General features: G+C 44.4%; 3 protein-coding genes across 5 annotated transcripts in view; 1 reads left to right on the plus strand and 2 right to left on the minus strand.

Moving 5' to 3' along the window:
- Window positions 1–2731, minus strand: part of terb1 (telomere repeat binding bouquet formation protein 1) — a 130382-nt gene extending 127651 nt beyond the window's left edge. The window contains exon 1 of the mRNA XM_033036511.1: window positions 2642–2731. Within this exon, the coding sequence (XP_032892402.1) occupies window positions 2642–2684 (43 nt within the window). The 5' untranslated portion in view covers window positions 2685–2731. The remainder of the gene's footprint in view (window positions 1–2641) is intronic.
- Window positions 2732–15761: 13030 nt separating this feature from the next.
- Window positions 15762–47102, minus strand: nae1 (NEDD8 activating enzyme E1 subunit 1). 2 transcript variants are annotated; one of them, XM_033035885.1, is made up of 21 exons: window positions 47064–47102; window positions 46760–46921; window positions 45905–46008; window positions 45758–45818; window positions 43476–43506; window positions 42216–42287; window positions 35830–35909; window positions 34742–34851; window positions 34128–34237; window positions 32981–33043; window positions 31850–31913; window positions 29210–29301; window positions 28224–28283; window positions 27320–27453; window positions 25496–25571; window positions 23960–23999; window positions 23178–23264; window positions 21970–22062; window positions 18005–18119; window positions 17155–17204; window positions 15762–15996 (listed from the first exon to the last, which is right to left on the minus strand). In XM_033035885.1, the coding sequence occupies exons 2-21, from the start codon at window positions 46822–46824 to the stop codon at window positions 15887–15889; spliced, it is 1617 nt and encodes a 538-aa protein (XP_032891776.1). In that variant the 5' UTR covers window positions 46825–46921; window positions 47064–47102; the 3' UTR covers window positions 15762–15886. The 2 variants fall into 2 exon arrangements, with proteins under 2 accessions (XP_032891776.1, XP_032891777.1); XM_033035886.1 differs by lacking the exon at window positions 47064–47102 and having other exon boundaries at window positions 46760–46957.
- Window positions 47103–54201: 7099 nt separating this feature from the next.
- On the plus strand, window positions 54202–68815 carry ca7 (carbonic anhydrase 7). 2 transcript variants are annotated; one of them, XM_033035887.1, is made up of 7 exons: window positions 54205–54650; window positions 56256–56453; window positions 59917–60035; window positions 60812–60907; window positions 61665–61727; window positions 64868–65023; window positions 68221–68810. In XM_033035887.1, exons 1-7 carry the CDS (start codon window positions 54611–54613, stop codon window positions 68344–68346), a joined length of 798 nt encoding a protein of 265 aa, XP_032891778.1. In that variant the 5' UTR covers window positions 54205–54610; the 3' UTR covers window positions 68347–68810. The 2 variants fall into 2 exon arrangements, with proteins under 2 accessions (XP_032891779.1, XP_032891778.1); XM_033035888.1 differs by lacking the exon at window positions 60812–60907 and having other exon boundaries at window positions 54202–54650; window positions 68221–68815.
- Window positions 68816–72089: the final 3274 nt, after the last annotated feature.

The raw sequence follows: 72089 nt of genomic DNA on the forward strand, positions 1-72089 counted from the left end.
ATAATCCTATGGAAAAAGTTCCATGGGTCATTTTTCTACTTGTCCCGATAGCCTATACATGTTCTCTAATTTGAAGAATTCAGCTGACCAGCTCCATGTAGTTTGTTTTGTTTTATTTCATTATATACTCTATCTTCCTCAATTGGGGAACATAGGGTTTGATTCCCACCCCTTTCCCTTTTGTGTCTGTGTATCTACCTTAAAGATCTCCCAATTTTGCATTACAGTTTTCCCATCAATCATTGGTTCTACTTTACCCTAGATAAAACCCATCTCATCCCTTTGGAGTTAGTCATCTTCCAATTTAAGCTTCTTGGTAACCAATACCAATAATAATGTTCTACCCCCTTGCCTTTCTCCATTACCTATTTATACCCAATTTTATAATGATTACACCCTTGCCCAACTATTCTCCTACCGATACCTAGTCTACCTCATTCTGCAGCAAGAGATTGAGCAATGCAGATTTCCTAGTTGAGTAGAAAACATATTGGCTAAGGAAGTTCTCCTGAATGCATTGCAGAAATTCCCCTTCCTCCTTTCCTTTTCTAACATTATTTGGGTAAATAAAGAATATTAGTTTTGCACATCTCAGTAATTTTTCTTCAGATTTATTCATCTCATCACATCTCACTATTTGAACGCCAGTATCTAAAATCTACCTGTGTCATGTGCAGCCTGGGACACAGGTTTTCCAGATAAATTTATTTGTATGCGCTGGGGAGTAGCTACAACTACGTGCTCTGCCATTGGACTTGAACTTAACATGAGAATATAACTGGGAAAGTGCTGGTAAAAACTAGTTACCACGTTAGGAATTGCTGTATTCAAGTACAGGTGCACAACCTTTTATCCGAAGATCCAAATAACGAAAACCTCCGAATAGCGGCCATTTTTTCGGTCCTTGAAGAAAGGTCCTTGAAAACGTTCACCGAGGGCGGCCCGCAGAGGTGACAGCGGAACTTCCGGTCGGTCCTCGAAGAAAGGGGAACTAAATCCCCATTCATAAAAGAGAAGATGAGGGTATATTGCGCGGGAGGGTTAATAATTGACAATATGCTGCTGCCTGCCCGCTGAATTAAAAAGTTCCCACGGTAGACTCACGATATACAGTGTTTCGTGAGTCTTGCGTGGGAACTTTTTAACTCAGCGGGGCAGGCAGCAGCAGATTGTCGCTCGCTTCAGTATCACCCCACCTACACCCCTCTGCTTCCCGGCCATGTGTGTGACCCCTTCCCTCCCCTCTCCAGCTCCCCGCCCATTGCACCGGCGCGGGGGCTTTGCACTGTCTTCACGTCGGCGATTGCAGCAGGACCGTGCCAGGACCAATTGGACACCGACCACCAGGCCCACCGCAAGCACGGAGATCCCAGAGACCCACAGCCAACAGCAGCCCAGCCCAGCCCCACTCCAACTACAGAGGAACCTGGGTTGCGGATGACGGGGCGCAGCTCGGGGCGTCGTAGGGGCCCATCGGGGAGCGGCCACTCAAAGCCACGCCGGGAGATGTAGGGCCCTGCCCCGGTCTTGATGTTGGAGCCCCCGGCGGGCGCTAGCAAGTCCGCGGCAATTTACAGCCGCGCCGGGCGTTGTAAGGCCCCCCTCCAGGTCACTCTCAACCTCTATGGTGTTTGCTCTCAACCCCGTAATTCGGGCGGGAGAAGTCGCCGCTGCCGGTGCCCCGCAAAGCAGTCTCCCACCGGAGACCCGCGAGCTCCCGGTGTCACCATCCACCGGAGTCGGGTCGCAGCAGCTCGCCCCCGCAGCTCTCCACGCTCCGAAGCTGGCTAGCTCCACGGAGGTAGGTCCGTAGGTCCACAGCTCCCACCGCCACCCACCGACCCCCAGGCCCACTGCAAGCACGGAGATCCCAGAGACCCACAGCCAGCAGCAACTCCAGCCCAGCCCCGCTCCAACTCCAGAGGAACACGTAGGGACAGAAGCTGATGGTGTGCAAGGTACGTCTTGTTCTTGGGGTGGCGGATGAGGGGGCGCAGCTCGGGCTGTGGGCGAACTGCCACTTGTCGCTGTAGCGGCCAAAGATCATAGAGGAGCTCCTCTATGATCTTTGGTAGCGGCCCATCGGGGAGCGGATTCCTCTGGAGTTGGAGGGGGAGGGGGGTATTGTGCTGTTTGATCGCCCCCTACTATCCCAGGGACAGGGAGACACAGCGGCTTTTTAGACTGGTGGGCAATCACTTCCAAAGTTCTGCCCACACAGTCAGTACACTTCTCCTACACTGTATTTCATACAAACATTTATTCTGCAAGAAAAAACGACATTGAAGACTCAAACTCGCGATCGAGTAACTGCCAGGATCAAGGCGCAAACTCGCGACCTTGCGGATATGAGCCGAGCACTCTACCACTGAGCCAGCCATTAAAATCTACGCTAAAAAATTTCCATTCCGAAGACCGACAAATTCTGAATTACGAAAAGTGTCTGGTCCCAAGGCTTTCGGATAAAAGGTTGTGCACCTGTACAAACATATGGAAATCCTGAACTGCAGCACCAACACAAAGAAATGTCAGAAGTTCTGTGCCAATCTGTTGTCATAATTCTTTGTAAAATCAGAGCCATTTTCTATTAAATAATACTACTCTGTGACATTAAACTTGCTTAGTACAGAAACATCCTCACCACAAAGTATGTTGCTATTAGTCCCTTCTGGGTAGTTCATCATTGCCTAGAGATTTCCAGAATTTTAAAGAACAGGAGAAACAGTGCAACCTGTAATTTAAAAAGCAACATTAATTTCCATTGTGATTTATAAAAAGGCACAGCCTAAGCTTGATATCGCCTCAGCGCAGAAGGAGAAGAGGAGGGAAGAGACTGCAGCCCTAAGACTTTTGCCTCCATCACAGTGAGGAGATGTTGGGTGGACTCACTGTGGTGGATGTTAATATGTGTTTATTGTTGTTTTTTATTGTATTGTATTATATTATATGTATGACTGCTTAAATTTCGTTCAGACTTCGGTCTGGATGACAATAAAAGGCTATTCTATTCTATTCTATTCTATTCTATTTCTTGCAACAAATCTACCAGAACATCTGTCAGGTATAATTTATACTGTTTTTGAATTTATCTATATCATTTTATTCCTATAATTTTAATTTATTTACAATTTGTGGTAATTGATCAATATATTATTTGGTTCTCCTAAATTCCAATATTGGACTTTAATATACTTAACTACTGAAGATCCTCAGCCCTTTGGAGCAGAAAATTCCGAAAATTCAAATTCAACTCTGTGAACAAATTCCTCTTGATCTTGGTAAGGGATATCAAACTCATTTTCCTGAGACATGCCCTCTAGATCGAAACTTTTATTTTTATTATCATAACATTATTTTTGACTTTGCATTATTATTGTCTACTTACTTGTTTGTTTTCTTTTATACTGAACTTTTTTTTGTTTATTATGGGTTTTACAGAGCACTGTTTACATATCTGTTGTGCTGCTACAAGTAAAAAATGTATTGTTTCATTTCAGGACGTAAGACATTTTAGTTTAGTTTAGAGATAAAACACTCCTGACTTTTCAGCCAAGGGAATCTGCCTTTCAGCCTCCATGCCCATTCAGAAATGTATATATTTTTATGCATCCATTTTACTAAACTCTAAAGAACATAAGCCCAACCATACAGAATGTCTTCAAGTCACCAAGTATATCCTTTCTGTAATACACCAAAATGTATTGATCCAGGTGTGATTTCAGCAAAGACATGGCCCACTATTGAAAAATTAATCTCTTAAACTCTAAACCCCTTGTAATGGAGGCCAAAATGCACTTGCGTAAATGCATGGTTACATACTGCCTGTGTATCGTATTGAAGGACACATAACTCTTTTTGAACATTTGATAGTTGTTCTCCATTTTAGATTCTATTTTTCCATCAAATGCTGACCAATAATCAAACCCTATCTTTCCAAATGCATGTATATCTTATCCTTCAGAGTCTATTGCAGTAACTAAACTTCCACAGACGTTAGCTTTACTGATCTAGGATTCCTACTTTTTTTTGCAGCACTTCTTGAATAAAGGTATAACATTAGCCACCCTCAAGTCCTACCTGTGGCTAAAGATGATATATATGTCTCAGCCAGGGCTCTTGCAATTTCTTCTCTAACTTCCCACAATGTTCTTGGATATATCTGATCAGGCCCTGGAGATTGATCTACCCTCATATATTTTAAAACAGACAGCACCTCCTCTAATGTAATGCAGACTATCCTCAAGACATTCTCATTAATTTTCCGGAGTTCCCTAGTCTTCATGTCTATCCACAGCAAAAAAAAAGACAAAACAGAAACAGAATACAACTCAGGTTCAAGACATCCATGTTCAGACCAACCCAGATTACAGTAAATTCACCGCTTTTCGCAACAGTTACAAGTTTCACTGTTGTCCTATAGAGTTTCATTGTCTGTCTTACTCGTTATCACCTAGCCCAATGTTTCTTAAACTGGTGAATGGTCCACCCAAGGGCGAATGAAATTATTTTGGGGTGAATTAAACTAGAGGGGTGAATGAAGGGTGAATGATTTCATTTATTCGGATATTTATATATATTTTTCTATACTTAAAAAAGGCATCGCCAATAAAGTGGTTAGTTAGATTATTGGTTTTAATGGAAGTGGAGCTGGAAATTTGATGTTTTTTTCTCTCTCCCTATAATAATAATAATGGATGGGATTTGTATAGCGCCTTTCTAATACTCAAGTTTTCTAATTTCAAAGTAGCAGGATATTTCCCAAATTTACTGGAATATAACCTTTTAAGGAAGACCATATGAGCTAGTGGGATCATAAATCTTATAAATGGCAACACTGGAGGATCGCCGTATGCAACTGTTGAACTGTAACTTTACTTTGTGTAGCAATTTAGCTACCAAAGTTGATATTTGGTAGTATTGTGAGCTTTCGTTAGGGAGTTATAGAAAATTTTATTAGTTGGATACTAATATATTAAATCACATACTCCATGTTTTTTTTTAGCTAGTTTTCCAAGAAAAAAACTGCAGTAATCAAAGCCCAAAAGGGTAGGAAGGAGTTGAAGCCAGTGTTTAGACGTCAGAATGTTTTTTTATCATTCAAATAGATTGATTTTCTAACTCCAGTGGTAATTAAACTTTTTTTTTCACTCCTAGTTTTCTTTACATATTTTTAGGATGTTCAAAAAGTTTAATAAAATAAACACTTAAGAAATTAGTTAATTTAAGTTTTTTGCTCATGTGACAAAATAAATTATATATAAAATTATACACAAGGGAGAATAAGACGGAAATTACCAAAAAACATAAGAAAATTTAGTCGAGGGTGAATTAAATTTTGTGATAAAGACTCATGGATGAATGACACTGAAATAGTTTAAGCACTGACCTAGCCCACAACCAACAATACATCGTTCCCTTGATCATTACTTTTTTGCATTTCTTTCATTCATTTGTTCTATATCGCTTTATATCACCATCTATATCTCTCATTTCCCTTTCCCGACTCTTAGTCTGAAAACTGTAACATGACTTTGTGACTAATAGTCAATGCCCCGACCGACGAATGCAAGCATTCCATATGCTTTTTTACCACTCCACCTACTTGTGTTACTACTTTCCGTGAGCTACGGACTTACACTCCATGATCAATACTGTTCAGGGTCCTGCCATTAACCTATACTTTCCACTTATATTTGATTTCCCAAAGTGCAAGACTTTGAAGCTGGTATGACTTGCTTCAGAGTCATCTTGTTAAATCTCATTGTCTGTACTTGTTCTAACCTAGCATACAATGATCTGTTCCCTTGATCATTACTATTTATCCCTAATTTCCCTTTCCCCTGACTCTTAGACTGAAGGGTCGCGATCCAAAACATCATATATTCCTTTTCTCCAGATGCTGCTTGAGTCGCTGAGTTATTCCAGTTTTTTGTATCTATCTTTAGAGAAATATTCATTGAGGACCTCACCCATGTATTCGTGTTGTCCATTATGTACTGACAAAGTAATTCCCTCACCTTTCCCAGATTCCTGTCATCCTTTTGTATTGCACAGGCCACATTTAATGAACAAAGTAATTTCTTCACTTTTCTTAGATTCCTACCCTTCCTAAATGTCCTTTAACCTTTAATATTCAAGTCCCAATCTATATCATCCTGCTGCCAAGTTTCTGTTATGGCTAGGAAATCATTATTTTTATTTATGCTCTCAGCACATCTGTTTTGAGACAAATGTTATGTCTTTAAATGCCATAGAGCTTTTTGTTCTGACCTTTAATTATTTTTGTAATCGCTGGCCTTATCTATTGATTTACTTTTAGATTTAAATTAGTTCCTACAGATTTATATTCCGAGCCAACACAAGCTCCCAATTAATTCAGTCTCTTCCAACTTACCCTATGCTTGTCAATCGTTGGAACATTCCTAAGGCGTACAGGTTTGTTGGTTAATTGGCTTCTGTAAATTATAAATTATCCCTAGTGTGTAGGAAGGGGTGATCGCCGGTTGGCATGGATTTAGTGGGCCGAATTACCTGTTCACATGCAGTATCTCGAAAGTCATTATTGAGTCTTGATTAAACCAAGAATAGGTTAAGAAAGAGCTATACCATGGTGATCTTTCAGCTGAGATAATATAGTATTAAGATGTTACAGAAGCAGAATATATTGAGGGCTCAGCTGTAATAAAAGCTTTCCCACAACTGTTCCAACATTCTATGTATTGTCCGATTTCCTAAAATAAACATGCCAGCAGAAGATTCTGCATTTAGTACAGTCATTCCTGGCACTGAGACGATGGCTGAGAGCTTGTCTGTAAATCATTTTAAAATTTCAGATGGGAACCGCCATTTACCATGCAAAAACCAACAAATTAACTTTAGCAGTTAAAGGAGAAAATATGATTTGATAGAATTAGAAAAGTTAGCAATTAAGATATCCAAATGTTTAATTAATAATACAAAATGATAACTAAAGGGCCTGATCCACTTGGGCGTCATCATTTATGCGTCATGACGCACACGTGATGGTGCACACTATGCACGCATGGTGCCTGGTGATATAGGCGTGTGATGCGCAGTTGCGCGCGGCGCCACAGGATTACGGTATGTACAAAATCTTTGCGCGCCATCTGCATGATGCACAAATGACGCCCAAGTTGGTCAGGCCCTTAAGTGATGTAGGTAAACAAAATGCTGGAGAAACTCAGTGGATGAGGCAGCATCTATGGAGCAAAGAAATAGGTTTTGGGTAAAGACCCTTCTTGAGACTGATGTAGGGGTGGGGAGTGGGACGAAGAAAGCCTGCTCTTGGTCTCACTGATGTAGAGCAGTTGACATCTAGAACAGCGGATGCAATAGATGAGGTTGGAGGAGGTGAAGGTGAATCTCTGCCTCACCTGGAAAGACTGCTTGGGTCCTTGGATGGAGTCGAGGGGGGAGGTAAAGCGACAAGTGTAGCATTTCCTGCGGTTGCAAGGGAAAGTACCAGGGGGGGAGGAGGTTTGGGTGGGAAGGGATGAATTGACCAGCATCCGCTGTTCTAGGTATCAACTGCTCTACATTGGTGAGACCAAGCGCAGGCTTGGCTATCGCTTCGCCCAACACCTCTGCTCAGTTCGCATTAACCAACCTGATCTTCCGGTGGCTCAGTATTTCAACTCCCCCTCCCATTCCGAATCTGACCTTTCTGTCCTGGGCCTCCTCCATGGCCAGAGTGAGTCCCACCGCAAATTGGAGGAGCAGCACCTCATATTTCGCTTGGGTAGTTTACACCCCAGCGGTATGAACATTGACTTCTCCAATTTCAGGTAGTCCTTGCTTTCTCCCTTCTTCCCCTCCCCTTCCCAGCTCTCCCAGCAGCCTACTGTCTCCGCCTCTTCCTTTCTTCTTCCCGCCCATCCTCCCCACCCCCATATCAGTCTGAAGAAGGGTCTCAACCCGAAACGTCACCTATTCCTTCGCCCCATAGATGCTGCCTCACTTGCTGAGTTTGTCCAGCATTTTTGTCTACCTTCGATTTTTCCAGCATCTGCAGTTCTTTCTTAAACACTAAGTGATGTAGGAGAAATTAAAACATTTACCAATAAACAATTATTATAAGCAATTTTAGAAATGGAAGAATAATAAAGAAAAATCTAAAAGAATCTGACAAACAAATGGTTACATTAATATGCTTCAATCAAGCAGTTATGTCTTTGAAATATAGTGATAAATTAAAGCAAAATATAAAAGGAAAATACAGTTAACAATAACGCTTTGAGAATAAAGATTGTAAAGGGGCATCAGCTTTACATCAGATATTGTAAAAATAGAGAAATTAAAAGCTCACAAAGTGGATGTTAGAGGTGTTAACAATTTGATGAAACATTTATAGTTCATAGAAACATAGAAAATAGGTGCAGGAGTAGGCCATTCGCCCCTTCGAGCCTGCACCGCCATTCAATATGATCATGGCTGATCATCCAACTCAGTATCCTGTACCTGCCTTCTCTCCATACCCCCTGATACCTTTAGCCACAAGGGCCACATCTAACTCCCTCCTAAATATCGCCAATGAACTGGCCTCAACTACCTTCTGTGGCAGAGAATTCCACAGATTCACCACTCTCTGTGTGAAAAAATGTTTTTCTCATCTCGGTCCAAAAAGATTTCCCCCTTATCCTTAAACTGTGACCCCTTGTTCTGGATTTCCCCAACATCGGGAACAATCTTCCTGCATCTAGCCTGTCCAATCCCTTAAGAATTTTGTACGTTTCTGTAAGATCCCCCCTCAATCTTCTAAATTCTAGCGAGTACAAGCCGAGTCTATCCAGTCTTTCTTCATATGAGTCCTGACACCCCAGGAATCAGTCTGGTGAACCTTCTCTGTACTTCCTCTATGGCAAGAATGTCTTTCCTCAGATTAGGAGACCAAAACTGTACGCAATACTCCAGGTGTGGTCTCACCAAGACCATGTATAACTGCAATAGAACCTCCCTGCTCTTATACTCAAATCCTTTTGCTATGAATGCTAACATACCATTCGCTTTCTTCACTGCCTGCTGCACCTGCATGCCTACTTTCAATGACTGGTGTACCATGACACCCAGGTCTCGTTGCATCTCCCCTTTTCCTAATCGGCCACCATTCAGATAATAGTCTACTTTCCAGTTTTTGCCACCAAAGTGGATAACCTCACATTTATCCACATTATACTGCATCTGCCATGCATCTGCCCACTCACCCAACCTATCCAAGTGACCCTTGTCGAAAGCCTTCTGAAAGTCCAGATATAACACATCCACTGGTTCTCCCTTATCCACTCTACTAGTTACATCCTCGAAAAATTCTAGATTTACCTTTTATAAATCCATGCTGACTTTGTCCAATGTTCATGTTTTAATTTCCATGAAAACACTTGATTTACTGAGCTTTGGTATAACAGCTGGCTTTCCCTTTCCCTTACAAGAATCTCTATGTAATTTGAATAGTTTGCTGTAGTCATTAGGAATACTAATATTAGCAGGTACAAATAGTCAAATCTTTGTCTTGGCTTGCATGAGGATAAGAGTTTTTTTTTAATGTTATGTTCAATAAAAATATAAGCTGTCCAAGAGGCATACGGGAAAAATAACTTGTAAACCTCTGCTCTCTCTACTTTTATATTTGTAAAAGTGGTGGTGGTTTTAAGGTACCAATTTTGTGCTTGAAATCTATTGGATGAAATAATGTTAATTGATTTGAGTTTAAGGACAGAAATGTTATGAATTTACTAAAAGATGTGTTGGACTTTGTGGTATAGGACCAACAGATTTTCCCCATTACTGAATGTTATTCAACTTAATACTTCAAAACTCTTTTAATTCACTCTTTTTAGATGTTGCATAGTTCATTATATAATAAACGTTCCAGTGGATCCAACAAGTTTCAAGAGACAGCAGGAAATAAAACCAGGCAAGTTTAAACGGACGACAGGAACTGGGCCCCAGTATGTTATGGGGAGCATGGGAACTAGAGCTCGAAGACACATAAGAATCAGGGCCTGGCTGATCTAAGGATGCAGAAACTAAAGCCTGGACAACTTTACAGGAAGCATGGAAACCTAGGCAACTCTTCAATCCTTTCATCGCACACCTTCTGTCTTTTCATCTGTCCTTTGTCCAACCATCTGCCTATCAAAACTGCCCCTCACCTGTACCACCTATTACTTGCCAGGCTTCATCCTGCCCTTCCTCTCTCCAACTTCCCCCTCCCCTATCTCTAAAGAAAGGGCCTAACCCGAAACATCACCTTCTTCAGAGATCGTGTTCTAGAGAACACACATCATGTTCTCCAGAGACCTACTAAGTTACTCCTGCACTTTGTATCTTTTTATGGGAACCTAGCTCTGCATGGTAATTATCACCCAATGAGCCAGATACTGAACACTGGGATTAGTGAACAACTGGAAAATAAAGTATTGGAGTATCTAAATTGTGTGAAAACTCCCTGGTTGAGATGCACAGGATTGTCACACAACTGCAACCACTGGGTTCCCTCATGACAATGTGCAGTACACTGTATCAGAATAAGAAGTTGTAACGGTTTAAAAAAAAATCAGAATGGGTACTCAATGTATCAGAAAATATGAATATAGTAACTATTTAAGAATAACAAATAAAATTGTTGAATACAGCAACTGTAAATTTAAACCAGATTTATGGTTGGCCAATTTTATTCCATTTGCTTAGTCATTTTTTTTTGGAAAAATAACTCACAGGATTTCTTTTTCATTAGCATATCTTTTTTTAAATATCTTTCTATCTAGTTTCAGTGTGTGAAATGCAGGACACATGAGAATGTGGAAGTTTCTGTTTAAATTACTATGTCCCTTTAAAACTCCTAGCTCTGGACGTTCCAATGATCTGTGAACTATTTCACATATGAACTGGGAATATTTCACTTCAGTGGGCGCCAAAGCGAACATTTTACCTGCAGTAAATGGGGAATTGGAATGAAAATATTGCTCGAAGTGAAACTGGGTCACCACTTATAACATTCTCAGAGGCACAGGAAGGGTATATGGTCTTGCCGCCCTCCTCACACGTTCACTCCTCAAACCCCTCACGCCAACCCTTCACTTACACACCTCAAATCCTTAACTCCACTTGCTCTCTCCTCAACCACCCCGCTCCTCAAACCCATAAATCCACATACTTGCCTAAACCCCACTCCACCCCGTCGCTAAAATCCATCGCTCCTCAAACCTCACTCCATCTCTCGCTCTTCAAACCCCTCATTCCATAAATCCCTCCCCCACTCCACCCCTCGCTGCTCATATCCCTGAGTCCACACTATAAAATCCTCTCATCTCCAACGACCCACTGCCGCTCCTCCGCCTTCATAACCCGGCGTCGCGTCTCTGCTCTCCCACGGTACTGATGAGAAAGGGGCATGGAGGGCAGTTCATGGAGGGAGCGTCTCTCTGCTCTCCCCCTGTAGTGATGTAGTGAAGAGATTCGTTCCCCCTTCCCCGGTCGAGGGAACTGAGCGTCTCTCTCCTCCCCCAGCCCTCTACCGCGATATTTATGAGGGAACGGTTGTCGTCTCTTCTCACCCCGACCCACTCACGCATCAGTGATGAGGTAGGGAGCATCTCTCTGTTCTCCCCCGGTAGATGATGGAGGGAATGGCTCTCTGCTCTGGTGATGAGGGAGGGGGTCGGAGATCTTCACCTCACGCCCGCCTCGACCTCGCTCCACGACGGACTAATGCTTCCCGCCAAAACCAACAGGCAACCGCGCGGGCGCTGACGTCAGTGCGCAGCCACGACGTTAACCACGAGGGCGGGGTTTGGTCAGGGCCGCACTAACTCTGGAGTCCACGCCTCCAGCTTCCCACCACCCGAGGACATTGAAACCCCAATGCTGACCATGGCAAAATGAATGGCTACAGAATTACACAACTCACCCGACCACCTGCGTTATTGGGAGAGATTGGGCAGACTAGGACGTTATTCCTTGGAACTACAGGAGGCTGAGGGGTGTCGGCTGTGGGCCCAGCATCGAAAATGTGTCTAGAAATGAACTTATGTGACCCATGTCTCAGAACTACATGAAATTTTGCACAGATTTAGATCAAATATAATTGAGAAGCAAGACATAACTCGTCAGTGCCAAAAGCTGCACATTAATTAATTAAACTAATTAGAAAATGAGTTCGAAAAAGTAAGCACCAATGCCCATATTACACCTTGGGGAGCCTATTTCCGAGCTGCAGTCTCTTTAAACCATATATTATTATATATATGTGTGTATATATATATGTATATATATTACGTGAATATGACTGTAATCATATATAATTATATTATATAAAAATAATATAACGAATATAATTGTGAGTGTATATTTTGAATGAGACTGCCACAGAGGTCCGGCTCCTGCACCAGCCTAATTAATGGATGAGGGCAGTTCCTGTGGGTTCCGCCGTTTACTGAACCCCACTGACCGCCTTGCGCAGAGTGGGGGGGGTTACGGCAATAGTGGAACTGGGGCAGTGCCAGGCTGGGGGACAGGCCTGTAAGAGTAAAAATTCTTATTTCTGAAGTAAATGTCACATCCTGACCAAGAATCGAATGTTCTGATGTTTACTCGATGAGTATTCATTTTAAGTTACAATGAGCCTATATTTATGTTAGAGCCCCCCCGTGGTGCCTTTGTAAACGAGGGCTATTATCTTTAACCTAAAAGAACCCCAAAAGTGTTGAATTGTTTGTGTATTTGTAGTTTGTGTGTGTGTGTCTGTGTGTACCTGTCAAACGTGTATCTGTAGATGTGTGTGTGTGTGTGTGTCTGTGTGGATGTGTGTGTGGATGGATGTGTGTGTGGATGGATGTGTGTGTGGATGGATGTGTGTGTGGATGGATGTGTGTGTGGATATGTGTGTGCATGTATGTGTGTGTGGATGGATGTGTGTGTGTGTGTGTGGAGATGGGTATGTGGATGTATGTGTGTGGATGGATGTATGTGTGGATGGATGTATACGTGGATGGATGTGTGTATGTGTAGATGGATGAGGGAACGGTTGTCTGTGATTGAATGTGTGGGTGGATGGATTTATGTGTGTATGTGTGGATGTATGTATGTGTTGATGTATGTGTTGATGTATGTGTTGATGTGTGTGTGGATGTGTGGGCGGATGTATGTGTGGGTGGATGTGTGGGTTGGGTGGATGGGTGGACTGTCGCACTGTCATTCACTAGCACGCCATAATCATGTCATTCACTCATTGTTTAAATAATTCGATGCAATAAACAGTAAAACACTCCACATTAAAAGACTTTATATAATCATTTATTTCCCCAATCATTTCCGCAATCATCTAATCTTCATCTGAATCTTCTTCATCAGATTCCAAATCTTTTGTAGTGAAGGGGGAGGGGGAGGGAGAAGGGGAGGGAGAAGGGGAGGGAGAAGGGGAGGGAGAAGGGGAGGGAGAAGGGGAGGGAGAGTGGGAGGGGGAGTGGGAGGGGGAGTGGGAGGGGGAGGGGGAGGGAGTGGGAAGGAGTGGGAGGGAGAGAGAGCAGAGACTGAGACACATGAGAGCAGATTGAAAAAAACAAACGAAAGCTGTTGGAGGCAATGAAAGCTGCCTTGCATAACACTGTACAAGTGAGTAACAGAAGCAGGCAGATATTGTGTAGTTACATAGATCTGTTTTGCCATGTTCTTCTTTGTGTAGTTAACTTGTGCCCGCGAAAAAACCCCCAACAAATAGCACGCAGGAAGCATTTATGACAATTTCAGGAAATACCATCAAATTCCAGGGATTCTATTTAAGGAATCTTTTGTTGAAGTGTGGAAGCACTGCCCTAGAGCTCTATCTAACTCTCTTTTAAATTCATCCAGTGCATTGGTCTCTACTGCCTTCTGTGGCAGAGAATTCCACAAATTCACAACACTCTTGGTTAAAAAGGGTTTTTTCATCTCAGTTTTAAATGGCCCCTTTACTCTTGGACTGAGGCCCCTGGTTCTGGACTCCCCCAACATTGGGAACATATTTCCTGCATCTAGCTTGTCCAGTCCTTTTATAATTTTATACGTTTCTATAAGATATCCTCTCATCCTTCTAAATTCCAGTGAATACAAGCCCAGTCTTTCCAATCTTTCCTCATATAAGTCCCGCCATCCCGGGGATTAACATTGTGAACCTACGCTGCACTGACTCATTAGCAAGGATGTCCTTCCTCAAATTAGGAGACCAAAACTGCACACAATACTCCAGGTGTGGTCTCACCAGGGCCCTATACAACTGCAGAAGGACCTCTTTACTCCTATACTCAAATCCTATCGTTACGAAGGCCAACATGCCATTAGCTTTCTTCATTGCCTGCTGTACCTGCATGGTTACTTTCAGTGACTGGTGTACAAGGACATCCAGGAATCGTTGCACTTCCCTTTTTCCAAATCTGATACCATTGAGAAAATAATCTGCCTCCTTGTTCTTGCTGCCAAAGTGGATAACCTCACATTTATTTATATTATACTGCATCTGCAATGCATCTGCCCACTCACTCAATCTGTCCAAGTCACCCTGCAACCTCCTAACATCCTCTTCGCAGTTCACACTGCCACTCAGCTTTGTGTCATCTGCAAATTTGCTAGTGTTCCTTTTAATTCCATCATCTAAGTCATTAATATATATTGTAAATAGTTATGGTCCCAGCACTGAGCCTTGCGGCACTCCACTCGCCACTGCCTGCCATTCTGACAGGGACCCGTTTGTTCCTACTCTGTTTCCTGTCTGTCAACCAATTATCTATCCTTGTCAATACCCTACCCCCATGTACTCTAATTTTGCCCATTAATCTCCTGTGGGACCTTATCAAAGGCTTTCTGAAACCTGAAGGGGAACTTTTTCACATGGAGGGTGGTGAATATATGAAATTAGTTGCCAGCTGGGGTAGTCGAGGCAGATACTATAATAGCATTTAAAATATATTTAAGCAGGTATATGGATAGGAAAGGTGGATATGGGTCAGATGCAGGCAGGTGGGTCTAGTGTGGATGGGGCATCTTGGTCAGCATGGGCAAGTTGGGCCAAAGGGCCTGTTTCTGTGCTGCATGACTCAGTGATAGTAAGATAGGAAATAGCAGTAGGACTAGGCCAAATGTGTGGGAAGGAACTGCAGACGTGGTTTACACCGAAGATAGACACACAATGCTGGAGTAGCTCATTGGGTCAAGCAGCATCACTGGAGAACATGGATAGGTGTCATTTTGAGTCAGGACCTTTCTTCAGACTGTGGTGTCCTTGTTGATTTCCCTTTGGTTTCTTAACTATAGGGTTGGTGAACAGGGAAAAGGATGAGCTTGGGTCACAGTCTTGGTTCACCAGCTCTAAGTGAAGAAGTTTCCCCAGAAGTATCCCGGCCCAAAACATCACCTATCCAATATTCTCCAGAGATGCTGCCTGACCCACTGAGTCCCTGCGGCGCTTTTTTTTGCTGTAAAAATCGTTGTCTCGATTAACTTCTTTCTGCTGATGAACAGTGCTGGAGGAACTCAGTGGGTTATAATCATTTTATAGCATGGAAACACACCCTTCGGCTCAATCATGCTGACCACATCTAGATTTGTATATAATGGAAATGTTACTTTAACGCCAAGCCTCTGCTCCAGCAGTAGGCATGTTGCCCACTAAACTGCAAGTGTAACCATCGCATAACCAAGCCCAGTACCAATGTTTCAGAAAGGTGATTAATGTGATCACCTTTTCAGAAATGGTGATTTTCTAAACCAAGCACTTTTCAACAAACATATTTTATTAACTTAATTGAATTTTATGTTACATAGAGCGCTTGATAAAATATCCCGGAGGTGCAGGGCTTGCTGTTGTCGTGTTCACATACACTACCAGCTATTGGCCCTACAGTTGCACAGTCATTGATGTCTGTAACATTGCGTTGTAAATAAAGGTGTTATTGAAAGGTACAAACTGCTTTGTGATGATCTTGATGGCCTCTTGAGCAGCAGTTCCTGGAGGTACAAAAACAGGTTGTACAGCACTTAATAAGTAGAAGACTTGCATTTGAACATACATAGAACATAGGACAGCACAAGATGCCAAACATGACGCCAAGTTAATCTCCACTTTCTGCCATGATCCATCCCATTCATTGTTTGTGTGCCTATTTAAAAGCCTCCTCAACGTATCTGATTCCACCATCACCCCTGGTAGTGTGATCCAGGCACCCACATCTCCTTTAAACTTTCCCTCTCAGACCTTAAAGCTGTGCCCTCTCGTCTTTTGACATTTCAACCCAGGGAAAAAGGTTCCAACAGTCTACCCTGTCCATACTTCTATCACCTAATAGAATACGCTCCACTCGTCTGAATAAATATAGCTCCCACAATACAGAAGGCGCTCAGCATCATCCAGGGCAAAGCAGCGCATTCGATCAGCTTAGACACAAAATGCTGGAGTAACTCAGCGGGTTAGGCATCATCTCCGGAGAGAAGGAATGGGTGACGTTTCGCGTCGAGACATTTCTTCAGACTGATCGACTTTCCATCCATCATCCTAAACACTCATCCTCTACTACACCATTCAACATTGGTGGCAGTATAATCTCGGACGCTTCAGAGAAAACAATCCAAGTTTGGATATTCCGCTTGGGTAGCTTACAACCGAATGGAATATTGAATTCTCCAATTTTAAGTAACTACTACAAAATGCTCCCCCTCCCTCCCCCAAATACCTCCCTCCACTTTTCCACCCCCTTTCCCCTGTGCCCCACCTGAACTGGATTCCCCCTCTTCCCCTCCTTCCTCCAGCTTCACATCCAAACTTGGATTGTTTTCTATGAAGCGTCCGGAGATGCAACTGTTCAATCTTTTTTGTCTCACATCTAATTAAATTGTTCGTTCTCACAGCCTATACACCAATCCCCAGATGTTTTGGCAGATTAGCTATAATTTTATGACTGTTGGTTAATTAAATTGAGACTTAAATACATTTTTGAACCAGACCACAGAATAATGGCAGGTAAGTAATCTGGGGTAGAGGCCAACCATGATCTAATTGAAAGTATTAGAATTAAAACCGAGGGGGAACAAACTGGACTGTTATTTCAATTAAACAAACCTGAAAAATAGTTGATATCAGGAATAATTCAATTTAAAAATGTGACATACCTCCCAGAAATGAAGCAACAGCGTGTGGTTCTGAAGCACCATAGCGACAACTGGAAGAAAACGTATCGTTTTCAGAGAATTATTTCTATACCTTGTTGTCATTTTAAGTCATCTATAAAACATGAACATTTTCCCTTAAAGAGCCCATGAAAAGAATGGTCCCTACCCACCTCAATATGCGCTCAATACTTCTCAAGCTGAATTAACCAACTCAGTATTTCTCAATTCAATGATTCACACCAAAGACTCACCATCATGAATGGTCGGAACAGTGGCCTGAATACAGACCACGCTGGCCTGAATACATAACTTAGATACAGCACAGCACATCCACACCCTCTGAGAGTGGTACAGGGGAAATGCGTTGGTAATTATTACATTTCCACCACAACATAGCCCCCATGGATTCAAGATTCTTTTGCAGAAAGGGGAAGGGAGCTGAGAAACATTGAGAGAATGTCAAAGGCTTCGTTAGGAACAGTGGATAAAGGATTGTGATGCCCCTGAAAGCTATTGGAAATTCCGAAGCCGCCATAGACAGAGGATGATAGTAGCACAAGCAAAGAGTGCATGGAGGGTTCTTTCTAGTTTAATTTAGTGTAGATTATTTTATCGTCATGTGTACCGAGGTACTGTGAAAAGCTTTTTGTTGCACACTATCCAGCGGGCGGAAAGACTAAACATGATTACAAACAATCGTGCCATCCAGAGGGTATAGATACAAGATGAAGGTAATAATGTACAATGTAAGATAAAGTGGCGATGAGGTTTAAACAGCAACAAGTGTATCCCTGCCCCCACCCTCACCCAGTCCAGAAGCGAGTGAGTGGAAACGTTTTACCAAACATACAATTCGTGGATATAGTCGTCCTTCACGGATACCGAAACACCCCATTCCTGCAGCAGGCTGATCACACACGATTTCAGCTTCCCGATATCCTCTTCAACCTGGTTATTATAAACCCCTGTGAAGAGATGTAATATTCACAAAGCGCCACCTTTGACATAAAACCATTTAAAACCCAAAAGCTCTGAGAAGTCAGGAATACAGTACTACAGCAAACTTTTGCTAATGGTATTTGTTTATTATTGTCATGTGCACCGAGATACAGGGAAAAACTTTGTGTGTGCTATCCAGTGAAATCATACTATATGTGGGTAACATCAAACCGTACACAAGTACATTAGATAGTGCAAAAAGAGAAAGGAAGCAGAGTGCAGAATATAGTGCTAAAGCCACAGAAAAAGTGCAAGGGTCACATAATGTAGTGCCACCCTTAGCTTTTGGAGTTTGATAACAGTTGGAAGAATCTGTTCCTGAATGTGATGGTTCATGCTTGTATCTGCCACTCATACAGGGAAAGAGCCTGGAATTCTCCCTTTCCTCAACATCTGCTAATGTCCTATATTTGATCAGACATCTCTGGGGATGGAACCTGGGTCTCCCCTAACCTGTAGTTTATTTTCACAGCCAAGGTGCATTTATCCACGTCCATCAGACTACTCATCAATCAGTCTGTAGAAGGGTTACAACCCAACATGTCATCTATCCATTCCCTCCACAGATGCTGCCTGACCCTCTGAGTTCCTCCAGCACATTGCATTATGCTCAAGATTCCAGCATCTCTTGTGGCTTGCAACTCCACTCAGCATTGTATCCTATCAGTAGAACTAACCAAGCCTATGTGGCAGGGAGCTGTAAGAGCTTCAGTGTGGTGCACCAAAGATGCTCATGAAAGTGCTGCCACCTAGGCAAGTATCATGTGAGATTCTCCCTTCCAGCTGCGATTGAACTGGCAGAGGTGGCCTTAATCAGATAAATACAAAAAGCCGGATTAACTGGAGAGAAGAATGGGTGACGTTTCGGGTCAAGACATGTGGCCTTAATCAGGTTGGCTCCATCATGGTCATAACCAGATGGTTACATGGTATGAGTAAATACAGTGAACAGACTGCACTAATGAGTTAGATGATGGGATGGAAAGTCAAGCATCAAGAACCCGTCCTATAATCAATGTCATCTCCTCTGTGTCTTCGACATGGTAGTGAGCAACACTGGGAACCCACTGGGGACGGTCCTCTTTCCCTTCCTGTTCACCATCTACACCTCGGACTTCAGATATAACTCGGACTCCTGCCACCTGCAGAAGTTTTCGGATGTCTCTGGTGAATTGTGGGCTGCATCAGTGAGGGGAGTGAAGCTGAATACAGAGGTGAGGTCAATAACTTTATTGAGTGGCGTGGGCTGAATCAGCTGCAGCTCAACACCAACAAGACTAAGGAGTTAGTGGTGGACTTTAGGAGGAGAGGAACACCCTGTCTCTCTCAATGGTGTGGATGTGCAGTTTATCAAGGAGTACAAGTACCTTGAAGTTTACCTGAACAGTAAACTGGACTGGTCCAGGAACGCTGCGGCAATGTACAAGGGACAGAGTCTTTTGTACTTTCTGAGGAGGCTCCGCTCCTTCAACGTCTGCAGTAAGATGCTGCAGATGTTCTACCAATCTGTGGTGGCCAGTGCCATCTTCTTCGCTGTCGTGTACTGGGGCAACAGGGCGAAGGCCACGGACGCAAACAGGATTAACAAGCACATCAGGAAGGCTGGCTCCATCCTGGGGGCAGAGTTGGATTCATGGGAGGTGGTTTTGGAAGGGAGGATCCTCCTCAAACTGCGGAGCATCCTGGACAATACAGCTCAACCCCTCCATGACACACTGGTCAACCTGAGGAGCACCTTCAGCAAGACTGGTTCCACCAAGATGCAGCACAGAATTCCACAGGATCATGGAAATTGTGGGCCAAAGGGCCTGTTCTAGAGATGGAGACTGAGATACAGAAAAGGATGGGAAGAGTCAGAGATTGATCATGGGAGAGATCGTGATGGAAACTGGCAGCCAAAGTAATGAAATAGTCAGAAATGCAAGTTTAACAGCTAATTTTACATCAGATTGATTCTGGATAACTAAAAAGGTTATAAAGGAAGAGTGGCAAAGGCTTGTTCATAGAGCAAAAACATAGCCCCAATACAATAGTAGAATGGATTTGAAGCCCAAGAGATCTAATGAGCTGTTCCTCTTACTAGAGTATGGAAGAAAATTACAACTTTATTTTTACTGGCGCTGTGAAAACAAAGCACGGCTACTGACACTGCAGGACCACGACTGAGATACCACTGAATTATTAAGCCCACAGATCAGCAAGCAAACCAACAAATTAATAAGGTACCTGCCAAATTAATGTACCATAAAAGCTGCAGTAAAGTAGTAATTCACAGACCAGTGATCAATGAGTAGAACGGCTTTAACCAGCTGCTTCATGCCCTGGAGATCACTGTCTGGCTGCTGCCAGTTTCACTGCTAGAGCAAGCACTTTGTATTGCAGTGAACGGGTATCATTAATTCATTGGCCACAAAGGAGATCAAATAACAAGGATTCTACACAACCTTTCTGTTTACATAAAATTTTGGGCATCACAGTGGTGCAGTGGTCGAGTTGCTGCCTCACAGTGCCAGAGACTCGGGTTCAATCCTGACTACGGGTGATGTCTGTGTGGAGTTTGTACGTTCTCCACGTGCTCCAGTTTCCTCCCACACTCCAAAGATGTACAGGTTTGTAGGTTAATTGGCTTCTCAAAATTTGTAAATTGTTCCTAGTGTGTGTAGGATAGTGCTAATGATAGTGTTTGTTGGCCGGCGCAGACTTGCTGGGCCGAAGGGCCTGTTTCCACGCTGTATCACTAAAGTCAAATTTCTTCCAGGTTTTGAGGTTAAGAGAGTGCAATTAACATACTCTTTGCGAACCAAAGATCCAAGGGGTCTATAACTGAGGATCATTAATCAAGATAGAGATACAGCGAAACAAGCCACCTCCGCTTTGGGTTTCAATTGTTCCACTGTGTCTTGTCCTGTGAAGTGATGGTGGGAAGGGTGGTGAATGTGGAAAAAAGAGACAACATGGACAGATACGTAGAGAGGAAAGATTTAGAGGGACATGGACCAAATCTGGGCAAATAGCACTATTAGATGGGGCATCTTAGTCGGCATGGACAAGTTGGAGAGAAGGGCTTGTTTCCCCATTCCTATGACTATACCAGGGCAATTTTCCATATAGTTTAATGGATGTCAGTGTTGTCATTGTAATGTGCAGTGTCACTATCACCACTGTAATGTGCAGTGTCATTCTTGAATCCGTTTATTTAATTAGTGTAGATGCAGGCTTTCTACTTGATACTGCAGAGCACCCTTTCAAAACTTGACTGTCAGTTTCCATAAAATGTCACAGATGCCATTTTAAAAATAAAAGTGTTTCTAGATTTGACCCCTAAAACTATATTCTTCGTTTTCAAGAATCCTTCCCTTTTCTCTGATTATCTTTTGGTTATTCCTCAGACATTTATTTGAATGTATTTAAAATCTAGGCTTTCTTCTAACCAAGACGTCATGCACTTTGGAGGTTTATAAGGCTTACCACCCACATTTATTGCAACCCGTGGAGTCAACATGCTTGACCTTTCTGTGATGGTACACTGGCCATTTTCCTTCACTTTCCTTCTATTGTACTCCATTAATATCTGATTGCTTAACCCTGCGACCACTCTTCCCAAGCTCCACATCTACCACGTTTGAAGAAAGGTCCTGACCCGAAACATAGCCTGCACATCTTCTCCAGAGATGCTGCCTGACGCGCTGAGTTCCTCCAGCACTTTGTGCTTTGCTCATGATTCCGGCATCTGGAGTTCTTTGTGTCTCTGATGTTAATTTTAAACCTGGCATGTTACAGCTAGGTAGCGATCGACACTAGATGAAAGTCACATACCTGGGTATCGACCATGTTGCCTATGAAAGTACTCAACAGCTCGTAGCATGATGTACAACACCATTTCACTGTCAAGATTCTCCATACATGAAGCTGGAAGAAGAAAACCCTGATGATTAAAGAGCAATTTACACTTTCAACCAGATGGGGCCAAACACCCAAAGGTGTAGAATAATCAGACTTTAGCAGACCGAATGACGATATAATTAATGCATCCTCTAATTGCTCAATGCCATCCGACACCGCCTCCCAAAATGAACATTTAACAAGATTATCCTATTTTGTTGGAGCTTTGGCACCTTTGTGCAGCAGTGCTGCTGTATGGAAAATGACGATTTTTAAAAACTGCTACTAAATGTGCAGCTGTATAAAACTTTAGTCAGTTGACATTTGGCGTATTGTGCGCAGTTCTTGCCATCCCTGCAGGAAGAGTGTGGAAGCTCTGGAGAGGATGGATAACAGGTTCATGATGCTGCTTGGATTAGACGGTATTAGCTATAAGGAAAGGTTGGACAAACATGGCTTATTTTCTCTGGAGTATCAGAGGCTGAGGGGAGACCTGACAGAAGTATATCAAATTCTGAGGCATTGTTAGGGTTGATAAGCAGAATGTTTTCCCCAGGTTGGAAATATCCAAGACTAGAGGATACAGATTTAAGCTGAGAGGGGAAAGTATAAAGGAGATTTGGAGTCACAGAATCCTACAGCATAGAAACAGACCCTTCGCCCCAACTCTCCTATACCAACCAAAAGACACTATCTAAACTTGTTCCATTTGTCCATGTTAGGCCCATATTCATCTGAACCTTTCCCAACTATGTACCTATCTAAATATCTTTAAATGTTATTTGTCCAAATGACTTTTAAACATTGTTATTTGAAAGGGAATTTTAAATTTGGTTTAACAGAATAGAAGGTGACTGGAATGCAATACCAGGAAAGGTGGTGGAAATTGACACATCCAAGGGGCATTATGGCAGGCACATGAGTAGACAGTGGATGGAGGGATGAAGACGGATGAGATTAGCTTAAATTGAAATCATGGTCCCAAATACCCCATGGGCCAAAATGCCTGTTGGTGTACTGTTCTCTGTTCTACATGACATTTGGAGAAAGATTTTTATCTGCCTGAACTACTCTGCATGACAAACATCAGATCCTTTTTCTGCTAAGTTCCTCGTTTAAGTGCACACAATGAAAAGCCTCACCTATTTGATCCTTGTTGGTGCTCTCTGCATTGAACTCCTCTGCCAGTGACCGGCACCGTACAAGTCGTAGAAAAGCAGCATTCCTGCCTAGTTTGAGACATCATGAGACAGGAAAACAGTTTAGTTTACAAATGTGTACAAAGGTACAGTGGCAAGCTATAGTTGCGTGCTAACCAGTCAGCGAAAAAACAATGCATGATTACAATCGAGCCATCCACAGTGTACAGATGAAATAAAGAGAATAATGTGAAAAATGTTCAGTGCTAGATAAGGTCCAGTAAAATCTGATTAAAGATAATCTGAGGGTCTCCAATTTGTAGATAATAGCTCAGGACTACTCTCTAGTTGTTTGGAGGATGGTTCAATTGCCTGATAAAAACTTTCCCTCTATCTGTAGGTGTGCATTTTCACACTTCTGTACCTCTTGCCTGATGGGAGAGGGAAGTGGCCAGGGTGCAACTCGTCCTTGATTATGCTGCTGGTCTTGCCGAGGCAGTGTGAGGTGTAAATGGAGTCAATGGAAGGGTGATGGTCTAAGCTGCATCCAAACATGGGAAAATGATCCAAGCATTATCTTCTATGTCCCAATCTTATCAAATGCGAGGCAAAAATCTATATACAAGCAAATGGCTGGGGAACCCAGACAGCTTGCTGTACCCGAAACCTGTTTAATAGGTAATAGATTTCAACACATACAAAATGATACAACGTTTATATCGTGTCAACAAGGTCAGCCCTGGTCTTGCCAGGGATTGCAATATCTCACAATAAACAAAACTTACAGAAAAGCCAAATGTCTTTTTCAGAGATGGTCTCGAGAGGCTGAGGAAGAAACACAAGTAGCATGTAATTGTGTTGTAGCAAAAGAGTTCAAGAGAAATAGGAAACTATAAATATGCATCACAGAAGCGGCACAGTGGCAGAGTTGCTGCCTTGCAGCATCAGAGACCTGGCTTCAATCCTAACTAAGGGTGCTGTCTGTGCAGGGTTTGTACGCTCTCCTTGTGACTGCATGGGTTTTCTCTGGGTGCTCTGGTTTCTTCCCACATCCCAAAGATGTGCAGTTTTGTAGGTTAATTGGTTTCTGTAAAAAATTCTGCTAATGTGTAGGAGATAACTAGTGTACGGGGGTCATTAGTCGGTGTTGATTTGGTGGGCCAAAGGTCTCTAAAATCTAATGTAGACCCTAAAGAAGCAAACTCATTCTGTGTGTGGGCCCCCCATTATTCACTGAAGCCACTTGTTTCACTCGACAGCTCAGAGCAATCAGAAGGAAAACCATCCAGCTTGTGATAGGAATGTTACAAAATAAAGTAGGTTTAAAACCTGAAAAGGCATATTCCTCAGCACATCTTTATTATAGTCAAAGAATTTCTCTTTAACATTCCTAAGGTTTGGGACCTTCAGTGATTTGAAGAAGCGGAGATTAATTTCCTCAGGGCAGAGAAGAGCAATTGGAAATTTATGAGTGGTGTTCAAAATTATGAAGGGTTTTTGACAGAGTAACTAAGGAGAAACTGTTTTCTGTGGGCAGAGGAGTCAGATGACACTGAATCAAGCTAGAGGAGAGGGGAAGAATATACTTTGCAGCGAATCATTCCGATCAGGCATGCTTTACCTGAAACAGCAACAGTAGGAACTATCAAAGGCAAATTAGATAAATGCTTGAAGGGAAAAGAAAAAAATGTGGAGATAGAACTTAACACATGATTAATTGAATTACTCTCCTGAAGAACAGGACTGATGGCAAAACACACTTGGACTGCCCTTTATTATTAATGATGCAGGTGTAAACATTATTCTCAGTTGGCTGAGACAACACCCAGCACAAGAGATGTTGATGGGAAGCAAGCAACCAGTCCTGCTTCTTCAAGGGATTCTATGTAAACAGTGGGTTTGAAGGTGGGAAGCCAAATAAAATAGAGGCGGGGGAGTAAGTGGTGATAAAGCAATGCAGATGGAGATGCAATGGGACACAGCAGATGCTGGAATCTTGAGCAAAAGTGCTGGGGGAGCTTTGCGGGTCAGGCAGCATCTGTGGAAGAGGCTTGGACTTCCCTAACTCCACAATAATGGTGGTTTAAAGAGCATTACATGCATTTAACCTGTCCCACCAAAAGTTGTCAAATCTCTCAAAGTAACTTCCTGGTGGCGAGGCCACCTGTGACATTGTGGGATATTGGTTAAGAGTCACAGTTTCTGGGAAAGGCGAGGTAAGAGATAAATGGAATACAGAATTCTTTTTAAAAATACCACAGCTAGACTGTCAAAGCCTGAAACTCCAGCCAGCAAGTGCAATGACGCAGAATGCTACTTACCCTACCGATCGATCCCAATATTTCAGTCACGTAGTCACTTATAATAGAGGCATCTTCCTTTGCTTTCTCACGGTATCTGAGGGCAAAGCAAAAATGTAAACAGAACAGTAACAAGAACCATGCAATATATAAAACTATGCAATAAAAGAATGAATGTGACTGACAATGTTAGTTTAGGCACAGTACCCAATATTGGTTTATTATTGTCATGCATACCGAGATACAATGAAAAACGTTTGTTTGCGAGCTTTCCGCCAAATGAAAACTACGTCACCATTTCTGAGCTTTAGACTGAAGGTGCAGCATAATCCAGCTCAAAGCAAGCAGGGTATTATCATAGCTTACAGCCTTCAAGTGAGCTGATGAGACCACAGACTGGAATAATGGATACAGATATGAGCTCCCTACTTAGGGAGGTTCTACTTGCAAGTGGCATGCAAAGAAAATTCACCAGCACTAAGCATAATGGAATTAAGCTCTCCAAAGTATATAAAATGATGAGAGGCAAACATGGGGTAGACAAAGCCTTTTTCACTGGATGTAAATGTCAAGGACTAGAGGGCATCCCTTTAAGGTTTGAGGGGCAAAGTTTGAAGGAGATGTGCAGAGCAAGCTTTTTTTTTAAATACAAGTGTGATGGGTGCTTATTAGACACTGTCAGAGGTGGTGGCAGAGGCAGATACAATAGTGGTGTTTAAAAAGCTTTTGGATAGACACATGAGTATGCAGGGAATGGCGGTATATTGATGGCATGCAAGCAGAGGAGATTAGTTTAATTTAGCATCATGCTTGGCAAAGACATCGTGGGCTGAAGGGACTGATTCCTGTGCTGCGCTTTTCTATGTAGAACGCTGAGAAGTGATGGTATTGAGATGTATTATATTTTATTGGGCTTCACAGAGTGGATACATGGATGATGTTTACACTGTATGCTGCAGATCACCGAGTCAAAATAATAATTTGGAACACTGACAAAAGTGAGAAGGAATCTCTTTACCAAGAGTCTTTGGAATTCATTACCCAAGTAGGCTGTGGAAACTCAGTCATTGAACATGTTCAAAACGGGTTATATGTTTGGACAGCTAATGTTGGAATCAGTGCAATAAAGTGGTACTGTGTAAAAGATCAGCTTTGATCTTACTAAATGGAAGAGTTGGTGTAAGGAGCCAAAAGGCCCACTCTTGCATCTATTTCTTAGTAAACACTAGGAGTATCAGCCTAGATAATGTGACAAATCTTTGTATGAGACTCGGATCCAAGAAGTAAATGTACGAGCTTGTGATCCAAGGCTGATGTACCAAGCTGAACAATAACAGAGGCAATTTTTAGACCAAGCTTTTGGGAATCAATATACCGCACAGAAGTCTACAAAGGTTCCTGATCTTGAGGGTTCCTAAGGGCATCATAGTGGCACATCAGGTAGAGCCGCTGCCTCACAGTGCCAGGGACCCCAGTTTGATCCTGACTTCAGGTGCCGTCTGCGTGGAATTTAACCTTTCTCCCTGTGACCACTTGGGTTTCCTCTAGGTGCTCTGGTTTCTACCTACATCCCAAACATTGTGCAGGTTTGTAAATTAATTGGCTTCTGCAAATTGGCCCGAATGTGTAGCATAGATGCAAAGGTGGGATGACATAAAACTAGTGTGTTCATCATGGACTTGGTCGGCTGAAGGGCCTGTTTTCACGTTGTATCTCTAAATTAAAATAACGTCTAGAGGCAGGACTAGAAACAATTTATAGACAATCAGGAAGAGACAAAAGCACTAACATATACCAAACTGTGGAAAAAGCTAATGCTTTGTTTAAATCATTTGAGTTACATACACATTCTGCAGCCTAATAAATCTGCTGGAGTCCGCTATCATGTCTGGGATAGTGCCACGCACTGGGAGATTGCCCAGGCCCTCCTTCTCTACAAACTGTTGGACTGCTCGCATTAAGATCCAAAACGGAGAACTCTAGAATCAAAGGCATTCAAAGATCAGTGCAAGGAACACACAGAGTCAATAGCGCAGGACAACACTCCACATACATGCACAAACAAAAGCACACAGGCACAAATAAAGATCTCCTTGTGAATATAACAATTTTAAATACATTTATTTTTCACGTTCCAACTCAACAAAACTACGTCTTGTGCATACTCAATTAAGTTTTTTGATAAACCATTCCCATCATGACATAGTAGCATGAAGAATAAAACACCAAATTATGGATACTTTTGTTATTCTGAATCAGGAAATAATTGCAAGTTCTTTTCTTTCAGAAGATAGTTCAGACATAACCCTGACCGTTAAATGCCTTCACTGTGCTTCACAATAGACTGCTGATGCTTGCTATTTAGGCCGACAAGTCTGAACAAATCACTAACTTCAGGAGAAAGGGGGCAAATAATTGGTAGTGGGGGTTGAATGGAAATTCCAAATTATGATGTGATCATCCAACCCAAATGAATGCAGTCTATGATGTCACGTGATAGATCCCAAACATCATGCATCAATAAACATCTGCTTTTTGGAGGGAGGGGGGAAAGTTGACGTCTGCTTGTTTTGTTACAACCTGTGTGTTGACGTTAGTGCATTGTTGATCCTTGAACAGCCCTTGTCCAGAGCTCACTATTAACAGACTCTGTTGAGAACATGAGCCATCATTGAAGATAATTTTCTTCCCCCAGTTTAAACCTTCTTGTTTGAGAAGTAATTCTATTCTGCATATGTTTTGTTACAACCTGTGTGTTGACGTTAGTGCATCGTTGATCCTTGAACAGTTCTTCTACGTTGCTTGGGACCTACAGAGGTACAGAGGCAAAGGACAGTGAATATCATGGAACCAGAGGCACAACTTCAGTTAAATATATGCAGCTCATGAGACCATTTGACCCACTGTAACTGTGTATTGCTACTATATTACATGTTGCGGTACATACTTCCTTTAATTATCTATCAATTTCCTTTTTAGTTATAGTCATACAGCACAGAAATAGGCCTTTCAGTCCAACATGTCCCTGCCGACAAAAATGCCCCGTCTAGGTTAGTCTCATTTAAATGCATTTGGCCCATATGTTCATGCCAAAGGAGCAGAATTAGGCCATTCATTCATGGCTGATCGACCTTTCCCTCTCAACCCTATCCTGCCTTCTCCCCAAACCTTTAACATCCTTACTAATCAAGAACCTGTTAATCCGTGCTTTAAAAATACCCAATGATTGACCTCCACATATCCCTCTGAACCTTTCCTATCCATTATGTTATTGTTGAATATGCTTCCACTTTTCTTTCAGGCAGTTCAGTCTGGATTCTAGATATCCAGTCATTGTGTAAAATAAATTTCTCATCTCCCCTGATGCTTTTGACAACTTTCGCATATCTATGTTTTCCAGTCAAATACCTTTCACCATTGAAACAGTTCCTCAAAACCCCTTTTAATTTCATAAAATATGCAAGAGTGATTAACCAAGTTAGTTTAGATGCCTTCCTCATTCACATTAACCATGCTGGGAGAAGCATAGTAATCAACCGGGATTTTAATGTTCCCTGTTCACTAGATAATGTGGAGTGGCCAGCGGAGGGGTGGTAGGGGTCAGACTGAACAATTCAACCAGATGTTCTTTGTTTCCTTCAGCTCAAGTTAGCCTTCTTCAGTTTTTATCTTGTTGGTGTATCTGACAATGTCACGTGTCAGAAGGCAACAAATAACACATTATAGCACTTGTACCTTGGTGGGATTCAATGCTGTGTTGACGTTTTTGATGGCTTCATCAAAATTCTCTTCATCTTCTGGTGTTCCATCATCATTCTTCAACAATCCTGAATTAGATTGCAAGGAAAACAGTGAAGGGATATTCAATGGTCAATGCTTTCTTTCTTTACTACCAATTCGACTTGCAGATTAACTTTTTGGGAATTCTGCACCAGCACTCCCAAGTCCCTTTGCACCTCTGATTTCTGGATTCTCTCCCCATTTAGAAAATAGTCTACGCCTTTATGCCCACTACCAAAATGCGTGACTCCATACTTTGCTACACTGTATTCCATCTGCCACTTCTCTGCCCACTCTCCCAACCTGTTCATTTCCTTCTGCAGAGTCCCTGCTTTCACTACATTTCCTGCCCCTCCACCTATTTTTGTATCATCTGCAAACTTGACCAAAAAGCCTTCAATCCTCTCGTCCTAATCATTAATATAGAACGTGAAGAGTAGCGGCCCCAGCACCGACTCCTGTGGAACTCCGCTCGTCACTGGCAGCCAACCAGAACAAGCCACCTTTATTGCCACTTTTTGTCTTCTGCCATCTAGCCAACCTGCTATCCATGCTAGTCTCAGCCCTTTGAAACCATGGGTTCTCATCTTCCTTAGCAGCCTCATGTGTGGCACCTTATCAAAGGCTTTCTGAAAATCTAAGTACTGTCCGATTCTCCTCTACCCCATTGCGGACGTTGGACTTTGTCTCTAGAACTGATGCATTACAATGACGAAAACTATATTCTGCACACATTGCTCTATCTATTGTACTCGAGTTTGACTTAATTGTACTTATGCATCATATTGATCTGATCGTATACATGTAAAACAGAGCTTTTCATTGTATCTCAGCAGGCATGACAATAATAATAAACCTAAACTTAAACCCATGAAATATCATTGCCATGCCATCTCCCTATCCTTAGACGGTTCCAGACCTATCAATTTTCCACCACATTTGGTAGAAAGGTATTGTCATCTATGTTCTTCCTCCATATATCCTCCTCATCCTTTCTTTCACCCCCCCCACACCCACCCCATGCCCTCCCCAATGCCCCACCTGGACTCACACCTATTTCTGCACTCCTCCTCCACCTACATTCCTTCCTCTAACCTCACAATTTAAAATTCTTCCATCCCTTTGTCTCACACCTTCTATATTATTATCTCTGGCCTTTGTCCAATCAGAATAAGTAAGCCATTTAGAACGGAGATGAGGAAAAACATTTTCACAAAGAGAGTTGTGAGTCTGTGGAATTCTCTGCCTCAGAGGGCAGTGGAGGCTGGTTTTCTGGATACTTTCAAGAGAGATCTAGACAGAGCTCTTAAAGATAGCGGAGTCAAGGGATATGGGGAGAAGGTCGGAACGGGGTATTGATTATAGATGATCAGCCATGATCACATTGAATGGCGGCGTTGGCTCGAGGGGCCGAATGGCCTACTCCTGCACCTATTGTCTATTGTCTATCTGGCTATCAAGATCCCTCCTCACCTTTATACGCCTATTACCTGCCAAGGATTGTCCTGCCCTTCCTCTTTTCCAGTTTTCTTCTCCCCCTCCCTACGATCAGTCTGAGGTAGGGTCCCAACCCGAAACATCATCTATCCATTTTCTCCAGAGATGCTGCCTGACCCTCTGAGTGACTCCAGCACCTTGTGTCTTCTTTTGTCAACCAACATCGGTGGTTCCTTGTTTCTACGTCATCAGACTCGGTACAGATTATGGTTTTATTCCCTGAACTAACTAGTTGGGATTTTACAACAAAGCAGAAGCTTTCAGGGTTAGTTTTCTGCTGCTGGCTCTCCTGTTAGCCAGCTGGTTGAACAAGATTGCACAACGGGTCATTGCAGGGGGATTTTAGCACAAAATGTCTCGGCTGTCGGTTCCACCAATCACTGCTGTCAATACCACAACAAATGAATCAAAAAGACTTACAAAAAAAATTGCCTTCACAAATTCTCAAGTCTTGTTTAGTTTAGTATCAACACATGTACTGAGGTATAATGAAAAGCTTTTGTTTGTGTGCTATCCAGTCAAAGAAAAGACTATACATAAATACAATCATGCCCCATCAGTGCACAGATAAAGGACAATAACATTTAGTGCAAGATATAACATTGGAGTTGTGGCGGCACCCAGTGGTTAGGCCACTTGCTGTGCAAACCCTCGACAGTCGGGGGGGGTAGGGTCACGTGACTGGCAATGGCAGGAAGGAGTTGTCACGGGGCATAGGGGAGTGACCTAGTATATAACGAACCCCGGGTCAACCTTCCCTCTCTCTTCCTCTCTCTTCGCATGAGTGTCCTGCCACTTCAGCAGAAGCTCACCTCGAGCTCACGAGGCAACAGCCTTGCAGCAGCAACAATGACTTTTGTGTTAGAGGACTAAACGTGCATGTATATCTAACCTATAATGCCTGAATAAAGAAACCGTTTATTCACGACGTTTGGTATCTCTACAAATTCTGATAAAGTCCGATTAAAGATTATTCAAAGGTCACTAATGGGTTAGATGGAAGGTCAGGACAACACTCTAGCTAATGAGAGGACTGTTCAGTTGCCTGATAACAGCTGGTACAATAACATGTATAATTCAAATTATAAAATTCCATACCTTGTCGTATTAACTCTCGAAATGCTTCCTTTTCTTTGTAGGTTTTTGGCAACTGATTGTTGTGCTGCAGGGTTTTATTAAAAAAGTTAACATGGGAATCCCTATTCACAATTGATTCCATTTATGAATAACAATCAAACTCAGGACCTGTGGCATTAAAGGATAATTTCAGAACATGGCAGAGTCACGGTGTTACACTGAAGTGGTGTCATAAAGCATTACAGAGCAACTTTTTCTATCCCAAAGTCTAAAAGAGTTTTATAAACCACCATTAAAGACTGACCCGCTGTGTTGCTCCAGCACTTTGTGCCCTTTTGTATATTAACCAGTTCTTTGTTTCTACATCTTTGAAGAGTTGTCACTCAGGCAATGCAGGGTCTGACTCTGCGCCTGACTCAGGCGCAGAAACAGGCCGTTTAGCACAACATGAGCTTCCACAACTCCAATGATGGAACATTACAGTAATCGATTGGATAGATTACTGTACATATGCAGGATAACGGGAATATAATAATTATTATTATAAAAATTATATTTATATCTTGCTGTACGTTCTATTTTTGTTTAAGGTATTGATTTATCTTCAGTTACAGTTCCAAGATCAGTGAGCAATTAGTTCCAAATGAACTTAGTTCAAATGTAAAGGCACTCAAGTAGCCTTGGAATCTTAGTTTGGAAACTGAGTCTGGAACTCAAACTCTTAACCAATAGCCAGTGAAACCTGGTGTAGGTTTTAGCCAAGGTCAAAATCTAGTTTATGAATGATGCCTCCTTCTTGAGAACCCACTTTATCCAGTCACACACATTAATAATCTAAAACCAGTAGAAATTCAACCCAGAAATCTCTCAAGAAAATCCTGCAAGAAGGCATGTGTGGTGTCACCAGTACATAGACCATGGGAATCTCAATCCTAATAGGGCACAGGCACAGGATTTGTAACATATCCATGGTGCGAACATTACAAATACTTTAACCTTACAATTCAGTAAAGACTTTGAAATTATGCATATCATCGAGATCAGTATAGGTTATTTCTCAACATGTGCAGTACTATTTGACCTGCATCTTTATTGGGATTATTTTTGTCCTCAGGATAAGGAAAACAAATCAACGGGTAATCCACAACGTACCTCTTCACACCACCTCTCCAGGTATTTGGCTACCACAATGATCCACGGTGTGTGACTATGATCCTGCAAATAAAAATAAAATACATTAGACTAGCAATATGTCCACACTATTCTGGTGAACATAAAAAGCTAAGTGAAGAGTGAATTTATGATTTTTTTTGATGTGTGTGCACACATGAAGTTGTTCATTTAGAAGCTAATGTTAGTGCCTAGAAATAAATGATAAGACCATAAAATATAGGATCGCAATTAGGCCATTCAACCCATCAAGTCTGCTCCACCATTTAATCATAGCTGGTCTAGTTTTCCTTCTCAACCCTATTCTCATGCCTTCTCCCCACAACCTTTGACGCATTTACTATTCATGAACCTATCAATCTCCACTTTAATAATACATAATGACTTGGCCTTCACGTTGTCTGTGGCAATTAATTCCACCGATTCACCACCAGATACTCCCGACCAAAGAAATCCATATCTCCAGTCTAAAGGTTTATCCTTTAATTCTGAGGCTGTGCCCTCTGGTCTGAAACTCTCCCAATTATCCTGCTTCAAATAGCTACTATGGGTTTGATGTACTCCTAGGCAAAGCACAGTTGTACAGAAAGTAAAAAGCTTCCTCAATCCTCAGTGAAAACATCTCAAGTGCTTGGCAACTTGCCCATTCAGTGTCGCAGGATTGTTCATTTAGTGCGAACAGGTTTTGTTGGTCCAGGCCCCCAAAGCATTGATTCGCCCACTCACATTAGTCACAGACATTCATTGCCTTGGGTTCGATTTTAATACAGATTTCAAGAGATAGAAGGATGCAAAATGTGCCAAGTACTTCACTTTACCATAGGACCAAGGTTGATCAGTTCACCATCTCCCAGACTGCTTGTCACATAGAATGCTAATAGCGATGGATAATAACAATCTAACTTCTATTCTTCACTGTGGCCTCTCTCTCTTCAGCACTACTGCATATTTACCCTATTGTTTCATAGCCTATTCTGCTGTGTTTTGCTTTCGCATTCTTCTGAACCCCACATTTATTTTCTCAGTGTAGCCACAAGAAATATAATTTTGAAATAAATTGAGCCATTTTTAAGCTCGATTCACACAACTCAGTAGCTGCAGGGATCGTTATTAGTGTTTGCTGCTGTACCTTTTTGTCCATACTATTCAGGTCATACTCATGAACATGAGTCCTCAGGTGTGGGAAAGGCTTGTCCAGTCTCAGATCTTCCAGCGCATTGTCTGGGTGCGATTCCACAACTATAAAGAAACCAAATGCTTTAAACCATCCGTAGGCCCTCCATTCACCACGTACTCACGCAATAAATCTTTATAGTAGAAACAAGGAACTGCAGATGCTGTTTTACGAAAAAGGACACAAAGTGCTGGAGTAACTTAGTAGGTCAGGCAGGTCTGATGAAGGGTCCTGACCCAAAACGTCATTGCTCCATGTTCTCCAGAGTTGCTGCCTGACCCGCTGAGTTACTCAGCACTTTGTATCCTTTTCAATAAACTTTTATGTTGCTGCCAATGGTCTCATTTTGAATGTCACTCCTATTCCCCAGTCCATGGCTTGATGTGAGAAAGCATTGGCTGACTGGTGAACAGCTTCACAACATTGGACACTGGGCTCTGTGTTGCTATCATTCCCCTTCTTTAACAGTACACTGGCAATTTAGCGACAGAATATTTGATTCGCCCCAGGAGGTGCCTCAGGAGATTGAGATGAGATGACTGAGGTAGAATGATGCCCAGGGCACTTACCCGGGTGCTCCTTTACAGCCAGCCTCATGTAGCCAACCAAACCATACGTTCTACACACCAGCAGTGGAACATCAGCAGCCCACAGCACAGTCGACAGGTGCAGCAGTGAACTAACAGCAAACAAATGGGGATTAGTTTATTGATGGCTAGTTTAGAGTAATAGAGTCATACAGTGTGGAAATAGGCCCTTATTGATGACTACAATTTATTGATGACTACAATATTATCTAAAAGTTAACAAAGTGCTTTGTGACATTGTTCAAAAGAACCAGTTAACCTGGTAGTTCTAGGTTATAGGATCAGCAGGTACTTACTGCAGGGGCAGCAATGTGGCACAGCAGTAAAGTTATTGTCTTACAGTGCCAGAGACCCGGGTTCAATCCGGACTACGAGTACTGTCTGTATGGAGTTTGCACATTCTCCCTGTGACCGTGTGGGTTTTCTCCGGGTCCTCTCAAGTCAAGTCAAGTCACATTTATTTATATAGCACATTTAAAAAACAACTCTCGTTGGCCAAAGTGCTTTACATTGGTATAAGAATAGTATAACAAACAAACTACATACATGTAGCCCTCGCTCAGTGGACGTCAAGAAAGGCTTGGGAGTACAGATGAGTTTTTAGTCTCGACTTAAAGGAGTCGATGGAGGGTGCAGTTCTGATGGGAAGAGGGATGCTGTTCCAGTCTAGGAGCTGCAACCGCAAAGGCGCGGTCACCCCTGAACTTATGCCTAGACCGCGGGATATTCAGCAACCCCGTCGGCCGATCTGAGGGACCTGGAGGTGGTGTGGTTGGTGAGCAGACTATTAATATAGGTGGGCGCAAGCCCATTGAGGGCTTTGTAGACATAAAGGAGGATCTTAACATTTATTCGGAACCGCACAGGGAGCCAATGGAGAGAGGCCAGGATCGGGGTGATGTGGTCCCTTTTTCGGGTGCCCATCAGGAGTTGACCACATTATTTTGGTGTCCACTCTGCTGAGTGCTATAAAATCTGCATCTATCCATGCAAGGGAACAACCCACTGCAATGGCCTAACAGAGAGCAGAAAATGGTAAATAAATAAAATATTACAAATCTGCTGCATACTTCTCTGCGAGTTGAGTGGCAATGACCACGCTGAATCCGAGAAAGAACGTGGGATCATTTTCCAGCAACTGCTCCACGCTCTGAAAAGGTTACTTGTTGTTTAGCCAGTTGCAAACAGGAGAAAAATAAATTACAGAAACTAAATATGTTACTTTAATTTACAAATGTCCTCGTTCTTCCATCCTTCATAGAATCTGATGGTAGTGAACAACCTAACTGGTCATTTGGGAAGGTGAACATACTGTCCTTTCCTTGTTTGGCCCCTGAGACTCCAGTTCACATTGCAACAGACTCTAACTGGGCTGAGAATAACAAGGGTTAGCTAACAACTTCTGCTTGGAGAAGTGTCACCCAGAATCCAGATAAAGCAGTTAAACTGCGACCCATCCCCACTGCCACTGCCAATTCTGCTGGATTAGGAATCCCGATGGATGAATTTGGCATCAAGTTAGGAATTGGGGACTCAGCCAAATTGCAGTAAAACTCACCCCATCTTTCCAACAACACAATCCCCATCAGAAGGGACCCAACTAAATACACTACAACAATACCCATTAAAAGTAGTTACAGACAAACTTAAATATTTAGGGATTAACGTAACTAAAACTCATAACTCATTAATAAAATCCAACTATCCTCAACTATTAGATAAACTTAGAAAAAATATTTTATATTGGAAAACACTTCCTATATCCATGATTGGTAGAATAAGTGCCATAAAGATGGTATTTCTACCACAGTTGTTATATTTGTTTCAGGCTATTCCTTTTTTTCTTCCGAAAACTTTTTTTTTTTTAATTGATAATATTGTTAATAGTTTTATTTGGGATTATAAAAATCACAGAATAAATAAAAAACATCTATGCAAAGCTAAGATAAATGGAGGATTAGCACTTCCAAACTTTTTATATTATTTTTGGGCTGTTCAGATTAAGAATATGAATTTCTGGTGGGTAAATATGGATCATGAACCGACATGGTTAAATATTGAAAAGGAAGACTGTCTACCTTTCAATGTGGGTTCGATAATTTTTGCACCAACGGAAGTACAAAAAAAAAATTATAAAGACAACCTAATAATATATAATAATAGATGTATTTGGAAACAAATAGTTAAGACTCTACATTTGGATAATCTCTCATTTAGATTACCAATTATGAATAACCCATTGTTTAAACCTGCTATATTAGATGGGGGGTTTAAACAATGGGATGATTTAGGAATTACAAGGATAGAACACCTTTATAGAAAAGGAAAATTTCTTTTATTCCAGGAGTTACAAGATATTTATGGATTGTCTCCACAACATTTGTTTAGGTATTTACAAATTAGAGATTATATTAAATCCAATACACAAGATTATAAAAATAAAGAAGCAGGACTGTTAGACGAACTGTTTAATTTATATCCAAATACAGAAAAATTAATAGCCTATATATATAACATCATTTTGGATAAGGAGAATCCAATAACGGAAATATATCGTCAAGCATGGGAAAATGAAATGGGATTGGCTATAACAAAAGAAAACTGGGAAGAAAGTCTACAACGAATACACCGGTGTTCATTAAACGCCAGACATATATTGATACAATTTAAAGTATTATATAGGTTACATTATTCGAAAACTAAATTAAATAGTATTTTTCCGAATCTCTCCGCTATTTGTGATAAGTGCAAGAAAGCAGAGGCAAATTTAATACATAGTTTCGTTACATGTCCTAAATTGAATTATTACTGGACAGAAATTTTTTAAGTTATTTCTGAAGTCATCAAAGTTAAATTGGACCCTAACCCAAAGCTAATAATATTTGGAATTCCGGATTTACATCTATCACTTACAGTAAATCAAAGAAATTTCTTTGATTACTGTTTGATAATTGGGAAAAAAATCATATTGAAATTTTGGAAGGGAACATTATCCCCCACAACCAAAATGTGGGCAGCAGAGATGATGGAGACGTTACATCTGGAAAGAATTAGATTTGTCCTATTGGACAAGTATAATTCTTTTGAACAGATATGGTCTCCATATATACAGTATTTAGAGAAGTAGCTGTTCTTGGCAACACAGCTCGGCTTGCACCCTGCGGGATTTGGTGAGAATAATTCATTTTTATATTGGAATTAACATATATGTCTTTATTGATACTATCACTTGTAGTAGTGTTATTAACAATACATATTGTGGTTTTTCATTTTTTTTATTTTTTTTTCGTTTCTCTTTTCTTTCTTATATATAATCAATTTATTATTTAATCACTTTCTTAATGATTTATAACTGTTCTATTCTTTTTCTATCATTATTTCTAAAAAAAAAAATAGTAGATAAGTATTATTAGTGTTTTACTTAATGCAAATTGAATTAATTTGATATAAAGTTGTTTGAAGCATTGTAATTGATTACCTTTAATAAAAAAATATTTTAAAAAAAAGAAGGGACCCAACTTGAAATGTCACCTGTCCATTCCCTCTTCATATACTGCCAGACCCAATGAGTTCCTCCAGCACTTTGCTCAAGATCCCAGCATCTGCAGTTCCTTGTGTCTCCTGTACTCAATAGCCTCACCGATGAAGGTAAGCATGGCAAATGCCTTTGCCGTCACCCAGTCTACCCTTGTCTCCACTGTATAGGAACTGTGCAGCTGTACCCCTGGATCTCTACTCCACAGCACTCTCCAGACCACTAGCATTAACTCTGGAAGTTCTGCCCTGGTCTGACATACCAAAATGACCATCTTACACTGGTCATAGAAACATAGAAAATAGGTGCAGGAGTAGGCCATTCGACCCTTCGAGCCTGCAACGCCATTCAATATGATCATGGCTGATCATCCAACTCAGTATCCTGTACCTGCCTTCTCTCCATACCCCCTGATACCTTTAGCCACAAGGGCCACATCTAACTCCCTCTTAAATATAGCCAATGAACTGGCCTCAACTACCTTCTGTGGCAGAGAGTTCCAGAGATTCACCACTCTCTGTGTGAAAAATGTTTTTCTCATCTCGGTCGTAAAGGATTTCCCCTCTATCCTTAAGCTGTGACCCCTTGTCCTGGACTTCCCCAACATCGGGAACAATCTTCCTGCATCTAGCCTGTCCAACCCCTTAAGAATTTTGTAGGTTTCTATAAGATCCCCCCTCAAGCTCCTAAATTCTAGCGAGTACAAGCCGAGTTAGATTCCATCTGCCATTCCATGGCCCACTTCCTTTGCAGATCTAGATCATTTTGTAATTTAGATAGCCCTCAGCATTGTCACTACCTCTCCAATATTTGTGACATCTGAAAATTTACTAGCTACGTTAAGTCATTAACGTGGCTAGTGTATTAATGATAGCTAAGTTGTCATTAACATAGCTATCATTAACACAAATGACAAACAACAGTAGAGCCACCATAAATCCCTGCTGTACACAGGTGACAGACTTCTAATCATGGAAACAGCCATCCACTAACACTCTCTCCTTCCACTGAGCCAAATTCGAATACATTTGGCTACTCACCATGAATCCCATGTGATCTAACCTTCTGGACTAGCCTCTCATGTGGGACCTTGTGTAATGAGGAAGGATTAGTTGGTGATCTTGTTGGTCTGTTAGCGATCTGTTGCCCAAGGGGCAACAGTGACCATAATATGGCGGAATTCTGAATTAGGATGGAAAGTGACACGATTAATTCAGGGACTAGGGTCCTGAACTTAAAGAAAGGAGACTTTGAAGGAATAAGACGGGAATTGGCTAGGATAGACTGGCAAATTATACTTAAAGGGTTGAAGGTGGAGATGCAATGGCAAAGATTTAAAGACCACATGGATGAACTCCAAAAATTGTTCATCCCTGTCTGGCGAAAAAATAAAACGGGGAAGGTAGCTCAACCGTGGCTAACGAGGGAAATCAAGGATAGTGTTAAATCCACGGAAAAGGCATATAAATTGGCCAGAGGAAGCAGAAAACTGGAAGATTGGGAGAAATTTAGAACTCAGAGGAGGAGAAAGAGGTTAATTAAGAGCGGGAAAAAAAGAGCATGAAAGAAAGCTCATGGGGAATATAAAAACTGACTCTAAAAGCTTCTTTAGATATGTAAAAAGGAAAAGATTAGTGAAGACAAATGTCGGTCCCTTACAATCAGAGACAGGTGAATTTATAATGGGAAACAAAGAAATGGCAGAACAGTTAAACAAGTAATTTGGTTCTGTCTTCACTAAGGAAGACGCAAACAATCTCCCAGAAATACTAGGGAACCGAGGATCTAATGAGAGGGAGGAACTGAAGGGAATCCATATTAGTCAGGAAATGGTGTTAGGTAAACTGTTGGGCCTGAAGGCAGATAAATCCCCAGGGCCTGATGGACTGCATCCCAGAGTACTCAAGGAGTTGGCCCCAGAAATCGTGGTGCAATGGTGATCATTTTCCAATGTTCTCTCGACTCTGGATCAGTTCCTGTGGACTGGAGGGGAGCCAATGTAACCCCACTTTTAAAGAAAGGAGGGAGAGAGAAAACAGGGAATTATAGACCAGTTAGCCTTACATTGGCAGTGGGGAAGATGCTCGAGTCGATTATTAAAGATGTTATAGCAGCGCATTTGGAAAGCATTGACAGGATCGGTCAAAGTCAGCATGGATTTATGAAGGGGAAATCATGCTTGACTAATCTTCTGGAATTTTTTTTAAGATGCAACATGTAGATTGGATAAGGGAGAGCCAGTGGATGTGGTGTATCTGGACTTTCAAAAAGCCTTTGACGATGTCCTACACAAGAGATTAGTGTGCAAAATTAGAGCACATGGTGTTGGGGGTAGGGTACTGACATGGATAGCGAACTGGTTGGCAGACAGGAAGCAAAGAGTAGGGATTAGCGTGTCCTTTGCAGAATGGCAGGCAGTGACTAGTGGGGTGCCGCAAGGCTCGGTGCTGGGACCCCAGTTATTTACAAATTATATTAGGATTTAGACAAGGGAATTAAATGTGACATCTCCAAGTTTGCGGATGATATAAAGCTGGGTGGCAGTGTGAGCTGCGATGAGGATGCTATGAGGCTGCAGGGTCGCTTGGATAGGTTGGGTGAGTGGGCAGATGCATGGCAGGTGCAGTATAATGTGGATAAATGTGAGGTTATCCACTTTGGTGTGAAGAACAGGAAGGTATATTATTATCCGAATGGTGTCACATTAGGAAAAGGGGAGGTGTAACGAGACCTGGGTGTGCTTGTACATCAGTCACTGAAAGTAAGCATGCAGGTACATCAGTCAGTGAAGAAAGCTAATGGCATGTTGGCCTTCATTGCGAGAGGATTTGAGTTTAGGAGCAAGGAGATCCTACTGCAGTTGTACAAGGCCCTGGTGAGACTGCACCTGGAGTATTGTATGCAATTTTGGTCTCCTAATTTGAGGAAGGACATTATTGCTATTGAAGGAGTGCAGCGTAGGTTCACCAGGTTAATTCCCGGGATGGCGGAACTGACATATAATGAAAGAATGGGTCGACTGGGCTTGTATTCACTGGAATTTGGATGAGAGGGGATCTTATAGAAACATATAGAATTCTTAAAGGATTGGACAGGATAGATGCAGGGAAAATGTTCCCGATGTTGGGAAAGTCCAGAACTGGGGATCACAGTTTAAGAATAAGGGGTAGGCCATTTACGACTGAGATGGGGAAAAACTTTCTCTGCCACAGAAGGCAGTGGAGGCCAATTCACTGGATGTTATCAAGAGAGAGTAGGTTTAGCTCTTCGGGCTAAAGGAATCAAGGGATATGGGGAGAAAGCAGGAAAGGGGTACTGATTTTTGATGATCAGCCATGAACATATTGAATGGCAGTGCTGGTTCGAAGGGCCGAATGGCCTACTCCTGCACCTATTTTTCTATGTTTCTAAAGGCCTTGTGAAGTCCATATGGACAACCTCCACTATCTTGGTCTCGTTAATCCCTTAAAAAAACTCCAGAAAGGTATAATTTCCCACACACAAAGCTTTCTAATCACCCCCTTCTTTATCCAAATGTGAGTAGATCCTGTCCTTCAGAATCCCATTCGGTAACTTAGTCACCAGTCTGCGCTACTGATCTTGTGGTGAATGGAAACAGTTTATTGTGTGGAGAATTTCCGATGAGATGAGTTTACAATACGAAGGACACAAAGTGCTGGAGTAACTCAGCTAGACAGACAATGCTGGAGAACGTGGATAGGTGATGTTTCAGGTCAGGACCTTTCTTCAGACTGATTGTAGCAGGAGAGAAGAAAGCTGGGAAAGGGGAGAGGGAGGACAAATTGTGGCAGGAAATGGGTCGGTATAGACGAGGGGGTATGCTTAAGAGAACAGAAGTGTATGTGTAACATCACCATTTTAAGATTAAAGCATTATTGTGACATGTAGTGTTGTGATCACCTCCTCCACGAAGTTTCCACTGACATCACTGTTCAGCTCCTGCAGTAATTCCGTGGCTGCTTGTGCTCGGCTCTAAATTGAAAGCAAAATGTAAATTATAAGCTCGCTGTTTATAGGCAGCTTCCTTTCCTTAAGTTGATTGAGATCCTCGGGTGGATACAGTTATTGTTGGCCCATCCCATCTACACATCCTTCACTTCCTTTCTCCCTCACGTGTACCTTCTGCTCTTTACTTGCATCCGTGCTACTAGGCCCCATGGGTCACTATGGGAGCAGGTCCCGTACTTTCATTACCCTCTGGAGATAGGCATTTCTCCTCAATTATTATTAGGTTTATCAGTGACTGCCGAAGGTTTATGCTCACGTTCTGGTCTCACAAGCAAGTGGACATATTTTCTCTACAAAAAAAGTGAGACGGTGGTGTTCCTCATATTCCACTTGGGTAGCTTACAACCCAACGGTATGAATATTGCATTCTCCAGTTTTAGGTAACAAGCCCCCCTCTCCACCCCTCCTTCTTTCATGTGCTCCACCCTGTTGCGCGCATTTCTCCCACGATCATGCTCCTCAATCTCCCAACCCTCTACCTTCTTCCACCTATATTCCTCCCTCTTCTCTCCTTATCAATCACCCTTTTCTATCTATTTCACCTATAGTTTTTGTCTGCCCATCTGCCAATCAAACCTTCTCTCACTTGCCAGGCTTCGTCCCACCCTCACCACTTTTCCAGCTTTCTTCCGCCACTATAGTCTGAAGAAGGGTTCTGACCCAAAACATCACATATCCATGTTCTCCAAAGATGCTGGCTGACTCGCCGAGTCACTCCAGCACTGCGACTTTTTGTAAACTTGCATCTACAATTCCTTGCGTCTCTTTCTCTACCATTCCCGTAAAACCATCAAAAAACATCTTTCACCCGTTTTTAGTGAAGAGGACTCTTACTTATTTAACTTTTCAGTTATGGCATCCTTCCAGTATCCCCTTCTATTTACACTCTCTTCTGTGTCCCTTCAGTGACATGGAAGAGAAGAATTCAGCACCGCTGTTGACGTGGTGTAACTAAGATTCCACACATATCATTCAATGACTTTTCACACGCAATAGCTCTAGATACAACCTCATATCGGGTCCTGGAGCTCAGCCACCAAATGGTGGCATTACGCGCATGGACATGCAGGAAAAATTATCAAATAATTGATGATGCTATGAAAAATGGGTTTATCTTTCAAATTTATGACATAAAAATACATCAGAATTCACCTTTCCAATGCTGTTTTTTGTTAGGAAAAAGCTGTAAGAGAAAGACAGACAATGAGGAAGAAGAACAAATACATCGTACACTTTTCACTTCTTTCGGCAAATGTACTAATAAGATCGGAGCTCTGTAAACAGCACTCCGCCACCTCCAAAAGAGACAGGCAACACATTACACCCTTGAACCTGTTCCATCATTTAATAAGATGACGATTAACCAGGGTTGCCTCCATTTTCCCACCATTATCCATCCCTCATTATCCTTAGTTTTGTTGATCTTAGTGATAGATCCACAGGATAACCTTTTAGTTTTAGAGATACAGCATGGAAACAGGCTCTTCGGCCCACCGAGTCTGTGGTGACCAGCGATCCTCCGTACATTAGATCTGTCCTACACACTAGGGACAATTTATAGAGGCCAGCTAACTTGTACATGTTTCGAATGTGGCAGGAAACTGGAGCATCCAAAGATAACCTTCGCGGTCACAGGGAAATCATACAAACTCCCTACAGATTACAGACATCGAACCCGGCTCTCTGGTGCTGTAAAGGGCCTGACACACTTAGGAGACCTCCACAGCGAACTCTGGCAACCTTGCCTGTGACCCAAAAAAAAAAGGTTGCGGTGACCTACGACCTTCCACGACTATGTCTACGACCTCCTACGACCTCCCTTGACCTAAAATTCAACTACTGCTGGTTGCAGTAGCCCTTTTGCTTCAGCAGCCTTTTAAAGGCAGAAGGGGTGAAAGAGCAAGGGTGAAGAGGAAGCACAAGAAGAGTTCTCAATGGGTGAATGGAGATGATGTGATGGAGTGTCCCAGTACACCAGATGACTGGAAGAGTGGCGCTGGGCTTTGACAAAAGATGGAACTTTAAGCACACATATGGGGCAGTGGATGGCAAGCATGCCATTCTTGTCCCTGTCCCTGAACCCCTCATTTTCCTTATCGTACAGGATGACATTCTGCTGGAACCATTCCTCAAGGTCCCCCTCCTGCTGCCTGGTGATGGTGTAGGGCATAATCTTCCTCTAGCCCTCCCTCACCACCAATGGGGCATCTGCCTCTGATGCTGTGTCAGACACAGGAGAAAGGGCTGCTTTGCTGCCTTCAAATGAGGCAGTAAAGAATGGGGTGGAGTTGGGGACATATACTACCACCCCGTCTCCTCCTGCAGGGGTCTCTCATGCAGGGCTACCTCCTCTGCACTATCACCTACTGTGGCATCTCCTCCTGCCACTACTCCCCCTGAGTGGGCAACACCTGCATGGCACGTTTTTTTGAGGGTTGTGCCCTCCCCCTGCGCTGCTGCCTTTTTGGTGCCATCTCTAAAACACAAGTCTCCTCTTCAAAAAACTCTCCAGCTATGAATGAACATGCCCTGGAGTGACAGAGGTCCCGTGCTGCTGTTTAAATCACCTTTTTTTATACTGACCTTTTTTTCACCCCGGAGTTATTACCCTCGACTACCTTCGACCACCTTTGACTACCTACGACTAACATCACGACCTGCTACGACTAGACCTACGACTAAAAAAATATCTATTTTTCCCACGGCTACCTATTTTTAGTCGAGGCCGATTTTCATCATGATGAAAAAAACGCCGCAACCTAGATGAAGCCTCAACTACGTGGAGACCTCTTTCGACCATGAGGGAGAGTGACCAAAACCTCCTACGACCTCGTGGCGACCTTCCCGCGACCATGGGTCGCGGGCAAGGTCGCCTGAGGTCGCTGTGGAGGTCTCCTAAGTGGGACAGGCCCTTAAGATAACAACTCTACTGCTGCGCCACTGAGTTGCCAAACTGATAAAATGTGCTTAAGCATTTCTTCTGATGAGTTTCAAACATAACAATTAGCAAGGGTACTGTTTCAAGTCTGTCATCTAATTTCTTGATTGGATAGGATAGCATACAAAACTTTTCACCGTACCTCACACACGTGACAATAATAATAAACCTAAACAAAAGCAGAAATGGCTCTATTACCACATAGAACTGCTCCTTACCTGAAGGGTCAGGTATGGGAAAGGGGAAATAACTCAATATGCTACAGCATTCAAAATATTGCATGGCAGTCAATACAGGTTGGCCACCAAGCACGAGCGAGACACGGAGTAGAGACATTAAGAGGAAGATAAAATTGTGGTCTGAAGAGTGTGGCTTGGGAAACTAGGGGAGGGTTTATCAGAGGTTATGGGTCCAGGGACACACTGTCCTATAGGCAAAGCGGCAGCATAAGCAACAAACCTCGCACAAGAAGAATAGTCTGTGTTTAAGGACTCACTTGTTGCCAACATCTTCCCCGGCAACAGCTCTGCCATCCACAATTGTAAACGATCCAATTCCTGGGGACAAAGAGGGGGCCAGTGAGAATCGTGGCTCGCTACTAATCACCATCTGTGTTTTTTTGTTTTAAGTTACCCGATCTTACCTGGAAGCACCAGATTCTTCAGGATTTCAGTACCGGTGGCACTGGCATTAATCAGACACACACGAGCAGCTTCCAGAGCCTCCTGTCCATGATCGCCCCACAGCCTGTGGGAGGAAACGCAGCGGGTGGCGTTAAACTCTTTGTGTGCTAGTCCCGGGGGAGGATCTACTATCACACGATACAATCGCTCCACTCTCCCAATTCTCTTTTCCCACTTGTAAATCTATCATTATTTCTAGCTGTACTGAACTACATTCTGCGTTCTGATATATTTTCTCTTTGCTCATTGGGCATAGATCTTAGATGAGAGGGAAAAGATTTAATAGGAACATGAGGGACAACTTTTCTCACACAGAGGGTAGTGGGTATAAGGAACGAGCTGTCAGAGGAAATAGATGAGGCAGAAGAGCAACATTTAAATATACGTGGACAGGTACATGGATAGAAAATATTTAGAGGGAGTAGAATCGAGGAACTGCAGATGGTGGTTTGCGAAAAAAGGACACAAAGTTCTGAAGTAACTCAGCGGGTCAGGCGGGCATCTCTGGAGAACATGGATAGATGACGTTTCAGGTCAGGACCCTTCTTCAGACTGATTGAATCAGAAAGCTGTATAAGAGATGGGAGTTGGACAAAGAGTAAGGGCCAACCATTCCACACAGAAGGTAGTGGGTGTATGGAACGAGCTGCCAGAGTAGGTAGTTGGGGCAGGTACAATAACAACATTGAAAAGACATTTAGACAGGCACACGGATAGGAAAGATTTAGAGGGATAAGGGCCAAACGCAGGCAGGTGGGTAGTGTAGATGGGGCATCTTGGTCGGCGCGGGCAAGTTGGCCGGGATCTCCCCTCACCGCAGCTGCCGGTCGTATTTCTCCTCCTTGTTGAGGGCCCCGGTACCGCCGCCCGCCGCCGCCATGGAGACCGCCCAGTAAACCCAGCCTCCCTTCAACCCGCGGCCGCACTTTCGGTGCTGCTCGGCTTGGTGCACCGGCAGATTCGTCACAGGGAGCGGCCTCCGGATGGAGAGGGCGCTGCAGGCGCAGCTCGGCTCGACGCGGCCTCCGGGCGGAGAGGGCGCTGCAGGCGCGGCCCAGCGCGGCCTCCGGACGGAGAGGATGGAGAGGGCGCTGCAGGCGCGGCTCGGCTCGACGCGGCCTCCGGACGGAGAGGATGGAGAGGGCGCTGCAGGCGCGGCTCGGCTCGACGCGGCCTCCGGACGGAGAGGGCGCTGCAAGCGCGGCCCAGCGCGGCCTCCGGGCGGAGAGAGCGCTGCAGCGCGGATCAACCTCCTTAAAGGGGCAATTACCAGTCTATTATTGAATTGGGAAAGAACTGCAGATGCAAGTTTAAATCGGATAGACACAAAATGCTGGAGTAACTGGACAGGCAGCATCTCTGGAGAGAAGGAATGGGTGACGTTTCAGGTCGAGACCCTTCTTCAGGGTGATGTCAGGAGTGGGCGGGACTGAGATAGAATGTAGTCGGAGACAGTAAGACTGGTGGGAGAACTGGGAAGAGGGAGGGGATGGAGAGAGGGGAAAGCAAGGGCTATTTGAAGTTAGAGAAGTCAATATACATACCGCTGGGGTGTAAGTTACCCAAATGAAATATGAGGTGCTGTTCCTCCAATTGCATTGGGCCTCACTCTGACAATGGAGGAGGCCCAGGACAGAAAGGTCAGTGTGGGAATGGAACCTCTGCCTCACCTGTAAAGACTGTTGGATTCCTTGGACGGTGCAGAGGGAGGAAGTATAGGGACAGGTGTTGCATCTCCAATGGTTGCAGGGGAAAGTACCTGGGGAGGGGGTGGTTTTGGTGGGAAGGGACGAGTTGACCAGGGAGTTGCAGAAGGAATGATCTCTGCAGAAAGCGTAAAGGGGTGGAAATGGGAAGATGCGGCTAGTAGTGGGATCCCGTTGGAGGAGGCAAAAATGTTGGAAGATTATGTGTTGAATTGAATTGATACGAAACGTACTGCATGGAAATAGGCCCGTCAGCCCACTGAGTGCATACCGACCATCGATCACCCATTCACACTAGTTCTATGTTGTCCCACTTTCTCATCCACTCCCTTAACAGGTCAGGTCGGGGGGGAGATCCCCCTGCCATGGGTACCATATAATCCCGTGCTACCTGCTCCATGGCCGGATAGTCAGCGACTAAACCGTCTCCACCACCTGGTTTGCCAGGTGAGGAGGGGGCTGTGGACCCCCAGCAGGACCAAAAACAAGACCTGTCAAAGGGCAGATGAGCTCCTAGCGAGCCAACAGCCATCCATCCACACTTCAGTAGAAGTTGCGATCACTGTCGTACATAGCATTGTAAGGCACCATGCCAGTTGATGTTTTCAATTAAGATGATGATGATGAATCCCTTCACAGTAGGGGCAATTTACAGAGGAACAATTAACCTACAAACCCGCACATCTTTGGGATGTGGGAGGAAATGGAGCACCTGGGGGAAACCCACGCGGTCACAGGGTGAACGTGTAAATGTTTGGTGTTCATGCACTTGGAATTGAAGGATTGGATGCCACTGGGTGTTCCAATCCAGAAATAGTCGCTGTGGAGTGTTGTTGGCCTTTCAGTGCTAAACTGAAAAGCAGAATCACAAAAGCAGTAACTTCTGGAGTAAGAGATGAGTCAATGGACATACCTGGGAAGGAATGAGTTCGAGGCAAATAAGGAGAGGGGGATTGAGGGTGGTGGGAGTGTTGTATTGGGAGCCAGTATGGCGTGACGGCCTTTGGTGCTGTAACAGATCAATAAGTGAAGCACCAGGGAGAGTGAAAGTTTCTGCAAAAATGCAATTCGTACTCACGCACAAGAAAGCAGTGTGACCCACCGTGCACTAAACCCAGTGACATGCTCACACTCGCACACTCACACACAATTGCTCACACACACACTCAGGGATACTCTCACACCCACACACAAACTTTTACATGTACAAAATCACAAACACAGGCCCGTAATCTCACATGACACATACACCATACACCTTCACACAGTCACAGACGCACATGGACACACACTCACACACCATACCAACACACTCTCACACTGACACACATTCACACACCCTCATATTGATACATTCACACACACACACTGACATACACTCGCATACCATACCAACATTCACACACACAATGACACTCACACTGAAACATATTCACACTGACACACATTCACACACCCTCATATTGACACATTCACACACACACATTGACATACACTCGCATACCATACTAACATTCACACACACAATGATACTCACACTGAAACATATTCACACTGACAAAAATGCACTCACATGCAGTTTCACTCAGATTCACTAAAATACCCCAACATTCACACACATGCACGCAGGCATACATGCGAGCACACACAAAGACACTCACACACAAATACATACTTTCAAACACACACTCTGAATCACACAAACACACTCCTCACGATCCCCAACCTCTCATAGCATTTCTCACCCTGCCCATCCAAACGCAGCCAGGTGGGACTAGTATAGATGGGGAATCTTGGTCAAGCTTAGCTGAAGGGCCTTTTTCCATTATGACCTAGTGCTCTGTATGATCCCTCCTCCAGTAACGTGTCTCCAAGGGTCACCACCTTGTCGTGGTGGAGAGACTTGCATGTGTCTGAGATCTGGGTCTGACTCTGTCAAGGACCATGTGGTGGCAGTCTGTGCACCCATCTCCCCATGGGAAAATATGTCACCCACAGACGTCCATCTGGAGGGACAGAGAGACACAAGGAACAACAGATGCTGGAAACTGCAGTAAAACACAAAGTGCTGGAGGTACTCAGCGGGATAGGCAGCATCTGTGGAGGGAATGGACGGTGACGGTTGGGATCGGGACCCTTTCTCGGACAATTGGTCTCTTTGAATTGGTCTCTTCAGCTATCTCAAGACCCACCTGGACAATCGTACTCAATATCCCTTCATTCCCTGCATATCCATATGTCTATCTAAAAGCCTCTTCAAGACCACTATCGTATCGTAATCAATGGCACAACCATACTAACCTAGAATAACTGATCATTTATGAAATATTTATTTGTTGTTCTAGCGTTTCATGTGCTGGTAAAGCTGCAGCAAGTAGAAAATATCATTAGAACCATAGAAAATAGGTGCAGGAGTAGGCCATTCAGCCCTTTGAGCCAGCACCACCATTCATTATGATCATGGGTGATTATCCAAAATCAGTACTGCTCTCTCCCCATATCCTTTGATTCCGTTAGCCCTAAGAGCAATATCTAACTCTCTTGAAAACATCCAGTGAATTGGCCTCCACTGCCTTCTGTCATTGCTCCCGTCCCAGTGCATTTGACAATTAAACGCTCTTCAATACTTTCCAAAACGCAATCCTCTTTCTGATGAAACAGGGTCTGAAGAAGGGTCACGACCCACAACATCACCTATTCTTCAGAGATGCTGCCTGACCCGCTGAGTTACTCCAGCATTTTGCGTCCGTTTTTGTAAACCAGCATTTGCGGTTCCTTGTGTCCACACTTCTGTTCATGTAGTTTTGGAACCGGCTTTCTCTGTGTGGAACTGACCATTTGGGTGGGACTGCGTTGTGGGTGGGGTGGCTGGGATTTGACCAAGTATGTCACTCGGCCTCTTTACTCTGGGGACCCACCTCTGGGTCCACAAAACCCTGCAACCTCGAGTGGATCGAGGCATGTCCTCAGAGAATGCCCCAACATAGTGACCCATGTGTGGAGTGGCAGGAACTGAACATTCTCCACACCAGCAATTGCTGCTTTCCCACAGGCTTATAAATATTCTATCTCTCCACTCTTCCATCAAAGATCACGTTGAGCTCCATCTTCCCACTTGTTCTCCCCTTGAATAGTCAAAGGCCAGGATAGAGTGGATGCAGAGAGGATGTTTCCAGCAATGGGAGATTCTAAGGCCAGAGGGCACAGCCTCAGAATAAAAGGAAGTACCTTTAGAAAGGAGATGATGAGGAATTTATTTAGCCAGAGGGTGGTGAATCTGTGGAATTCATTCCCACAGACGGCTGTGGAGGCCAAGTCAAAGGGCATCTTTAAGGCAGGGAATGACAGATGCTTGATTTGTTCGGTTGTCAGAGGTTATGGGGAGAAGGCAGGAGAATGAGGTTCAGAGGGCAAGATAGATGAGCAATGATTGAATGGCAGAGTAAACTCGATATGCTCTTATGACTTATGAACTTATAAACTGCGTACACAGAACAGTACTACTCAGGAACAGGCCCTTCAGCCCACAATATCTATGCCGAGCATGATGCCAGGTTAAACTAATCTACTTGACTTGCAGATGATCCACAACCGTTCATTCCCTGCCTATCCACATGCCTATCCAAAAATAGACACAAAGTGCTGGAGCAACTCAGTGGGTCGGGAAGCAGTTCTTGACCATGCTGTTCCAGGTTTCAGTCCAGCTTGCCCATGCTGACCAACATATCCCATCTATGCTGCACGCTGCCTCGGCATGACCAGCAGCATAATCAAGGACGAGTCACACCCCGGTCACTCCCTTTTCTCTCCCATCAGGCAAGATGTGCAGAAGTATGAAAACGCACACCTCCAGATTCAGTGATATCCCCAATCTAGGTAAAAGACAGTGCATCTACCCCATCTACTCTCCTCGTGATTTTATACACCTCTGTAGGATGACCCCCTCATTCTCCTGCGCTCCAAGGAATAAAGTCATATCCTGCTCAACCGCTCCCTTTTGCTCAGCCCCTCGAGTCCTGGCAACATCCTTGTAAATCTTCTCTGCACTCTTTCCAGCTTAATGACATCCTTCCTACACCAGAGTGACTAAAACTGAACACTATACTTTAAATTTGGCCTCACCAATGTCTCGTACAACTGTAACATAACCTCCCAACTTCCATATTCAATGCTCTGACTGTTGAAAGCCAATGTGCCAAAAGCCTTCTTCACCACACTATCTACCTGTGACATCTCCTTTAAACTTTGCTCTACTCACCTTATTGCCCCTCTCATCTTAGTTATGTACATTGCCACCCAGCAGTGTGCCCCCCTGAATCCGGGAATGAGAAAGTCTAGGACCAGAGGTCACGGCCTCAGAATAAAAGACGTACCATTAGAAGAGGAGGAGTTTCTTTAGCCAGAAGGTGGTGAATCTGTGGAATTCATTGCCACAGATGGGTGTGCAGGGACTTTTTAAAGCGGAGATTGATAGGTTCCTGATTAGTAAGAGCGTCAAAGGTTACGGGGAGAAGACAGAAGAATAAGGTTGAAAGGGAAAGGTAGATCACCCATAATCCAATGGCGGAGCAGTTTCGAAGGGCCAAATGGCCTAATTCTGCTCCTATGTTTAGTTTATCTTAGAGATACAATGTGGAATCAGGCTTTTAAGCCCACCACATCCACGACAACCGTCGATCACTAATTCACACTTGTTTCTACCTTATCCCACTTTCTCATCCACTCACTACACACTAGGGGCAATTTACAGAGAGCCAATTAACCTCCAAACCCGCACATCTACGAGATGAGGGAATAAACCAGAGCACCCGGAGAAAACCCACATAATCACTGGAGAACGTGCAAATTCCACAGACAGCAACCAATGTTAGGATTGAACCTGAGTTTCCAGTGCTGTGAGGCAGCAGATTTAGAACTGTGCTGTCATGTCTTATGATCTTATGTTACACAGTTTGTGCATCTAAGTTGTGAACACTGAGATCCCTGTGACTCCGCTAATAACAGCCCTCCAGCCTGAATACAATCCCTTTATTCTGACTGTTTCAGCAATCCTCTATCCGTGCCAATATGTAGCCCCAGCCTGTAAGCTCTTATATAATAACCTTTTGTTTGGTACCTTGTCAAGTGCCTCTTGAAAGGTTTATTTCACAAGGTTGTGGGTGTGGGATGGTGTCATGAAACTCACACAGTGAGAATGTAATCAAAAAGAGGCCTCAGTACATTAAAGCATCAGGTTACTCCACAAATCGATTAATATGCCTATATAGGATAATCACCAAACTTAAATCTTAATCAGATAAAACTGTGTACGGATTGGGCACAGGTTTTATTTAAGCAATTGGGTGTTGCAATCTGGAGTGATAAAGTGCTCAGTTCAGCAAGGGCATTGCCCACACTTTAAATCTCCAAAATAACCTTCACTCAAAAGTGAGGGAGTTATAAAATATTATCTGCTGATTTATTGCTCTGTTGTTTTTTGGGAGCTTGAGGTACATAAATTATCAGCTGTCCTTCCCACATTACAACCCTTGACAGGCTGTGAGCACTTTGGAAATATCTTGAAAATAGTCAACGCAGCACAGAGATGGATAGCCCATGAGACCTCTGCTGGCTTTGGTAGACCTCTCTAATTTAGTTTAGTTTAGGGAAACTGCGCGGAAACAGGTCCTTTGGCCCATCGAGTCTGGGCAAGCCAGCTATCCCCGTACACTAGCGCTATCCTACACACAATTTACAACTTTTACAGAAGCCAATGAACCTACAAACCTGCATGCCTTTGGAGTGTGGGAGCACGACAAAATCCACACAGTCACAGGGAGAATATACAAACTTCGTACAGACGGCACCCGTAGTTAGGATCAAACTCAGGTCTGTGGTGCTGTGAAGCAGCAACTCAACCACTGTGCCACCCTCTGTAGTTGATCCCCGACTTTTGCTCTTTGCCCTCGACACACCCTCGGGTGCTTATCACATTCCTAGTGGAAAGTTGCAGCTGAAGTCACAAGTAACTGCAGGTGCTAGAATCCTGAGCAAAACAAACTACTGGAGGAACTTGGTAGGTCAGGCAACATCTGTGGAGGGAATGGACAGATGATGTCTGAAGAAGGGTCCCGATTCCGAAATGTCACCTATCCATGTTCTCCACAGATGTTGCCTGACCCGTTGTGTTACTCCAGCACTTGGTGTGTTCGTTGTTCCAGATTCCAGCATCTTCAGTCACTGGACAATAGGTGCAGGAGTAGGCCATTCGGCCCCTCGAGCCAGCACCGCCATTCAATGTGATCATGGCTGATCATCCACAGTCAGTACCCGGTTCCTGCCTTCTCCCCATATCCTTTGACTCAGCTATTTTTAAGAGATCTTTAAGGCATGAGTGTCTACAGCATTTCCCTTTATAAAAACTATTGGAGTTTTAGGGGTTAACGCGGACTGCAGTTTATGCAATGGTTTGATTGCTAAACTTGAAACTAGAGCCTGATTTATTCAAAACCAGAGGAAATAAAAATCCCTGATTCAACAGTGTGCAGGAAATTGGGGGTTGGGTTCACGCGGATTTAACGTGGTGAGGGGGAGACGCTGGAATTGGGAGAAAAGCAGTGAAAAAAATACAGATATATATATATTTTTTTAAAGGTGTTTGCGTTTTAGGTTTAGTGCTGTTTTGGGATATATTTTGACGGTGCTGGCGTGTTGTGCATGCGGTGTGCAGAAGAGATGATATGTTGGGACAGATGAAGTGCCGACGGGAGAGGTTGAAGGGGAAAGGTATGTGAAGATTGGTGTCGGTGGGTGTTGGGTACCCTACAACGCTGCTGACCCGGGCACCCGCCACTGATCTCGGGACACGGCGGTGACCGCAGCCGGCACACGGACGCCTCCTTCCCTTCACATAGTGCCAGCCCACTCCGAATCAATAAAAGGGGCAGGCATCATTCCCTCTCTCCACCACACACCGCCAGAATGAGCGCACAGAGTTGCTGGGGCTACGGAGATGATAACGGTAAGTCCACTGGTCGCCCCTTGCTGTTTTATTTGGACTGGGAATTCTGACCTGCTGTACATTAGTAGATGGTCACATAAACTAACGTTGTAAATTGATGTATGTAAGATAATTGAAGTGATGTATGTAAGAAGAGGTATGATTTATATTGAAAAAACTTGCCAGTGGAAGCTATAGTAGGGGGTACAATTACTGACTTTTAAAGGACATTTGGACAGATATATGGATAGGAAAGGTTTAGAGGGCTGTGAGCCAAATGGAACTAGCCTGATTAGTTTATCGTGTTATTTCCAGCACAGACATTGTGGGCTGAAGGGCCTGTGTCTGTGGTGTACTGTTTGATTTTCAGTGTTTAATATGACTACTGTCGGCATGGACAAGATAGGCCGAACGGCCTGTTTCTGTGCGGTAATGTTGTGTTCTATGTTTAATATGATAACTTTGTTGGCACGGCAAGGTGGGCAGAAGGGCCTGTTTCTGTACTGTAACGTTCTGTGTTCTATATTTAATAATGACAACTTTGTCAGCACGGGCATGATGGGCTGAAAGGCCTGTTTCTGTACTGTACAGCCCTACTTTCCTGCCCATTGTTTAACGTCCAGCAAGTTCCTGACACTGAATCTTTGGAGAGAGAGTTGGAAAGGGCGCAGAAAAGATTCATCTGGGCTTGCAGATTTGAGCTATAGAGCAAAGTTGGATAGGTTAGGATTTTTTCTATTTAGAGCATTGGAGGCTGAGGGGTGACCTTATTGAGGTGTACAAGATCATGAGGGGCATGGATAAAGTGAACACAGTCTTTTTTTCTGCTAAAATATTCTAAAACCAAAGGACATAGGCTTCAGGTGAGAGGGGAGAGATTTAAGAGGGACCTCAGGGGCAATGTTTTCACTCAAAGAGCTACCAGAGTAAGCTATAAAAGTGGATATAATTGCATTTAATACACATTTGGACAGATTTATGGATAGGAAGGATTTGGAGGGATATGGGCCAAATGCAGGCAAATGGGATTAGCCCAGAATGGCAATCTTGTTGGAATGGACAAGATGGGCTGAAGGGCCTGATATTGTGCTGTTCAGCACCATGACTCTGACTAGTGTGTTCTGAATTAGTTTGATGTAGGTGCAGATTTTCAGAGTATCTGAACCTCAAGGCATTTTCTAATCCTCTCCTCCCTGAAATTGATTTTGATCCTGCAAAATAATTCTCTCCCTTGCAACAACAGAGAGAGCGGCAAGGTGGCACAGCGGTAGAGTTGCTACCTACAGCACCAGAGACCCGGGTTTAATCCTGACTATGGGTGCTGTCTGTACAGAGTTTGTAGGTTCTCCCTGTGACCGGGTGAGTTTTCTCTGGGTTCTCCGGTTTCCTCCCACATTGCAAATACATGCACATTTGTAGGTTAGTTGGCTTCGTTAAGAATTATAAATTGTTCCTAATGTGTTGGATAGTGTACGGGGTGATCGCTGGTCGGCATGGACTTGATGGCCTGTTTCCATGCTGTAACTCTAAACTAAACAGAAGGTAAAATATTTTGGGCAGTAAGTGGGGTGGCGTTGCTACAAGTCACAAGGAGGCACTGAATGACCTGGGCTATCTCCATTGCAGGTCCCTTGAACTGGCACAAGAAGTTTCCATTTGCCCAGGGGAACCGGCAGTCACCCATCAACATTGTGGGTGCCGAGGCGGTCTACAACCCCGACCTGGGGCCGGTCACCATCTCTTACAGTGGCTGCTCCTCCATGTCCATCTGCAACAACGGCCACTCGGTGGTGGTGGAGTTTGAGGATTGCAACGATAAGACAGGTGAGGCAAGGTGCACCTCTTCAGTTTAGTTTATTATTGCCACGTGTACCAAGCTACAGTGAAAAGCTTTTTTTGGTGTGTGCTAACCAGTTAGAGGAAAGACTATACATGATTACAATGAAGCCGTCCACAGTGCTCAGATCCAGGATAAAGGGAATAACATCCCGTGCAAGACTCCAGTAAAGTCCGATTAAAGATAGTCCGAGGGTCTCCAATTAGGTAGATGGGAAGTCAGAACTGCTCTCTAGGTGATAGGGTGGTTTAGTTGCCGATAACAGCTGAGAAGAAACTGTTCCTTAATCTGGAGGTATACATTTTCACACTTCTGTACCTCTTGCTTAGTGAGAGAGGGAAGAATAGGCAATGACCGGGGTGAGACTCGTACTTGCCTTATCGATAAATACAAGATCATTAGAAGAATAGATCAGGATCTTTTTCCCAGAGTAGGGGAATCGAGAACCAGCGGATATAGTTCAAGGTGAGAAGGGAAAATTATAGCACTAACCCGAGGAGTAACTTTTTCGCACAGAGGGTGGTATATGGACTAAGCTTCCAGAGGTAGTTGAGGCAGGGACTATCATAAGGTTTATGAGACATTTGGACTGGTACATGGATAGGATAGGTTTAGAGGGATATGGGCCAAAAGCAGGCAGGTGGGACTAGTGTAGATGGGGCACGTTAGTCGGCATAGGCAAGTTGGGCCGAAGGGCCTGTTTCCATGCTGTATGACTCTATTTCCATCACTTCCAACGTGATCCCACCGCTAGGCACATCTTCTCAATCCAGTAGCTTTCTGCAGAGAAGGGCCTGTTTCCGTGCTGTACATCTCTATGACTGTATCAGAGTTCATTATGCCACCCCAAGTCTGTTCCTCCAGTGAACAAGGTCACTGCTGATCTGACCTCCATGCCTTTGTTATGTGTTCCTCAATATTCTTGCCCCAAAAAACAATGTCCATCGTTCTCAGATGTTGAGATATCCAGATGTTCTCTGTGACTCTGAAGCAGACGGATTCCCTGGCAATGGGGTTGAGAGGGAAAGATAGATCAGCCATGATTGAATGGCAGAGTAGACTTGATGGGCCGAATGGCCTAATTCTGTTCCTATATCTTATGAATGTATCAAACAATGTATGAAGGCTGGCAAGCGTCTGAGAGACTTTTTGCTTTTAAGTTTCATCTTGTTCAGGGCTCCCACAGCCAGACAAGATAATTCCCCCCTATCCACCTCAAATCCCTTTAATCACTTGAAGATGACTTCAGAGCAGCCCTTGATCCTCTATGCTCAGCGGATGATGTGTGGTCTGTGCGATCACTATGCAGTTAACTCGTTTAGTCCCAGTGTCATTCACAGCTCCCAATGTGATCCATTACCTCATAGAAGCCTCTGCCCCAGCCCTACCTCCCCACCTACTCCCCCGTGTCTCCTCTCTCATGCTTCACCCTCCACCCAAGTCTCCCCTTTCCTGTTTCACCCCCCTGTGAGTCTTACTTGTGCACGCTGCTCTGTGTTTATATGTATGTGCCACACTCTCATCTGTTAGTGTATCTGCACTTGTTGCTCGCTTGTGTGTCTGTGCATGTGTGTGAATATCTGCATGTCTGTGTATCTGTGTTTGTACTTGTCTGTGTATGTGTCTTTGTGTGGTGAATGTTGCATGTATCTGTGTGGCTTCTGTTGTGTGTCTATGTGTCATTTGTATGTGTGTGAACATTTGTGTGTGGCGTGTGCATATTTGTGCATGTGCATGATGCATTGTGTGCGTGCATGTGTGTAGCATGTACGGGTATTGCTCGCTGAGTGTATGTTCCATGTGTACGTACATCCCCACCCCTCCATATTTTTGTGTTGCTTGCCAAAATTCTTTGGTATTTGCAGAAATTAGTTATTTGCAACCTCTAGAGAAAGTGTGAGGAGGTGGAATGTGTGGCTGCAATGATTAAATCTGTTCATGAAGTCTTCAGTCAGTTAATTATTGATTTGGAACAGCAGTATAGCACTTTTTTATACTTTGGGCCATAATTGACGAGTGATAAATGAGCCACAATCTCTCTGTAATTAGATGTGAGAGTGCTGAGTAGGCAGGAACTGTTCCCTCTTTCACTCACTTCCGAATAACATTTGGGGTCCGGCCATCTCTGGCAAGGCCAGCATTTATCGCACATCCCTAATTACCCCTGAAAAGGTGGGGGTGAGCTGCCTTCTTGAACCTCTGCAGTCCTCTGGGGAAGGTGCTCCTACAGTGCTGATGGGGAAGGAGTTAGAGTTTAGAGATACAGCACATTTAGGTAAACGGGCCCTTTGGCCCACCAAGTCCATGCCGACCATCTAGTTCTATGTTATCCCACTTTCTCATCCCCACCCTACACACTTGGGGCACACTAGGAGCAATTTACAGAGGAACAATTAACCTACAAACCCGCACGTCTTTGGGGTGAGGGAGGAAACCGGGGCACCTGAAGGAAACCCACGCAATCACAGGGAGAACATGGAAACTCCGCACAGATAGCTCCCGAGGTCAGGATCGAACTCAGGTCTCTGGCATTAGGAGGCAGCAGCTCTACCTGGATTTAGACCCAATGACGGTGAAGGAATGGCGATACATTTGCCGGTCAGGGTGGGGTGCATCGTGGAGGGGTATCTGCAGGTGACAATATCCCCAAACCCCACTGCCCTTGTGTGTCTCATGAAGCCAGGGAATGTACAGAGCAGATCCAAAAGGATGTTGGCGGCACAGTGCTGTAGCTGGTGGAGCCACTGCTTCACAGCGGCAGACATCCTGGTTCGATCCTGGCCTCGGGTGCAGTCTGTGTGTTTGCTGTGTGTGCATGCGTGCATTTATGTATGAGTATTTCTAAATATCTGTGTGTGCCTGTGTGTGCGTCTGCATTTATGTGTGTGTATTTATATATATCTGTGTGTGTGCGTGTGTGTTAGTTATTTGGATTTAATCTTGGATACCAGGCTCTGAGGGGTTGGATCCCTTGGTTTGGCTTTAGTCTCCGACTTACTCTATAGGTTTGGTTAAAATGATGTGCTTAAAGTGGAGACAAATTACAGGGTGGTGACTGTCAATGGGCAGTGGGATGGAGTGGGCAGCAAATGCTGTGATGAAGGCTTCAGCTGCTGCTGTTTATAACTTCTCCAGGGCATGGAATCAACAAACAGCAGGCCACTGGGTCAGTCTGAAGAAGGGTCCCTCAGCCCACAATGTCAGTGCTGAGCACAATGTCAAGTTAAATGAATCTCCTTTGCCTGCACGTGATCCATATCTCTCCATTCGCTGTGTGCTTCCATGTGCCTATCTAACAGCCTCTTTAATGCCACTATCGTATCTGCCGCCACCACCACCAACCCTGGCAGTACATTCCAGGCCCCCACCACTCTCAGTGTTGGCTGCCGTTATAAACGTGGTTGGTCGAGGACAGATCGTTGGTGATGTTAACGCTGATTGTTCCTGCAGCGGTGAGCGGAGGACCCTTGGACCACCCCTACCAGCTGAAGCAGTTCCACTTCCACTGGGGCCAGAAGCAGCAACAAGGATCCGAGCACACTGTCGACGGCAAGAATTACCCTGGAGAGGTGAGACTCTCGTGTTCATAAGTCATAGGAGCAGAAGTAGGTCATTCGGCCCATCATCAATTCCGCCATTCAATCATGGCTGATCTATCTTTCCCTCAACCCCATTCTCCTGCCTTCTCCCCATAACCCCTGATACCCGTACTAATCAAAAATCTGTCAAACTGCTCCTTGAAAAATACACAATGACGGCCTCCACAGCGGTCCAAATCCCATCTTCTGTGGGCAAGGCCGAGTTTGGGGTGGCAGGTTCGTCACATGTTATGAGAATGTAGTCAGCTGGCTGTCGTAGATTTAGGTTTACAGGAGCAGAATTAGCCCACTAAGCCCATGGAGTCTGCCATACAAACATGGCTTTTAGTTGGGTACATGTATATGCAAGGAATGGAGGGATAAGGATCACATGAAGGCAGGGGAGATTAGTTTAACCAGGCTTCACGTTCGGCACGGTCATTGTGGGCCAAAGGGCCTGTTCCTGTGCTGTGTACGCAGTCAGTGAGTTCATAAGTCATAGGAGCAGAATTTGGCCATTCAGCCCATCGTGTCTACTCTGTCATTCAATCATGGCTGATCTGTCTTTCCCTCTCAACCCCATTCCCCTGCCTTTTCTTTGTAACCGTTGACACCCTAACTAATGAAGAATTTGTAATTCATGTGGTCAAATGGTAACTCAGGCTGATGCCTTCACTGGGACTACATGGGACGACGGTGATGACTGGTGAGCCACCTTGTGTCTGCAACCTTGGACAACCACCCTCTTCCTCTCTCCTTAACTGTAGCTTCACCTGGTTCACTGGAACTCGACCAAATATCAAAGCTTCGGCGAGGCGGCAGCGGAGGAGGATGGCTTGGCCGTGGTCGCCGTGTTCCTGGAGGTGGGTGTTGACGGTGCAGCTTGCGGCTGGCTGAAGATCAGTGGGCCGAGCAGAGGCTGTAGGGTGGGGATAAAGGAATTGTTGACGTTTCAGGTCTGCATTAGGACTGAATATGCTGATAATGGTATGGGGGAGGGCTAGAATAAGCAGCAGCATGGATTAGAAGGACTGAGTGGCCTGTTTCTTTGTTCAAATTCTGTAACTTTGGGTGCTGTTTGAATAGAGAAATGCTCTTTAGAGAGTTGTGGCATCATGCAGCATGGAAACAGCCCCTTCGGCCCAACTTTCTCATGCAGATCAAGATGCCCTATCAATGCTAGTCCCACCTGTCTGCATTTGGCCCAGATCCCACCAAACCTTTCCTATCCATGTACCTGTCCAACTGTCTTTTAAATGTTGTTATACTGTCTGCCTCATCTACTTCTTCTGGCATCTTGTTCAATATACCCACCACCTTCTGTGTGAAAAAGTTGCCCCTCAGATTTCTATTAAATCTTTCCCCTCTCACCATAAACTTATGTCCTCTGGTTCTTGATTCCTCTATTCTGGGTAAGAGACTCTGCATTCACGCTAGTCAGAGTCTTTACTGAACTTAGATGGACACAAAATGCTGGTGTATCTCAGCAAGTCTGGCATGATCTCTGGAGAAAATGAAGAGGTGACTTTTCAGGTCGAGACCCTTCTTCAGTCCCACTGAACCTATACTGAACTATGCTCTACTTGTCCAGACACACTTCATGATCCTTCTCTCTTCTAGATGGGTGACAGACACGCTGATCTCCACAAGCTGACAGATGCCCTGTACATGGTGAAATTTAAGGTGAGGAGCTCCCATCAGGGTCTGGTCTGGACTAACCTAAACTAAAGGTCCTGGGTCAGAGTTGCAGGGTTGGGTTGGCCTGGCCTGGGGATGTGTAAAGATACCGGTAGGCCGTAAGGTCACAAACAAAGCACTGTTCACGACAATCCAATGTGTCCGTGATTGCATGAGATTTTGGACGCAGGGAGTTTGAGGCAGAGAGTCAAGAGCGTTTAATTAGCAACTGTATGGACAACAAAACACAAGTTCATATGCTATCGGAGCAGAATTAGACCATTCGACTCATCGAGTCTATTCTGCTATTTAATCATGGCTGATTTATCTGTCCCTCCCAACCCCAATCTCCTACCTTCTCCCCGTAACCTCTGACACACTTACTCACTAAGAATCTGTTAATCTCCGCTTTAAAAATCTCCAATGACGGCCTCCACAGCTGTCTGTGGGAATGAATTCCACAGGGAAACTTACTCAATGAAAAATGCAATTTTTACTTGCAGGAGCATAACAGGCCTTTAAGCAAAATACTCGTAGATAACATAATAAATAACAAAAAATCAATAAATTAATGGCCCCAATACAAGTGCAAAAAAAGTCTGGTCCTTAGACTATAGAGATACCGGGCGGAAACAGGCCCTTCGGCCCACCGAGTCCGTGCCGATCAGTGATCATCCCATCACTAGCTCTATCCTACACACCAATGACAATTTACAATTTTACCAAAGCCAATTAACCTACAAACCTGTACATCTATGAATGTGGGAGGAAACTGAAACACTCGGAGAAACCCCACGTGGTCACAGAGAGAACATACAAACTAAAGGCAGTCAATAATTCATAGTTGCTGAGGTTAGAGTTGTGCAGTGTTGAAGAGCCTGATGTTTGTTGGGAAGAAGGTGTTCCTGAACCTGGAAGTGACGGTTCTCAGTCTCCTTTACCTTCTTCCCGATGGTAGCTGCGAAATGAGTGTGGCCAAGGTGGTGTGGGTCTCTGATGATGCTGCTGTATTTTTGAGGCAGCACCTCCTGTCGATCCCGTCAATGGTGCGGAGCTCAGTACCTGTGAATGTTTCATTGTCATTATACCGACAATGGAACAATGAAATTCGTACATGCTGCAGCTTAACAGGCTATGCATAGATAATATGTAATAAATAAAAATACATTAAATTTATAAGCACATCAACCTCCCTTCCATTGACTTCATCTACACATTGCCTCAGCAAAGCCACCAGCATAATCAAGGACCAGTCATACCCCGGTCATTCCCTCTTCTCCCTTCTCCCATCAGGTAAGAGGTACAGGTGTGAATATGCACTCCTCCAGATTCAGGGACCGTTTCTCCCCAGCTGTTATTAGGCAACTGAACCATCCTATCACCAACTAGAGAGTGGTCATGACCTATCATCTACCTCATTGGAGACCCTTGGACTATCTTTAATCGGACTTTACTGGACTTTATCTTGAACTAAACATTATTTCCTTTATTATGTATCTGTACACTGTGAATAGCTTGATTGAAATCATATATAGTCTTTTCGCTGACTGGATAGCACGTAATAAAAGGCTTTTCACTGTACCTCAGTATAGGGGCGACACGGTGGCGCAGTGGTAGAGCTTCTACATTACAGCACCTGAGACCATGGTTCGATCCCAACTGCAGGTGCTGTCTGTATGGAGTTTGTACGCTCTCCCTGTGACCGCATGGGGTTTCTCCGGGAGCTCCGGTTTCCTCCCACACTACAAGGACGTACATTTTAATAGTTAATTGGCTTAGGTAAAATATTAAATAGTCCCCAGTGTGTAGGATAGTGCCAGTGTGTAGGGGATTGCTGGTCGGCGTGGATTCCAAGTGGCGGCGCAGCTCTGGCTGCAGCGGCTCTCCGGCAGTCCTGTTTGTTTTGTGTTTTTTTGGGTTGTTTATTTTCGTTTTGGTTAGTCTAGTTTTGGTTTTTAGTTTCTGTTTTGAGGGGGGGGGGGGGTTGAAACGGGGCTTGCTGTCTCTCCCTGCGGGGCAATGCGACTTTTATGTCGTATTCCCCTTCTCTGCCTCCATCTGCGCTGAGGCCTAATGGCGGAGCTGGCGACCTCGAGGCTCAGGAGGCAGAGCCCGCCAGGACTCGCACTGGGCTCGCTCCCGTGAGGACGGACCGGCTCGGGGCTGGAACAGGGCTTCCGTGAGGGGCTGTGACGCTCCCGTGAGGACGGCTGGCCCGAGGAAGGAACGGTGCTCCCGTCGGAGTGGCCGAGCTCGGGGAGGTACGGCGTTCCCAGCCCGAGGGAGGAGCGGTGCCCGGTCGGGGCGGCCCAGCCCGAGGGAGGAGCGGTGCCTGGTCGGGGCGGCCCAGCCCGAGGGAGGAGCGGTGCCTGGTCGGGGCGGCCCAGCCCGAGGGAGGAGCGGCGCCCAGTCGGGGCGGCCCAGCCCGAGGGAGGAGCGGCGCCCAGTCGGGGCGGCCCAGCCCGAGGGAGGAGCGGTGCCCGGTCGGGGCGGCCCAGCCCGAGGCTGAGACGGTAACGGCACTCACGTGAGGGCGATCCGGCTCGGGGCTGGAACGGTGCTCCGGTGGCTTGGACGGTGTTCTGGCGGCGGTGGCCTGAGTCCGGGGTTCGGCCGCGGGCCAGCGGCTGCGTCAGCAGGACTGGTGGGCGGCAGCTTCGACCACCCCGGGCCGCGGTGTTTGAGCCGCGGGACAGTTGTAACATCGCCCGGGGGGTATCGCCTCAGCGCAGAGGGAGAAGAGGAGGGAAGAGACTGGAGACCTAAGACTTTTGCCTCCATCACAGTGAGGAGATGTTGGGTGGACTCACTGTGGTGGATGTTAATATGTGTTTATTGTTGTTTTTTATTGTATTGTATTGTATGTATGACTGCTTCAATTTCGTTCAGACTTCGGTCTGAATGACAATAAAGGCTATCTAATCTAATCTAATCTAATTCTGTGGTCTCAAAGGCCTATTTCCTCGCTGTATCTTTAAACTAAACATGACAATAAACTAAATTAAACTTAAAAAATAGGCAAAGTCCTTCTAGAAACCATAGACACTTCACAGAAGTTTGCAGCTTAACACTGAGCTAGGATCACACCACCAACACTGCTCCGTCCTGCACTGGCCGTCCCTCAATCTCTCTCGCTCTCTCGGCAGGAAACGCAAGCCCAGTTTAAGAAGTTTGACCCCCAGTGCCTGCTGCCCGACTGCAGGGATTACTGGACTTATGCCGGCTCGCTCACCACTCCTCCGCTCCACGAGAGTGTGACCTGGATTGTCTTCAGGGAGCCCATCAACGTGTCTGAGAAGCAGGTGAGTGACCAGAGGAGCCACCCATCCCACACGTCACCATGCTACGGAGCCCAGTCAACGCCTCCGCACCAAGCAGCAATGGACGCAGCTCACCTCCGGCTCCATAGCCCTGCTACAAGGAGGAGGTGTGCAGGGAGATTGCAGATGGCTGTAACAGAGCTCCAGAGATGCTGCCTGACCCACTGAGTTACTCCAGCTTTTTGTGTCTATCTTTAGTGTACGGGGTGATTGTTGGTGGGCACGGACTCAGTGGGCCGAAGGGCCTGTTTCCCCGCTGTATCTCTAAATAAAGTGGCTCTCCCATAGTATAATGGGCTTAAACATAATGTACTTGGTTAAATATATCCAACCGAGCTTGCTTCGTCAATATACAGTACATTACCCACTATCCAAATTTTCTGCTAATCATCGTGCTTCCTGATCCTCACCTGTTATTAAGTCTAAATGTGTAGGACGGAACTGCTGATGGTGGTTTAAACTGAAGATAGACACAAAGTGCTGGAGTAACTCTGCGGGATGGGCAGCATCTCTGGAGAGAAGGAATGGATGACCTTTCGAGTCGAGACCTTTCTTCCGACAGAATGTCACCGGAAAGGGACATGAGATCTAGACAATGATGTAGAGTGGTATAGAACAAATGAATGAAAGATATGCAAAAAAAGTAACAATGATAAAGGAAACAGGCCTTTGTTACCTGTTGCTAGGTGAGAACGAGAAACTGGTATGGCTTGGGTTGGGGAGGGATGGAGAGAGAGAGGGAATGCAGGGGTTACTTGAAGTTAGAGAAATCAATAGTTATACCCCTGGGTTGTAAGATGCCCAAGTGAAATATGAGATGCTGTTCCTCCAATTTGCGTTTAGTCTTACTCTGACAATAGAGGAGGCCCCGGACAGAAAGGTCAGTGCGGGAATGGGAAGAGGAATCAAACTGTTTAGCAATCGGGAGATCAGAGAGGTCCAAGCAGACTGAACTCAGCAAAGCGATCGCCCGGTCTACATTTGGTCTGACTGATGTATAAGAGTCCACATCTTGTATAACGTATACAGTAGATGAGATTGGAGGAGATGAAAGTGAACCTCTGCCTAACCTGAAAGGACTGTTGGGGTCCCTGGTAGAGTTGATGGAGGAGGTATAGAGACTGGTGTTGCATCTCCTGCGATTCCAGGGGAAGGTACCTGGGGAGGGGTGGTTTGGGTGGGAAGGGATGAGTTAACCAGGGAGTTGCGGAGGGGACAGTCTCTGCAGAAGGCGCAAAGGGGTGGAGATGAGAAGATGTGACGTGGTGGGATCCTGTTGGAGGTGGCGAACATTTTGGAGATTTATTTATTGTATGCAACGGCTGATGGGATGAAAGGTAAGGACTAGGGGTGCTCTGTCCCTGCTGAGACGAGGGGGAGCAAGGGCAGAGCTGCTGGGTACCGAGGAGACACATGTGAGGGCCTCATCTATAATGAAAGAGGGAAGCCCCCATTCCCTAAAGAATGAGGACATCTTGGATGTCCTGGTATGGAACACCTCATCTTGAGCGCAGATTGCGCCATAGATGGAGGCATTGGGAGTAGGGAATAGAGTCTTTGCAGGAAGCAGGGTGGGGAAAAAGTGTAGTTGAGATAGTTGTGGGAGTCAGTGGGTTTGTAATAGACGTCAGTCGATAGTCTATCTACTTTGATGGAGACGGTGAGATCAAAAAGGGGCAGGAACTGTCGGAGATGGTCAAAGTCTAAACATTTGACTTCAAATCCTTTTAGCAATCAACCTCACCTTATGACACATCCATACCGCTCATAATTTTATATACTTCCATCAGGTCTCCTGTCAACCTCCGATACTCCAGAGAAAACAATACAAGTCTGTCCAACCTCTCCCTGTAGCTAATACCCCTCCTAATCCAGGCATCATTCTGGTAAACCTCCTCTGCACCCTCTCCAAAGCCTCCACATCCTTCTTGTAAATGGGTCTACCAGAACTGCACCCAGGTTAAGACTTTGCAACTTGCATTGATGACTACCGCTGTTATGACTTGTTAATCATTAATCTGTTGCCTCATTAGATTCAGATGGTTGCATCAGGGGGTTATAAAGATATTGCTAATGGCCTCATGTTCCAGAGGGGCAAGAGGTAATGAGACTAATTATGCTGTAAAACTTCTATATCTGTCTCCAGGACAAACTTTGCCTCTCCCATAATCCGCTCTTACTCTGGCATCCTGGTTTTCTTTTACAAGAAGTACGTTTTCTTAGAGGTCCAAAATGACAACTAAATCACTCGTCTAAGGAGAGCAAAAACAAAGAACTGCGAATGCTGGTTAATACACAAAAGGACACAAAGTGCTGGAGGCGCCCAGCGGGTCAGGCAGCATCTGTGGAGTAAATGGACAGAAGGGGTCGGGACCCTTCTTCAGGCTGATGGGGTAGGGGGGAGAAAGCTGCAAAAGGGGGTGGAACAAAGCCTGGCAAGTGATAGGTGGATTAAGATGGGGAGTGAATGGCTGATGGGTGGATTCTTTGGATGCTTTCAAGAGAGAGTTAGCTAGAGCTCTTAAAGATAGCGGAGTCAGGGGATATGGTGAGAAGGCAGGAACAGGGTACTGAATGTGGATGATCAGCCATGATCGCAGTGAATGGCGGTGCTGGCTCGAAGGGCCGAATGGCCTACTCCTGCACCTATGGTCTATTGTCTATTGCCTTTCCTCCCCAGCCCCAATACGCACACATTTCTCCCACCACCTCCACTCACCCTGCTCCATACGCTCATCTCGCATCCCTGAGTCTCCCATTTCTCTTTATCACCTCCCCCTTCATGTAAGCTCTATCTGACTAATATTTAAAGGTGGCACACTGGATAGACTTGCTGCCTCACGGTACACGATTTAATCCCGACCTCGGCTTTTGTCTTTGTGGGGTTTGCACGTTCTCCCTGTAATGGCGTGGGTTTCCTCCGGGTGCTCCGGTTTCCTCCCACATCCGAAAGACGTGCATTGTAGGTTAATTGGTCACTTAGTAAATTGTCTCTAGTGTGTAGTAAATGGATGAGAAAATGGGATTACAGAACTAGGGTGAACAGGTGATTGATGGTAGGTGTCGACTCGGTGGGCTGAAGGGCCTGTTTCCATGCTGTAAGTCTAAACTAAACAAAACTAAACTAAATATGAGCCTCTGATCTCTGTATTCTCATCTCATATTCTGTTGTGCTGCAGATGGATAAGTTCCGGATGCTTCTGTTCTCGGACGAGAACCAGTCGGAGAAGATACGAATGGTGGACAACTACCGGCCCCCTCAGCCCCTCTGTGGGAGGAGGGTCTCTGCTTCTTTCCAGTCATAACCCAATCTTCTCCCCACCCCTGATGCACACCAGCAGCCCACCCAGAGGGCACGGTGCGGGGACCCTGCAGTTATGGACCCTAAATGGCAATTGGCCTCAACTTATCCTCTCATGTTGGAGATGGCACCAGTTCAGGATGTCTCTCTGGGCTCCATACATTACATGGTGGTGCGGGGCCTGGGTTGTTGGCGAGATCTCACCCCTGCTCATAGTTTCACTTCACTCCTTACTCGAAGTAACTTGGCCTGTGCGACCAGCATTGAAATTCACCGACACAGGCGGGCATCACGATGGTGCAGCGGTAGATTTGTTGCCATACAACGCCAGATCCAGACCCCGAGTGCTGGCTGCATGGAGTTTGTATGTTCTCCATGTAGCCGTGTCGGTTTTCTCCGGGTGCTGCGGTTTCCTTCCGTATTCCAAAGACGTACATGTTTGTAGGTTAGTTGACTTCTCTAAGTGTGTAGGGTAGTGCTAGTGTATGGGGTGTTCGCTGGTTCGTGCAGACTCGGTTGTTGGGCCGAAGGGCCTGTTTCCCATGCGGTATCTCTAAAGTCTAAAGTAAATGAGATAGACTTGCCGACTGTTTCACAGAACACTGGATCTCCCGGTTGCTAACCATTTTAACTCTTCCTCCCATTTCCACACGGACCTTTCTGTCCAAGGCCTCCTCTCTTGCCAAAGTGAGGCCACACACAAACTGGAGGAATAGCACGTCATATACTGTTTGGGTAGCCCAGCGGTATGAACATTGAGTTCTTCAGTTTCAAATATTACCCAAGACACCTCTCCCTATCTCCCCAGTTTCCACCCTGACACTTCCATGCACACCTTTCTTCTCAATTCCCTCACCACTTCCTTTCCCCTCCCCCACTCCACCATTCACTCATCTCCTGTCCCTCTCTATTCCAGGTCCTCCCATTTCCTCCCCTCCCCACACTGTTCCCTTCCACCCACCATCCCTCCCTCGGGTTCGACATTTCACTCCTCAGCTTCCTTGCTTTATCAGATTTCACCAACTACAACTTTTGGTCTCACTCATCACTTCCAGCCTTGGTCACTATCTCCACCTTCTCTCTCCTGCCTGACTCATCTGCCAATCAACCCCTCCTCACCTGTATCCACCTATCACTTGCCAGCTCTTGCCCCACCCACTTCTCCTCACCTAATTCTACCAGCTATCTCCCCTCTGCTCCATCAGTCTAAAGAAGGGTCCCAACCTGAAACGTTGTCTGTCCATTTCCTCCACAGATGCTACCTGATCTGTTCAGTTCCTCCAGCATCTAGTTTAGCTTAGATTAGTTTAGAGATACAACACGGAAACAGGCCTTTGGCCCACTGAGTCTGGCCCGACCATTGATCACCCTGTATGCTAGAACTATCCTACACACTACGAACAATTTACAATTTTACAGGCCAATTAACCTACAAACCTGCACGTCTTTGGAGTGTGCATGGAAACCAGAGCACCTGTGGAAGATCCACGTGGTCACAGGGAGAACATGCAAACTCTGTAGATACAGCTCCCGTAGTCAGCATCAAACCTGGATCTCTGGCGCTGTAAGGCAGCAAATCTACCGCTGTGCCACCATGCCACTTTTTGTGATTGAAATCCAGGATTGGCTTAAGTTGTGCCTCCAGTCTACTACTTTCCACATAGTGTCTGAGATACCCTGACGTTCTACAGCTGACTGAGAGCAGAACCATTGTATGTCGGATGGAGCCTGGTGGTGTACGAGTCTGCCAACCATTTACTCCATGACTTGAGGGGCCCCCTGGGACTCGGGAACCGTCGATTATAATCACAGAACTTCTGCTCCAAACCATCTGTTTGTCGCTTGTAATTTATTAAATGAATCAACAAATAGACGGTTATTTGATTCCATTCAACTGTAGTTGTTTAGTCTTTTGGTGGAACAGAACGAGAAAAAGATTTGTATATAGAAACAAAGAACTGCAGATGCTGGTTTAAACCAAAGATTCCAGGTACTATCGCAACGCTAAAAAAAACATTTGAGGTACATACATAGGACAGGTTTAGGAGGATGTGGGCCAAACGTAGACAGATGGGACCAGTGTAGATGGGACGTGTTGGTCGGTACGGACAAGGTGTTTCCATGCTGTTTGGCTCTACAACTCAAATTACTGGAGTAACTCAGAGGATCAGACAGCTTCTCTGGAGAAAAATAACCTCGGCTAGGGTGGTGTGTGGTAGGTCCATTGTGGAGAAGAGATTTGTATTTGTTGTCCTGGGTCACACCTTGCTAAATGAGAAGTCCTTCCTGAACCACAGCACTTTTCTCCTAGGGTAGTGGTTATTAAAATGTTTCGGTTGGAAAGGGTGCAGAAAAGATTCACCAGTCTGTAGAAAGGTCCTGACATGAAACGTCACCTATCCGTGTACTCCAGAAATGCTGCCTGATCTGCTGAGTTACTCCAGCATTTTGTGTTCTGTGCAAGATTTCAACATCTGTAGTTGGGATGTTACCCAGTATTGTGTGCTTGAGTTATAGTGAGAGGTTGGATAGATTGGGACTTTTTTCTTTGGAGCGTAGGAGGCTGAGGGGTGATCTTATTGAGATGTACAAGATCATGAGGAGCATGAATAAGTAAGCGCTCACAGTCTTTTTCGCAGAGTAGAGGATTCTAAAACGACAGGGCATAGGCTTAAGGTGACAAAGCAGAGACCTCAGGGGTGACTTTTTCACTCAGAGGGTAGTCCATATCTGGAATGAGTTGCCAGTGGAAGCTTTAGAAGTGGGTACAATTGCAACATTTAAAAAGACGTTTGCACAGGCAGACGGGTGGAAAGGAAGGGTTTAGATGGATATGGGGCAAACGTGGGCAAATGGGATGAACCCAGGAGACCAACTTGAGAAGCAGAGATTCAGGGTGAAGACCCTTCATCAGAGACTCTTCAATACAAAACGTAAACTCTGGCCCTCCCTCCTGGTTCACCTGCTGGGTGTTTCCAGTAGTTTCTGTTTTTATTTGAAATTTTCAGCATCTGCAGTTTTTTATTTTCACAATTTTAATCTACTTGGCTAAGAAAAAAATGTACTTCCTAAAGGAAAAGTGGCAAAGATGCACCAGATTGTTCAAGGCTTTGTCCATATTAGGAGATTGTTGATTAGAACTTATAGTTTAGCAAGATATGAGATCACATTGAAACTCATTGAAGTTCACAGTTTCTGAGGTCAGTGAGGTCCTCGATTCCCCTACCCTGGGTAAAAGACTGTGCATCTACCCGATCTATTCCTCTCATTACTTTGTATACCTCTATAAGATCTCCCCTTATCCTCCTACGCTCCATGGAATGGAGACCCAGCCTACTCAACCTCTCCCTAATCAGCCCTTGCCCATCCAAATGCTTGTGTATCCTATCCCTTAGAATACTCTCCAGTAACTTTCCAACTACAGATGTTAAGCTCACTAGCCTATAGTTTCCAGCATTTTCCCTGCAGCCCTTCTTGCACAGCATTTGCCACCCTCCAATCCTCTCCTGTATTTAAGGAGGACTCATAAATTTCAACCAGGGCTCCCGCAATTTCCTCTCTAGTCCTCTGATATATGTGATCAGGCCCCAGTGATTTGTCTACCTTCAAACACGACAGTACCTTCAGTACTTCCTCCACGGTAACCCTGACTGCTCTCATGACACTCCCAGCTACTGCTCCAATTTCCTCCGTCCTACTGTCTTTCTCCTCGGTAAATACAGAGGAGAAATACTCATTGAGGACCTT

This window comes from Amblyraja radiata, chromosome 17, assembly GCF_010909765.2.
Source record: "Amblyraja radiata isolate CabotCenter1 chromosome 17, sAmbRad1.1.pri, whole genome shotgun sequence".
Lineage (NCBI taxonomy): Eukaryota > Metazoa > Chordata > Chondrichthyes > Rajiformes > Rajidae > Amblyraja > Amblyraja radiata.

Bases quoted from the DNA above. Each gene is read 5' to 3' on its own strand.
- nae1 (XM_033035885.1), bottom strand. From the start codon at position 46,824: ATGGCGGCGGCGGGCGGCGGTACCGGGGCCCTCAACAAGGAGGAGAAA. The intron at 43,507-45,757 runs GTGAGTCCTTAA...TTTCTCTTACAG, and splicing joins GGGGAAGATGTTGGCAACAA to CTTTTTCCTAACAAAAAACA. The intron at 42,288-43,475 runs GTGAATTCTGAT...CTTTCAATTTAG, and splicing joins CAAAAAACAGCATTGGAAAG to AGCCGAGCACAAGCAGCCAC.
- ca7 (XM_033035887.1), top strand. From the start codon at position 54,611: ATGAGCGCACAGAGTTGCTGGGGCTACGGAGATGATAACG. The intron at 54,651-56,255 runs GTAAGTCCACTG...TCTCCATTGCAG, and splicing joins GGGCTACGGAGATGATAACG to GTCCCTTGAACTGGCACAAG. The intron at 65,024-68,220 runs GTGAGTGACCAG...GTTGTGCTGCAG, and splicing joins TCAACGTGTCTGAGAAGCAG to ATGGATAAGTTCCGGATGCT.